The sequence below is a fragment of the Argentina silus genome, assembly GCF_951799395.1.
Source record: "Argentina silus genome assembly, chromosome: Y".
Classification (NCBI taxonomy): Eukaryota; Metazoa; Chordata; class Actinopteri; order Argentiniformes; family Argentinidae; genus Argentina; species Argentina silus.
Genome location: NC_139654.1, coordinates 34,451,744 through 34,523,832, shown reverse-complemented (window position 1 = coordinate 34,523,832; position 72,089 = coordinate 34,451,744). Strand labels below are relative to the sequence as shown.

General features: G+C 43.0%; 1 protein-coding gene across 2 annotated transcripts; it reads right to left on the bottom strand.

Annotated features, from left to right (window-relative positions):
- Positions 1-37,361: 37,361 nt before the first annotated feature.
- LOC310823834 (large ribosomal subunit protein eL33) lies at positions 37,362-43,010 on the bottom strand. Of its 2 annotated transcripts, none has more exons than XM_083696705.1 (5): positions 42,931-43,010; positions 42,403-42,431; positions 41,980-42,132; positions 40,512-40,656; positions 37,362-37,429 (listed from the first exon to the last, which is right to left on the bottom strand). In XM_083696705.1, the coding sequence occupies exons 2-5, from the start codon at positions 42,411-42,413 to the stop codon at positions 37,406-37,408; spliced, it is 333 nt and encodes a 110-aa protein (XP_083552831.1). In that variant the 5' UTR covers positions 42,414-42,431; positions 42,931-43,010; the 3' UTR covers positions 37,362-37,405. The 2 variants fall into 2 exon arrangements, with proteins under 2 accessions (XP_083552831.1, XP_083552832.1); XM_083696706.1 differs by having other exon boundaries at positions 42,927-42,946.
- Between the last annotated feature and the right edge of the window lie 29,079 nt (positions 43,011-72,089).

Here is a 72,089-nt window from a genome sequence, read left to right as displayed (position 1 = left end):
GGCGCCAGGACAGTGAAAAGCCGTGACCGAGTAGCGCGGCCACTGCATCCACGTAGAGGTGGCGGTGCCAGGCGGGCAGCTGAGGTGGAGGAGCGGAGTGATCTTGCTCTTTGTATGTCTCCCCTCTTTTGATGTCATATCACCTAGTCTACCGTCAACATTTAAAATGTTTTCAGACTTGTCAAAAGGCTTTGGAGGAGGCATCAAAGCTGGCAGAGGTGAAGCAGGAACTCGGACGCTCAGATGAAATGGTACTTCAATGGACCGCAGATGTTCAGCAATGAGCAGTTAACGGTAAGGATGCCACTAATTTCAATGGACATTTTTTAAAGCAGCAGTGGCACTCCTAGGTTTTTTAGTGAGTGGTGGCTTTAATAGTGTGCTGGTTTTACTACATGTTTTGGTGCACACTGTTTACCACAACAATACTTCTTGATTTTACTTGTGAAGACGCACTAGAAACCACTGACCCTGCAGCAGTCTATTGACTGGCTCTTTGTGAGCATTCATCAGAAGAAGCATAACTTGTACCATCAGACTGGTATGAAATAATGACATTTCATGGCTTCTAATGCACAATATGTGACCAGGTTTCCCTTAATTGTATTGTTCAAAGCCTGTTTGTCAACATTAGGAATATCATCAAGTGAAAGTTTTTGTCAAACATGAGCTACTTTTCTCTGCTGTCTCTGCTGAAGCAACAAGCTTTTGTAACCCCTCAGTCAGAAGGTTGCAGCCGAAAAGAAATGTGTCTTTGCTAACATCTGGCCTCAGGAAACTCACAGCAGTGGTATGTTTTTTTTTGGTTTCAGCAAATTCTGGAGGGTTTCTTAGCCCTGCATTAATAATGTGGGTATAATTGTTCCAGGATCATCTGTTACCATAATTACCAAAACAAAAAGGTCCATGACCAGCGCATGGTCCAGAATGCACCAGCATTGCACCTGCCTCAACAACTTGGCCTTGGTCCTGAGGCCTCAGATTTCAAGTGGCGGTAAGTTTCACATTAACTGACATATTATTAAGTGACTGTTTCATTTGCAATCCATCAATTACCGCCAAGTTTATTTATTACATTTTAGATATATCTGTTTTTAGTTGTATCTGTATAATCCTTGGGGACTTTAACAAGGGCAACTTAACTCACAAAGTCCCTAAATATAAACAGTTAATTAAATGCCCGACCAGGGAGGAGAAGATTTTGGATCACTGTCACTGCACAGCACCATCAGCAGAGCTTATCACGCAGTTCCCTGTGCGGCTCTGGGACTATCCGACCACGCTCTTATTCATCTGATCGCGGCATACAGGCAGAAACTAAAGCTTTCTAAACCTGCTGTGCGGACATCGAAGAATTGGAGCCGCAGAGAAGCAGTGGAGGAGCTGCGTGACTGCCTAGATACCACAGACTGGGACATTTTTAAGACTGCTTCCAACAGCCTGGACAAATACACAGAGTCTGTGACATCATACATCAGCTTCTGTGAGGACAGATGTATTCCAACACGCACCAGGGTGAGTTACAACAAACAATGACAAGCCCTGGTTCACAGCAAGACCCACACAACCCACCCCCCTCCACAGCTATCACACCTCTTCTTCCCAGCCTGGACAGAGACACTACCCCCCCCCCCCCCCCTACACAATAGACCCAGACAGCCCCTCCCCCCCATCGCACCTCTCTCCATCCAGGAGAGAGACGTCAACAAACTGTTAAAGAAACAGAACCCCCGCAAGGCAGCTGGACCAGACGCTGTCTCCCCCTCCACACTGAAGCACTGTGCAGACCAGCTGTCTCTAGTGTTTACGGACATCTTTAACACTTCACTGGCTTGAATGCATGGTACCTGCCTGCTTTAAAACATCCACCATCATCCCAGTTCCCAAAAAGCAGAGGATCACAGGACTTAATGACTACAGACCAGTTGCCCTGACCTCTGTGGTAATGAAGACCTTTGAGTGCCTCATGCTCACCCACCTCAAGGCCATCACCAACCCCCTCCTCGACCCACTGCAGTTTGCCTACAGAGCCAACAGGTCTGTAGACGACGCAGTCAACATGGGACTTCACTTCATCCTCCAGCACCTAGACTCCCCCGGCACCTACGCCAGGATCCTGTTTGTGGACTTCAGCTCTGCATTCAACACCATCGCCCCAGCCCTCCTCCAGGACAAGCTATCCCAGCTGAGCGTGCCTGAGCCCACCTGCAGGTGGATCACTGACTTCCTGACAGACAGGAAGCAGCAGGTACGGCTGGGCAAGCTTGTCTCGGAGCCCCGGACCATCAGCACCAGAGCCTCACAAGGCTGTGTGGTCTCTCCTCTACTTTTCTCCCTCTACACCAACAGCTGCACCTCTAGCCACCCTTCTGTCAAACTCCTGAAGTTCACGGATGACACAACCCTCATTGGATTAATCTCCAATGGTGATGAGGCCGCCTACAGAGAGGAAGTTGACAGCCTGGCTTCCTGGTGCAGCCAGAACTACTTGGAGCTGAACGCCCTAAAAACTGTAGAGATGGTAGTAGACTTCAGGAGAAGTCCAGCCCCAACCGCCCCCCTCATCATGTGTGACTCCCCAGTTAACACTGTGGAGTCATTCAGATTCCTGGGGACAATAATTTCAAAGGACTTTATGGTAAATTTGTGAAAAGGTGAAGAAATCATCATAGACTACCGGTAAAAAGTTCCTAAAGTACTTTCATTGTAAAGATAACTATGAAAGTGTGAATATTCCCAAATTTTTTTTTTTTTTATAAAATATGATCAAAGGACATGAAAGTGCCCGTAGTCTAAGAATCGCCCATGTATGTTGTCTTAGATCACTTACCTGTTTTATTAGTATATCATTTACAACTTATTAATATAGGATGTGGGACTATTAAATCCCAAAGGGGGGAGTATATGGTAAATTTAAAGACATAAGGGTTGTAATCCCACACCTAGGGGAAAAGGTCACAAGAAAACAGATGGTCTTAAGAATGTTTGAAGAGTGCAATTAAGGAGGGGTGAGGTTAAACCAAGGGCTGACTAGAGGGTATGAACACAATGGAGTACAATAGATCAAAGCTGCAGAAACAGGATAGATGAGTAATAAACACAGTTGTAAACAGCCAGGACAGATGGCTTTTGTAAACAGCCTAGGTCAATTGATCTCTCCACAGACTGACCGACGCCACGTCAGGTGGGAGTAGCCCCTGGATGACGAAATGTAGTTCTTAAATATTATTGGTGTAAGTAGACAGGAATTTGAATGAAGGGTGTTGACCTGTGTGATGTTTATAAAAGGACAGGTAACGGAAGTGGAAGGTGTTCAACTTTGCAAACCTGACCCGGCTTCGTTCTCTGTGAATAAAGTCTCTGAATGAATCAACAGCTCTGGTTAACGGTATGTTATTTCAAAATACCATTACTTAAATTCTACTACAACCTCAGGAGAACATCACCTCCACCATCAAGAAGGCCCAGCAGAGAATGTTCTTCCTGCGGCAGCTGAAGAAATTCAACATGCCGCAGAAAGTGATGGTCGAGTTCTACACAGCCATCATTGAGTCCATCCTCAGCTCATCGATCACCGTCTGGTTCGCTGTCTCCACTGCCAAGGACAAAGCCAGACTGCAGCAGATCATTCGGTCAGCAGAGAAGGTCATCGGCTGCAACCTGCCATCTCTCCTGGACCTGTTCCACTCCAGGACCAGTAAGAGAGCAGGAAAGATCATAGCTGACCCTTCCCATCCTGGTCACAACCTCTTCCATAGACTTCCATCCGACAAAAGGTTCCGGCCAATCAAGACTAAAACCTCAAGCCACCTGAACAGTTTCTTCCCCATGGCAGTGGGGCTCACAAACAAGCCCCCTGCCTCTCACTGACTCTGGGACTTCCACCCCCCCGTCACACACACAATGCACTGACAGTGTAATTTGTAATTTATAATTCTTTAAACTTATTCTAATTTATACATACATGCATACATGTACATGCCCTATAACCATTTCACAGCCTCAAAAAACCAAGTAAGCAGAATTCCTGCTTTAGCATAGAGAATTTGTGTAGATCGCCTGGACCTTTGGCCTCCGCGGTGGAACACGTGTATGAAGTCTTACCAATAAAGAAACCAAATTTAGGATTTGAACTAGAGCTGTTGAGGATTTCAGAACATGTGCATGAACTATAAATAAGGTAAATTCCGTGGTTACCGCTGTGATATTAAATAAATATTACAGGTCAGCTCGGACGGAAGAGCTTAGGATAACGCCAAATTAGATCAATATTTCAGGCTGCTCGGGTAAATTGATGTTATGTTACATATGAAATTTATGTTATGTAAATTTATGGTTACCGCTGAAGTTGAAATTGATTGATTTGGGGCTGGACGGTAAGCTAAAGAGTTAGAGCGATATTACAGGTCTGATCGGGTGTATTAATCTGTGGTTACCACTCTCATATTATATAAATATTAGAGGTCTGATCGGGCAGATTATTGCATGGTTACCGCTGAAATATCGTTGTTGTGTAGTTTAAGGGAAATATTGCGGTGTATATTAGTATTGTGACATAACGGACGTAGATGGCCGCTTGTAGAAGTGCCGCTTGTAGTTTTAGTGTAAGAACGCTGTGTCGTGTTGTGATAATATTTGTACAATTGCTGTGTTGTGTTGTGAAAATGTTTGTAAAAATTGCTATGTTGTGAGTGTTTGTGAAAAGCGCTGAGTTATGTTGAGAGAGTGATATTTTGTTGTGCTGGCTTATGTTGAGAGAGATATTCTGTATAAACACTGTTGGTCGGGAATTGAGGACTACAGTTAGCATATAACAAAGGAGAGAAGACAAAAGTCTAACCAATTAGATATATTATAGAAATTAGGTATAGAGGAATAAAGAGTATACATTTTTAGAGAACGGGTCAATGTGTGAACTTTTTAGGCCTCCCAGAGTACAGAATAATGAGAAAACTGTGTGATATATAGTATATCTGTGTATACGGAATTGGAAGAAAGCCATCGGTGCCTCTTAGAGGAAACGTAAGATACTTCTTGTAAAAGCCAAACAATCAAAAGTAGGAATAGAGACAACCCTTTGGGGAGTCGGAGTAAGAATTGTGAGAGACAGTTGAAATAAAGTGGGGAGACGTTTAAAGAAAAACGGGAAAACCGCCATCTTGAAACGTCATCCGAGTTGGGCGGTATTATTGTAAAAGGGGGAGGGAATCAACTGAGTGGGTTGAGTGCGTATTATAACAATAGACTCCACAGCAGTTAGGTTTAGGATGAATGAATAAATAATGAAATAAATAAATAAGATAGAATAAGAATATTTTATTATACAAGTGTATGCTGAGTGAAAGTGATTCTTAATTGAAGAGATTCAGTTCTAAGCTCACACTGATTTAATTCACCTTCTAGGGTCACACACACACACACCTCACATTCACACCCACTCTACACACACATACCCCTCCCCCTCATCCCCACTCACACTCACACATAGACTCACACACACACACACATCTTATATATACACACACACACACACACTCACACTCACATCACATACTACACTCATACATACATTACACACTCACACACATAGACACATACACATAATTATGCCAATATAGACACACACTCATTCATACATTGTCATACATACAACTACATTCTCAAGCACACATACATACATGCAAGTACATAAGTTGTTGGTTATATCTATATTTGATTCCCAGGGTGTAAGACACCAATTGTGAATAGGATATCTCAAACTGATTCCAAAAGCTGTTTCTTAACATATTTCTTTAATTTTACAGTGATATCCTAGATAACCAATAATACAATATTGTTCTCTTTTGACAAATTACAGAAAAGAGTGAAGATTAAGACATTTTACAATAACCCAAAAGAATAATTACTGCTAAAGGAAAATAAAAGGAAAAATGGAGAAAGGGATTACCATGGTAACTCCAGTAGAGATATGAGAGAATAAAAACCCACTTTTAAATAACCAAATAAAAAAGATGTCAGAAAAATGGGAAAAACGAACCAGTAAGAATTATACTAAGTGGCCTAAAGAGGGGACATTTGATGTTGCGGTGTGTAAGGAAATGGGAACACTGATAAGAAACCACAAACCTCGAGAAAATTCAAAAAAGAGACAGGAGAAAAGAAAGAGAGAAATAGACATGTTGAAATTGTTCAAAGCAGAAGGGGAAGCAATGTTAAAGGAGGCTTGAGAGCTAAGAAAGGTGGAGAAGGGCACAGAGGAAGAAAAGGTGATGCCCCCACCCTACAGCCATGGGGAATTCTCTGTGTTATCAGCAAAGATACACCTGGATGGGAATTTAAAGTTGGAAGAGGGAGATGAGGAAGAAGAGAAGGGAAGTGAAGTGAGAAGGGGATCAAGAAGCCCCATAGAGCTTGATTGTTATGCAGGAATAAAAGAGGCCTTAAATCAGGTAGACAAAGGCAGGTGGAGGTCCGAGTCAAGACAAGAGAAGAGGACTAAACCAAGCGCACGCCGAACAGAGAAACAGCTATACAGCACACCCAGAGATGAGGGGGCAACCGCCTGGGAACCCAGAGATGACCCAAGAGATGACCCGAGGTCCGGTGACGAGGTCTGGGATAAGCCAGAGGGTGTTAGGAGAAGACATGAGGAAAGATCCAGGACTACTGAACGAGAGTTGAGGGATAGGGAAAAGATAGGTCATCCAGATAGATATCATTGCCCCATCCTGATAAAAGGAAATCAAGGACACTATGTGCCCTGGGGTATGCAGGATTTGCAGGGAATAGTTAGCGGATTACCTAACATACATGATGGAGCAGGTAAATGGATTAGAAGCTTTGAGGAAGAGACTGCAGGGAAACTGCTGGCGGTGGGAGACCTCAAAGCCCTGTTGGCCAAGGTACTGGGGGTGGCAAAGATGGAAGACATCCTCATAAGCTGTGGACTGGGAGGAGCAACGGGCAATACCAGAGCCGATGGGATGTCATTTGACCAGACCAGAAATGAGATGTGGACAACCCTGAGAGAAGAGTATCCACAGAGGCTGGATATTAAGACCCTGAAGGGAGAACCACTGGGAGAGACTGAGAATCCTGCCACATACCTGCACCAGCAACTAAAGAAGTGGAAACTAGAGACCGAAGTAGACCCAGAGGGAGACCCACTGATGACAACTCTGTTCAGAACCGCAGTGGTAGATGCCATGTCCCCTCCGGTGAAAAGCAGGTTAGAGGATGTGGTGGGACTCACGTCCAAGACACACAAGGAATTCTGTGATCATCTGGTCCATGCAGCGGAAAAATACCGGAAAGATGAGTCAAGGCTAAAGGAGCAAGAAAAGGAGAACCAGAGAAAGTTAACACAGCTCCAGCTGGGGGAACTGACAGAACGAAACAAAAAGAAGGTACAGGGCGTAATGGGCGCCGAAACCGGGAAACCAGTTCCACACAGAGCCACACCAGAACCACTTCCAGTGCTGAGACCTCAGGGACAAGAGCAACCCACCGTACCTGTAGTTCAGGTGGATACCCAGCAGTTTCAGCCATGGATGGACAGACAGGGACCCCAAGGAAGGTTCCAAAGGACAAACCCACAAGGTCCACCTGATGTGTGCTGGAGATGTCAAACACCAGGACATTTCCAGAGGGATTGTATTAATCTATGGCAGCCGAGGGAGGATAGTCAACAGGGCTATAGTCAGCAACAGCAGGAGCCTCCACAAGGACCGGCCAATCCATATAGGGGATTCAATTATGGTTACTAGCTTCCAGTATTAACCACAGAAGCTGATCAAGAACCAATGCTGTAGGTTCAAATAGAAGATAGGAGACAGAGCCACAACCCTGCCCATACTGACCTCTGACCGGTCATCAGTGAATCTCTTGGGAAGGGATGCATTATGCATGCTGGGGATGAAAATATGGTGTTCCCCAGAAGGTGTATGTAGATACTATGGCAATAAGGATACAAGAAATACCAATAACTGCAAGCGCAAATGATTACTGGTTAGGGGAAATAAATTATGAAATAGAGCAAACTTGGTTAAAATGGAGAAAATCTATTGAAGTCCAACTGCCAGATGTAAGAAGACCACGATTTGACTTAAATTGCAACTCCTGCCAAGAACAAATCTGGCAGGAGCAAACCAAAAATCTGGTTGTCCCATTAATGTCACAATATATTATAGGGGAAAACAGGGAGCAGCTACACAAATAGATGAATCAGAATTCGTACAAAAATGGTATAATATACCCAATGCTGCTCATCATGTGTCATTAATGGTAGATAAAGGGTATAGAGCAAAAGTCTTGGGACCAATGATGAGAACCGCATTAAACAGTGATTGGAAAGAAACAAGTAACCCATTGGTAAAACATTCTGCGGATAAGGAATTCATAAAATAATATATACCACAGGAAGTAGCCATATTGGTTAAACAACAGGGTCAGATGAAAGAAAAGTCAGATAATCAATTAATAGAACCAATAACGCAGCTAGAGGATATAATACGCATGCATCGGATTGCAGGGCCGTTTAAGCAATCCATGTGGCTCCGAAGGGTCCGAAGGTAGACTCTACAGGATTGTGGAGAGTGTAATACAGTGGCACCTACGGTGCTACTGGGGATTTTGATCACTGGTGCGCATGGTTTTGACCATTGCGCAAGAGTGGAAGTTGTGAGAAAGATAAAAATCCAAGGATATTGGGCACCCTATGTACAGGCAATGGTAGAAAATGCATTTAAACTTATACAGTGGGGGAAATAATTATTTGATCCCCTGCTGATTTTGTTAGTTTGCCCGATTACAAAGAAATGAGCGGTCTATAATTTTTATGGTACTTTTATTTTAACAAATAGAGACAGAATATCAACAAAGAAGCCCAGAAAAAACACATTATATAAGGTTATAAATTCATTTGCATTTGATTGAAGGAAATAAGTATTTGATCCCCAAGCAAAACATGACTTAGTACTTGGTGGAGAAACCCTTGCTGGCAAGCACAGAAGTCAGACGTTTCTTATAGTTGGTCACCAGGTTTGCACACATCTCAGGAGGGATTTTGGTCCACTCCTCTTTACAGATCCTCTCCAAATCCTGAAGGTTTCAAGGCTTTTGCTTGGCAACTCGAAGCTTCGGCTCCCTCCACAAATTTTCTATAGGATTAATGTCTGGAGACTAGCTAGGCCAATCCATGACCTTAGTGTGCTTCTTCTTGAGCCACTCCTTTGTTGCCTTGGCTGTATGTTTTGGGTCATTGTCATGCTGGAAGACCCATCCACGACCCATCCTCAGTGCTCTGGCTGAGGGAAGGAGGTTCTCGTCCAAGATCTTATGGTACATGGCCCCGTCCATTGGCCCCTCAATGCAGTGAAGTCGTCCTGTACCCTTAGCAGAGAAACAACCCCAAAGCATAATGTTTCCACCTCCGTGTTTGACGGTGGGGATGGTGTTCTTGGGATTGTAGCATTCAGCATTTCTCTCCCTCCAAACACAAAGAGTCGAATTTATGCCAAAGAGTTCAATTTTGATCTCATCTGACCACATCACCTTCTCCCAAGCCTTCTCTGAATCATTTAGGTGTTCATTGGCAAACTTCAGATGGGCCTGTACATGTGCCTTCTTGAGCAGGGGGACCTTGCGGGCACTGCAGGATTTCAATCCGTTACGGTGTAGTGTGTTACCAATGGTTTTCTTGGTGACTGTGGTCCCAGCTGCCTTGAGATCATTACCAAGCTCCTCCCGTGTAGTTCTGGGCTGATCCCTCACCCTTCTCATGATCATCCTTACCCCACGAGGCAAGATCTTGCATGGAGCTCCAGGCCGAGGGCGATTGATGGTTATTTTGTATTTCTTCCATTTTCTAATAATTGCACTGTGGGGGGACATGCAGCGTTCGGCCTGTAGAGGGAGCTACAGGACTGTGGCCAGGGTTATGTCGGCGAGGCTCCGTTGCACACCTGTTGCAAATGAAGCCTCGTTGACTAAATGCTTAAGATGTGTGTGCCTCTGTTTGTTCAGTAGGTGGGCTGGGAACGGCGGAGCAGGAGGAAGCAGCAGAAAGGACGACTGGAAAGTCATAAGAATTATTATTACGAGTATTGAACTAACAAGTATTGTCTTAAATAAACGGGTTATTCCCTCACCCACACACTGCGTCTGCCTCTGACCAACGAACATTGTTACATTGGCGCCCAACCTGAGGCCAGAGGCATGTAGACGCTAGCAACGGCGATATCAAGGATGTCACTGATCCTCGAGCAACAGACCATCCTGCAACAGAGCCAGCAGGCCGCGGTGGGAGAGATGACAGCGGCGAGGGCTGAGGACCGTGCCCTCCTCCAGGACCTCGCCAGGGTCATCCAGGCGGCGCCGGCGACTGGGTCAGCACAAGGTCCCCCCAAGATCCATCTCCAGAAGATGGGGGACCTGGACAACCCGGAGGCGTTCCTCGCGGTGTTTGAGGGGACGGCGAGGATGTCGGGATGGCCGGTCGGCGAGTGGGCATACCATCTGCTGCCCCTCCTGTCAGGGGAGGCGCAGCTCGCGGCCCACAGCCTACCAGCGGCCGCCCAACGAGACTACCCGTCTCTGGCCCGGGCAATTCGGGACAGCCTGGGCCTCACACCAGAGGAACACCGTCGCCGGTTCCGGGCCCTGACGATGGAGAAGGGGAGCCGGCCCTTCGCCTATGCCCAGCGGCTGCGGGACAGCGCGTGGCGGTGGCTGGACCCAAGAAACAGCTCGGCGGAGGAGGTCGGGGACCGGGTAGTTCTGGAACAGTTCCTCACGGGGCTCGCGGCCCGAACCGCCGCCTGGGTCCAGTACCACCGACCCCAGGATCTCGAGGCCGCTGTAGGACTGGCAGAGGACCATCTCTCCCTCCCACCGCGGGAGCTCTGACGACCACCCCTGGCGCGGGGCCGGCGTCCGGGAGGAGCTGAAAGACCGGAAGGGGAAAGGACGGCGCCAGCCCCGAGGACGAGATGGCAGGGGCGCGCCCATCCGGAGCCAGCCCTGGCCCCACAGGCAGCACCCCGAGCGACAGGGGGGTGTGTTGGCGGTGCGGACGGCCGGGCCATGTGCAGGCCGAGTGCCCGGTGATGGAGGTGGGGCAGGTCGTCCGCATCGGCGACATACCGGGCCCTCCCCCTTGACCAGGAGCGGCGTATCGTGTTCCGTTAAGGATACAGCATGATACGCACCAGGCGTTCTTGGATTCGGGCCTCAAACCGAGATTTCCCCGCCGAACTATCCGCTGCTAGGCGACTTAAGTCGTGACTCACATAGTCAGGAGTAGGTAAACCAGTTGTTGGTTCCCCGTAGCCGCCGGGAAATGGTCTTCCAAGCGGCTCATTTCAACCCCATGGCGGGCCATTTAGGGTATGATAAGACACTAAACCGTATAATGGCTCGATTTTATTGGCCGGGAATTCGGGCAGAGGTGCGTCGATGGTGCGCTTCTTGTCGCGAATGTCAGTTGGTAAATCCCCCAGCCATTACATGGGCCCCCTTGCGGCCCTTACCATTGTTCGAGAACCAACTCGACCGCATTGCGATGGATATTATCGGGCCATTTGATCGGTGTACACAGGGATAACGATTTGTGTTGGTCTTGATACATTACGCAACCCGATACCCCGAGGCAATACCGCTGCGCAATATCTCTGCCAGGAGTGTAGCGCAGGCATTGTTTCAAGTAATCTCCCGCGTGGGAATCCCGAAAGAGATTCTCACCGATCAGGGCACTAATTTTATGTCACGCACCCTCAAAGAACTGTATGGCTTGTTGAACATCAAGGCGGTTCGAACCAGTGTCTACCACCCGGCCACTGATGGCCTTTGTGAGAGGTTCAATCGGACCTTGAAGTCAATGATCCGGAAGTTTGTACACGAGGATAGTCGGAATTGGCTAGATCCCCTGTTGTTTGCGGTACGGGAAGTCCCCCAAGCTTCCACCGGGTTTTCCCCGTTTGAATTACTCTACGGGCGTAAGCCCCGGGGTGTCCTAGACCTTCTTAAAGAAAATTGGGAGGAAGGGTCTAGCGACAGTAAGAATGATCAATGATTCAATACGTCCTGGACTTGCGCACAAAGCTCCACACCCTAGGGGTTATCTCACGCGAGCATTTGCTGCAAGCCCAGGAGCGTCAAAATCGCCAAAACAACAGGGGAACTAACCTGCGAGAATTTACACCGGGAGACAAGGTGCTCGTACTGTTACCCACCTCCAGCATGAAATTACTCGCGAAGTGGCAAGGGCCGTTTGTGGTCACACGTCGCATGGGGGACGTGGATTATGAGGTAGTACGCTCGGACCCGGGGGATAGCTTGCAGGTGTACTAAAAAAATGGAACGACGTGGTCACTGTTACTCTGGCTACGATAATTCCAGAGAGAGATGAGTTCGGTCCGGAAGTCCCAAAATCAAAAGTTAGCACTCCGGTCGGTATTGATAACCATCTCTCTGCTAGCCAGGCCATGGACGTTGCAGATTTGCAAGCTAACTTCGCCGACGTGTTCTCTTCCCTGCCCGGTCGGACTACGGTTATCGACCACCATATAGAAACGCAGCCGGGTTTAACGGTGCGCACGCGTCCCTATAGGTTGCCGGTACACAAACGAGACATTGTGTGCAGGGAGTTGGAAGCTATGCTGTAGCTGGGTGTGGTCGAGGAGTCCCGCAGTGACTGGTGTAGCCCCATCGTGCTTGTTAACAAGCCGGATGGGGCTATAGCTCGGGCTATTCCAGTTCACGGTGCTCCCTTTCGGTTTGTTCGGAGCCCCAGCCACTTTTCAGCGCCTCATGGACCGCGTTCTGCGGCCGCACTCTGCCTATGCTGCGGCCTACCTGGATGACATTGTCATTCACAGTGACACCTGGGCGCAGCATGTGCAGAGTGTGGCTGCTGTTCTGCGGTCCCTGAGGCAGGCGGGGCTGACGTCCAACCCGAAGAAGTGCGTGATCGGGCGGAGGGAGATCCGGTATCTGGGGTACCACTTGGGTCGGGGGGAGGTGCGGCCGCAGATTGAAAAGTTTGCGGCCATCGCAAGGGTGCCCCGGATCCGGTCCAATGGTCGGGCCAGTGCCAGGGGTCGTTCGAGGCCCTTAAGGGAGCTCTTTGTGGAGAAACGGTCCTGTATGCGCCTGATTTTAACCTCCCTTTCTCCCTACAGACGGACGCGTCGGATAGAGGGCTGGGAGCAGTGCTGACCCAGCGCGTGGAGGGGGCTGACCGGCCGGTGCTGTACCTGAGCCGCAAGCTATCGGAGAGGGAGGGCCGGTACAGCACGGTGGAGAAGGAGTGCCTGGCCATCAAGTGGGCGGTCGGCGCCCTCCGCTACTACCTGCTGGGTCGCGCTTTCACCCTCTACTCCGACCATGCTCCCCTCCAGTGGCTCCACCGCATGAAGGATGTGAACGCGAGGATCACCCGGTGGTATCTCGCGTTGCAGCCCTTCAACTTTTCGGTCGTGCACAGACCGGGGGCGCAGATGGTCGTGGCAGACTTCCTCTCCCGTGCAGGGGGGGGGGAGTAGGTTGTCGGCCGTCGTGTCCCCGGCCTGTGTCGGGCGGTGGGGGTATGTGGGGGGACATGCAGCGTTCGGCCTGTAGAGGGAGCTACAGGACCGTGGCCAGGGTTATGTCGGCGAGGCTCCGTTGCACACCTGTTGCAAATGAAGCCTCGTTGACTAAATGCTTAAGATGTGTGTGCCTCTGTTTGTTCAGTAGGTGGGCTGGGAACGGCGGAGCAGGAGGAAGCAGCAGAAAGGACGACTGGAAAGTCATAAGAATTATTATTACGAGTATTGAACTAACAAGTATTGTCTTAAATAAACGGGTTATTCCCTCACCCACACACTGCGTCTGCCTCTGACCAACGAACATTGTTACATGCACCAACAGTTGTCTCCTTCTCACCAAGCTTATTGCTGATGGTCTTGTAGCCCATTCCAGCCTTGTGCAGGTCTACAACTCTTACCCTGATGTCCTTTGAATGTTCTTTGGTCTTGCCCATGGTGGGGGAGAGGTTTGAATGGAAGAGATTGATTCTTTTGACAGTTGTCTTTTATACCCATAACAAGCAGAGATTAGGAGTACTTTCTTAAAGTGACAGGAGTAATCTGTGTGCCTCATGGGCATATAACCGGTCTGTATGAGCCAGAATTCTTGCTGGTTTGTAGGGGATCAAATACTTATTTCCTTCGATCAAATGCAAATTAATTTATAACTTTATATAATGTGTTTTTTCTGGACTTCTTTGTTGATATTCTGTCTCTATTTGTTAAAATAAAAGTACCATAAAAATTATAGACCGCTCATTTCTTTGTAATCGGGCAAACTAACAAAATCAGCAGGGGATCAAATAATTAGTTCCCCCACTGTCGATTAATTAATTAAAAACATTTAAATTACAAATTTGGTAATGGACTATGTAGACATGATAAAAAAGGTCATTGGGAAAAGATACATGCTTGTTGTAATAGATAGATTCAGCAGATGGGTAGAAGCAGGGAACAGGGGTTAAATTTCGAACAAGAGAAGTAATACCCAGATTTGGAATAACTAATGAGATTAGCTCAGATAACGGTGCAGCATTTATTCAGAAAACTGTGAAACAAGTCATACAGCAGTTAAGAATAAAGCAAAGATTGGGTTGTGTCTACCATTCACAATCACAAGGAATAGTAGAATGAATAAATGGTACCCTCAAAACAAAGCTGAATGAGATATGTGCCAGCGCAAAGCTTAATTGTGTAAATGCCTTGCCACTTGCATTAATGAATTATCGCATGCAGACTAACAGAAACACGCATTTAACACCGCATGAAATGCTTACGGGTCGACCCATGCCAGTGCTAACAATAAGAGGACCTTACAAAGGACCACCACTTGAACAACGCCAGATAGAATTGAAACAATATATGAATTGATTAACTGAGATACACAAAGTTATATGTTCACAATAAAAAGACAAGCAGCTGGAGCCGGAGACACCCCTGCCCAATCCGAGAATTCCAGGAGACCAGGTGTACATCAAAGTCTTCAGAAGGAAGTGGAACGAGCCAAGGAGAGAGGGACCGTACGAGGTAGTGAGAGCCACCCCCACTGCAATACAAATCCGAGGGAGCCTAACCTGGTGCCACTTGAATCGGCACCAGGGTCCCGAGGCAAGAACTCAGGCAAACCAGAGAAGAAGACGAAGGAATGGGTGAGATCGTACAGGAGCACAGAAGAAATTAGGGCACAGACTTTGGGAAATTAGACTGGTTTGACAACATCCTAGGATCATGGGGAGGAATGTTGGCGAGAATGGGAATAATGGTTGTGATAGTGATTGTAGTGTTAGGACTGTTATTTTGTTGTATAATGCCTGTTTTGAGATCCTTTTTTATACAGAGCACAATTAAGCAGATGAGTGTAACCAGAGGAATAGCTCCAATGGCATTCAACAGAATGGGAGGCCAACTAGACCTATATCCTGTTCTCGACTGGGGAGGCAGCAGTGAGTCTTCTGCCCCCTCATCCGATGATGACAGGATCGCCTAGACTCCCAGCCAGGACTAGCAAGCGCTAACAACTACACCTACAGGGGAGAAGCATTGCTACAATCCTCAAGAAAGACGAAACCCTGGCCATACAAGGACTATATTCCCTTTGGGAATATTGACAATTTGAATGGACATTGATGTGTTTTAAGGTGTTATGTGTAACAATTATTGTGTGTAGTACTGATAGAATGACCATGTTGAATGTATGCATAGAGGCACAATGGGATGGCCATGGTTCAGAGACAGGGAATGGTCCCCTGTGTTGGACATAAAGTCCCATTATAGGTTGATGTGTTGTGTGTTGTTTTACTTTTTATTAACAATTTGTGTAGTCATTTAAATGTGTAGGAAGTTGTTGCTCATGGGGACGGGTGCTCATTTGCAGACCTGTAAAGTGGTTGCTCAATGATGATTGGATAAGGTGAGAACCGTGGGGGAATTTTCCAAAATATGAGGCTGGGTTTTTCGCCCCCATCTGTAAAGGAGGCGTGTCCCCAAGAGCTAATAGAATGTCATACTGTTGATGCCATACATGTTATGTTTGCTTCTGTGATTTGCGTATGTGGGCGATTCTTCAACTACAGGCACTTTTGGCCTTGTGAACTTGAGGGAAAAAAAAGTGTTCAAATCTAAATTGTCACAGTCTAACAGGTTAATATAACTAGTCTAGTTTCATGATCCATAACAGAACGCACTAACATTACAAGACAAATTGGTGTTTTTTTACATATTGTCCGACCCGCATTGAACAAATGTAATTTCCATCACATGTAAACATTTGATTATTATTTTAAAAAAGTATGATATACAGTGCCTATAGAAAGTCATCATACCCCTTTGAAATAGTTACTATATTTGTTGTACAGCCAGAAATCAAAACAAAAAAAAAACTTTTTCCAGCTTTATGTACAAATTTTGCCATACAACATCAAACTAATGAAAAAAAAGGCGACAGTTCTGAAAATTTATAAAAAATGAAAAACAAGAATAACAGGGTTGGAAAAGTCATCAGTCCCCTGATTTAATATTTTGTAGAGCCACCTTTTGCTGCAATTACAGCCATCAATCTGTTTGGATATGTCTCTACTAGCTTTGCACACCTAGATTGGAGAATATTTGCCCATTCTTCCTTGCAGAATTGTTCAAGTTCAGTCAAATTCCATGGTGAGCGGCAATGGACTGCTCTCTTCAAGTCCATCCACAGATTTTCTATCGGATTTAAGTCAGGGCTCTGACTTGGCCACTCAAGGACATTCACCTTTCTATCCTTAAGCCACTGCGTTGTTCTTTTGGCGGTATGTTTAGGATCGTTGTCGTGTTGGAAGGTGAATGACCTGCCCATCTTCAGCTGTCTAGCAGAGGGACGCAGGTTGTCCTCAAGAATTTGGGTGTACTTGGCAGCATCCATTTTCCCTTCAATCCTGACCAATTGCCCAGTACTCGCTGAAGAGAAACATCCCCACAACATAATGTTGCCACCACCATGCTTCACAGTAGGTATGGTGTGTTTTGGGTGGTGTGCTGTGTTTGGTTTTCGCCAAACATAGCGCTTGGAGTTCAGTCCAAAAAGTTCAATCTTAGTCTCGTCTGACCATAAAACCTTTTTCCACATGGCAACAGAATCTTCCAGGTGTGTTTTTGCATAGCACAAATGAGACTGACTGTGGCACTTCTTCAGAAAAGGCTTCTTTCTTGCTACCCTGCCATACAGGCCAGCTTTGAGATTGTTCTCACATGCACAGACAGACCAGCCCCATCCATAAAGACTTGTAAGTCCTTCAAAGTTGCCTTTGGCCTCTTGATAGCTTCTCTGATCAATGTCCTCCTGGCTCGGTCATCCAGTTTGGACGGACGGCCTGATCTAGGCTAGGTGTTGGTGGTGCCATACGCCTTCCACTTCTTAATGATGCTCTGAACGGTACTCAGAGGGAAAGCTAAAGCCTTCTAAATCTTTTTGTAGCCTTCACCTAGCTTGTGCCTTCCTACAACTTTATCCCGGAGGCCTTTTGAAAGTACTTTTCCAACCATGGTGAATTCTTTGCAGAACCATGCACTTCTAGTAGTGGAATCCTCAAGAAACAGCTGGTTTTATTCTGAAGTAATCAAAACCACTACAATTGATGTCAGGTGGGGGGCAATTAGCCTGGTGTTTGATCTGGAAGTTGATTGGTTGCACCTGAGCAAGTTTATAATGGTATACTCTAAGGGGCTGATCACTTAACCAAACCAGGTATTTCATTAATTAATTTTTAATAATTGTCCAGAATTGTTTTAATTTTTATTTTCACTTTGATGATAAGGGTTATAATGTGTACATACAGCTCAAAAAAGAAATTTGATTTATTTTAATTTCCAGGGTGTAATGTGACAAAAGGTAAAGATTTCACAGGGGTATGATGACTTTCTATAGGCACTGTACATAATTTCTCAACAGTGTAAGACCACTTTCACACATAGTTTTACCAGTTTATTCCTATATTGCAATTACCATACATTTGTGGATTAGGTAAATTAATTGAGATGAGGACCAAACACAAAGCTTACATCAACCACAACCTGAAATATAATATTGGATTGGTTAGATACATTTCAGGAAATAACTACTTGTGTTATTACATTAAGTGGAACATTATCCCATAAACTATGCAGAAGTTTTTAATGAGTGATTAGAATTTTGTAACTATTTTTTAAAAAAGGTATGAGGTGGTGGAAATGACTGGGTCATTTCTGGGTCATTTCTGGGTCAACCCCTCTTTCTTTTTTCCTCAGGTATCTCTCCCTGTCTCTTTTCAGTAGCTCTTCATATTTGACAGGGTCCTCTTTTATTCTGTCCCTATAGGCCTGAGACCTTTCTGCAGTAGAGGTCCGCGGCATCTTAAAAATAGATGAAAATGCATTTCAACAAATATGCATTTGAATAAAACATTAACATTGTACATTTTAATAAATAAATTACACATATGTAGCCTCACAATCTATGAATTGCACCTTGTAAGCATAAATGTAATTTCCACCTCACCTTTGTCATTTCCACCCAAGAAGGTAATGTGCTGGAAATGACGGAGGTGGAAATGACAATCTTACAGTATTTTGTAAAAAAATCCAAGCTAGCATCACAGATTAGCTATGAATTGGTACCTAGCATTTCATGCATGCAAAATACATCTATGTACGTTAAAAAATCGATTTATTTACAAACTCAATTGATGTTACGTCATGTTTGGAAATGACATACAATAAAAATATTTTCATTTCAAGCAATATTTTCCTTGAGTTTTCTTCAAAAGTTGGTGAAGAAATCCAAAATATCCTCCATATCAGACATGTGCTGTGATGTCACTGTTCATCTCCATAGAAACTACCCAAACCATCTTTCACACAAACTTTTTAAAGGGTCATTACAGTGTTGTGGTGGAAATGATGGCAATACTGTGGGACAACTACATTTTGTATATAAAATCACATAAATAGTTGTTTGACCTTAAATACCCCAATTATGTTTTGATTATTTTACTGATACTTTATTCAGTCACATTTAAAAAAAATAGATCCATCATTTTTTTACACTTCATTTTCATTATAGAAGATCAGAAGTCTGGGTGTGGGACAGGCACAAAACAGCAATATTTGCATCTATAACGATGTTGAAAAAGGTGAAAAAATCATCATAGACTACCGGTAAAAAGTTCCTAAAGTACTTTCATTGTAAAGATAACTATGAAAGTGTGAATATTCCCAATTTTTATTTTTTTTTATAAAATATGATCAAAGGACATGAAAGTGCCCGTAGTCTAAGAATCGCCCATGTATGTTGTCTTAGATCACTTACCTGTTTTATTAGTATATCATTTACAACTTATTAATATAGGATGTGGGACTATTAAATCCCAAAGGGGGGAGTATATGGTAAATTTAAAGACATAAGGGTTGTAATCCCACACCTAGGGGAAAAGGTCACAAGAAAACAGATGGTCTTAAGAATGTTTGAAGAGTGCAATTAAGGAGGGGTGAGGTTAAACCAAGGGCTGACTAGAGGGTATGAACACAATGGAGTACAATAGATCAAAGCTGCAGAAACAGGATAGATGAGTAATAAACACAGTTGTAAACAGCCTAGGTGGCTTTTGTAAACAGCCTAGGTCAATTGATCTCTCCACAGACTGACCGACGCCACGTCAGGTGGGAGTAGCCCCTGGATGACGAAATGTAGTTCTTAAATATCATTGGTGTAAGTAGACAGGAATTTGAATGAAGGGTGTTGACCTGTGTGATGTTTATAAAAGGACAGGTAACGGAAGTGGAAGGTGTTCAACTTTGCAAACCTGACCCGGCTTCGTTCTCTGTGAATAAAGTCTCTGAATGAATCAACAGCTCTGGTTAACGGTATGTTATTTCAAAATACCATTACTTAAATTCTACTACAACCTCAGGAGAACATCACCTCCACCATCAAGAAGGCCCAGCAGAGAATGTTCTTCCTGCGGCAGCTGAAGAAATTCAACATGCCGCAGAAAGTGATGGTCGAGTTCTACACAGCCATCATTGAGTCCATCCTCAGCTCATCGATCACCGTCTGGTTCGCTGTCTCCACTGCCAAGGACAAAGCCAGACTGCAGCAGATCATTCGGTCAGCAGAGAAGGTCATCGGCTGCAACCTGCCATCTCTCCTGGACCTGTTCCACTCCAGGACCAGTAAGAGAGCAGGAAAGATCATAGCTGACCCTTCCCATCCTGGTCACAACCTCTTCCATAGACTTCCATCCGACAAAAGGTTCCGGCCAATCAAGACTAAAACCTCAAGCCACCTGAACAGTTTCTTCCCCATGGCAGTGGGGCTCACAAACAAGCCCCCTGCCTCTCACTGACTCTGGGACTTCCACCCCCCCGTCACACACACAATGCACTGACAGTGTAATTTGTAATTTATAATTCTTTAAACTTATTCTAATTTATACATACATGCATACATGTACATGCCCTATAACCATTTCACAGCCTCTAGTCTCATTGCCACTTAAGAGAATATAGTATTCACCTTCTGTCAAAAGGTGATGACGTCACATGAATTTAATCATCAAAAATAATACTTGAAAATTATAAGTCCCGCCCCTTTGGGGCGGATGTGGTGTGTGTTGATGCTTGCACAATGAGACGTTGGTGAGAGGCCAAGGTGTTCTGCTGTTTGTGAAATTAGATTCAGGAACTTGATAGTTTTATGGGGTGGGTGTTGATGTTTGCACAATGAGACGTGGGTGAGAGGCCAAGGTGTTCTGCTGTTTGTGAAATTAGATTTAGGAACTTGACAGTTTTTTGAGGATGTGGTCACCCCCATAGGATATAGAACCATTAGAATGGATTAGGGGACCTTTTCTCTTTCTAGGAACCCAGGGGCCCTGAACTGTCTGAAGATCAACCAAGGGTCAGCTAAAGTTTGTCACTGATAAGTGCTGTGTGATGTGTCGTGATGACTTCATGCCGCATACATACATCTATGTCAAAATTGCATATGAGGCTTAAAATAAAAGCTCAATACTGAGGGTTAAAATGTGCAATTAAAAAAAAAAGGCAATTAAAAAATGGTTAGGCTGCTACTCTAGTGGTAGTAATGTGTTCAATAATGAAGAATAAAATGGGGAATTAAAAAATGGTTAAATTTTTAAAAATGTTTAGTTTCAAACATGGGTATGACACATGTCGCGGGCGTGTCACTGATAAGATCACGTGTTTCCCTGGCAAAAAGGTGTATATATATGACCCTGAGAGCTGGTCACAACTGATCAAAGACTTGTGACAGCTGCATCAGATCGATCTCTCTCCACCATGAAGGTGCAATTGTGTGGAAATGGCTGTGTGTTCTACCTCTTGTTACCTGTTCAAGTGTTATGGTAACATCACACTGCTGGTCATTTCCTCATAATTACACGTGATATATCTATCTGATAGGCATCGCTTGAGTCTTGCATTGAGGTTCAACGTTTTTCAACGTTTGCCATGTGTGACAGTGAACCTGCATTCTGTAATCCTAGTTTTTGTAAGCTATCCTGAAGCATGTTCTAAATGTTTTTTCAAGAAAAAAGTGGCTTGAAAGTCTTGGGATCTTTAGCATTGAGCTGTAAGACCAAATTGTTAGGAAAGTATTTGTTGGTCGTACAAAGCTTTTGGCTTTTTCCTTTTTTTCTACATGCCAATGGAACAGCATTTTTAGCACCTTTTTTTTATTTGAGATGGATATGGGAAGTTTAGAAACCAATGCTGGATAAAGAAGCGTATTGCATATCTTTGAATATAGACATGTTGCATATGTAGGTATGTTCGCAAGTAACATGTCAGTAAAGAAAAGGGTAGGCTTTTTCTATTGGCTACCCTCATCAATGCAGAATATGTGCTTGTCCAATGAAATGTGAATGTTCTCGTTTCAGTACGCTGAACGCTTCATCTTTCACTCCACCGTTTCCTAAATCATTTTACCTCACATCCTTTGTTCATCCTAAATTTGTTTCTTTAGCGATGTGGTCTTGCTTGTTGTTACTGCTTATTCATGTTTTAAGTTACCTATTTATACCAGCACCTTAGATTACCAGACCTGTACAACATTTGATAACAATGTTATTTTTGCCCTAAAATAAAATGACTTTTGGAGCTATTGCTTGAGTTGAGTCTAGTGTGTTTCAGATGGTTGGACGTTCAGATTGTTCTGTTTTAGAGAGGAGAGGTGATGAGGGCAGGTGGATGTTCATCATGAAGCTTACTTTGTTTAATACCAGGCTAGTTTGTCTGGTGAGACCACACCAACTCATTGCATAGCTTGTTAACCAACTGGTCCCGGATACACGTAATGTACGTGCACTACTAATTCAGAAATTCATTTTTACACCCATTGGTCGAGAGGGATACTAACTAGCCAACTAGCATGCAGTGGGTGATATTACAGAGAATAATGCCTTTAATGTTTTATTACAGAAATAACTGCCAATAGGTTGTCATTGAATCTCCCCCCATAAAATGTTGCTGTTCATTAGTTATGATCTCAGTTTTGAGCTATGGTGAAGCGTAACAGTGCATATGCAAAACATTGTGAAACTGACATTTATTTTGACTTTTGTTGGACATTCAATATGTAGGCTAGGCTATATCTTACTGGTTGTTTGTAGTCTGTCTGTCTATCTCGAGTGTGTGGAAAGTATCCAGCAAATTGGTTCTTCGATGAATATGTGTAGGCCTAGTACTTGTTTCTGTGGTCACCGAAACTACAGCATTGAAAGAGAAGTCAAGATGCAAAAATGCATCATGGAATGTTGCCACTGGCCAGGCAGGTAGAACTAGTTACATATCAGGATGTAGTTGAATTATCTGTCAACCTGTACATTTTTCATTGTTAGGGGACACAGTTTATCTGAAGCTAATCTATTTCCAGTTTTTCTGTAATACTATTTCCAGTATTTCAGTTCAGTTGTCAATCTCCATTCAAAATGGGCTAAGAATAGTATAGATGGATGCCTTTTCCATATGACCCATATTTCTCTGTGTTGCAGAAGGACATTCAAGCAAACAATGTTAATAACAAAATGAAACGTGAATCTGGGTTTGCACTATTGTAGGCCTATAGCCTACTGCTGACCATCTAAACATCTCCTAAAAGTATAATGTCAGATATATAGGCACAGTAATGCCTCTCTTTGCCTTTCTCCTATCTTCCCCTGAAGAGCTAACCTCCCCTTATAGTAGAGTATAACTTATTTTCTTAATTCAAAGGTAACAATAGGTAACACTGAATGTACTGAAAGCCAGAGTGTTGATATACTTTAAGAAATGACGTATCCACCTGTAATATGCGTATTATGCATGTTCATTAACTTGAACTTATTGACCCCTCAAATTGGGATAGTAAGAAGTCGAAGTTGTCTTTGTTTTCTGATGTCTGTTCTCTGGCAAAAATTGACCCTAAGAATGAGACTGATGGAACATTAGTCATGTTAGTCGTTGAATTGGCATCTACTAGAAAGATTGAATTTGAGCTGGTGCGAAGATTGGTCCTACTTTGTATTGCCTGTTGAGGTGCTGTAATAGAGGAGCTGTTACCATAGTTGCGGTGTCGTGTGATCTTATTGTATTGTAACGACCCTGTGTAAGGCCCGTTAGCAGCTCCGCCAAGTGAGTTAACTCTCTTGGTGTTGTGGCTAGCGCGGCCGGTTTGTAAGCGGAAGGTTGCGAGTTCGATACCCGCTTAAGGCAAGCTGCTCTGCCCCGCCGTTCGCTACATTGGTGTCAGAAGTGGGATGGCGCCCGTGAGGCCATCGGAGAGGCGTGTCCACGTGAGAGACTCGTATAGTGAAGCGTGAGGGCACGCTCTCCCGAACGGAGGGGATAGTGTAACAACCCTGTGTAAGGCCCGTTAGCAGCTCCGCCAAGGGAGTTAACTCTCTTGGTGTTGTGGCTAGCGCGGCCGGTTTGTAAGCGGAAGGTTGCGAGTTCGATACCCGCTTAAGGCAAGCTGCTCTGCCCCGCCGTTCGCTACAGTATGTTTAATTTTGGCTTCAGCTTTTACTATTCATATTCCCATCAGACGACAGTTTTTTCCTCAAGTAACCAACAGAAACAATTAATGTTTGTCACCTTTTGCGGAATGCCTGAAAATGTTATGGTTATCGTTAAACCCCCCTACAACCTTTAATACGCGTAATGGCACCATAACAATGATGCTTCTCGTACCGTTGTCCGTTATGGTTTATGAGTTGACTTCTCTTGTATTTTTGTTTGTTTAGCTTATGTCTAGATGTTGCTCTTTTATTCCCCAAAAATATATATGATGGCTTCTGCAGGCCCTGCTACAGTATGATGGTCTCATATCTCACTCTGTTTTGAGTAGTCAACATTTTAGTTTATTTTATCGGGTCTTTTTTGGTTGCGTTCATTTGGAGAACTATGATCGTCGTCACGCAGAGCTTGGCTCCATCCATCCATCGACTCGCAGCGACAATATCCTGAGAAAGTACGGTTGCAAAAGAAATCGGAGAACTTTCGTAGAGCTTCCCCAAACCGAACCAATGCCATATCGCTGAATTACATGCAACATGCAAGACATCATAACTAATAATGCAAGGTATTGTGTATCTTTCTGAAAGCATTGAGGGCTTCAGAGCAACTTGGCTTTTTATATACCAACTTGGAAAACTACCTCAGAACGGTCTCGGGTGCTAGTGTTGTATATCCCTAATTTATGATGACAAAGATCAATTTTAGTGACCAAATGACACAAGCCAATACTGTGTACAAACTTTATCATTTTACTTCCTTTAACCTTTAGTTAAGCAAAATTTGTAATTATGGATGAACTTTGAACGTTTTAGTATGTACATTAAAGTTCATGGGACCCAAATTTTGTAATTGGGAGTTCAAGTCTCAATGTTGTTATGTACGCATGCAAATCCTCCCTTTTTAAAATGTAGTAATACTGTAACTAAAACAACCAATGAACGCTCAGCAGACACTGAGTTGGGACTCATTTGTGTGGCAATATAAGCTGTAGTCATGACTGGATGATATATTGATGTACCAATGAAATGGATATTTAGATTTGCAATGAATCACTATCAATATTCCTGCAATATGTTTTGGTAGTATAAATAGTGGGCTGCGGATTGAAAGAAAGAGGCATGTTGATGGGATGTTGTATGCAGAGCAATAATGACTAAAGTCTGAGTTGGAGTTATGATTTGCTGAGCAGTGTAGATGGGCCAACGTTAGGTAAGATGCATGGCAGGTATCACTCTGAGCGGTACCCTGGCCTGTGGTCTCCAGCACGTCTTGTGGCAACTTTCATTTAACATTTAAGCATTGGTAGGAGGTCATCTAATTAATTGAATATAGGTTACCTGTAACTTTGCAAACCTATAAGTAGTGTTTTTAGTGGTTCGTAGTTGGCTTATAGATGCCACTGAGTGATCATCAAGGATCTAACATCTGCATCTTGAAGTGATGTTATGCAGTGCCGCAATAAAACCAGCGAGGCTTTTCTTGCCCTTTGCCATTTAAAGCTGTTTGTTGCAACCAGAAAACGACAAGAACAGTAGCACGCTATTCATTATCCAAATTTGATACAGTTTTTGATATGACGATAGATGTATTTTTGCATGCTACATTTTACAAAGGGAATACACATTTGAAATTACTTTTCTCAATGTATTTGTGACATGATATACTGATGTAGTGGCATATATCGGTCATTCAAGAGATCAATCGATTGAAAGGCACTGTACAGAGAAGGTTGTATGGAAATTAAATTAAAGCTCTTATGTCATTCTTGTTGTCTGAGCTGAAAACATCCCGCATGTTATAGTTTTATGTGTGCCTTTTCAGAGATTTCCTTTCCACCTCCCATATACTGGGGTTGACATCCCTATTTCATTTACAGCGCCACATAAAATAATTTCTACATTAATTATCATGCAACCTTAAAAGTGAAGACGCTGCATAGAACGATCAGTATTTGTGTTTTGCACTTTCAAAGCAGTTTCAAAATTGCCCCACTTAAGGTTGGGCAAACTGACAAAAAAACAACAATAAAAGACAAGGTATTTTAAGCTATCGATAGGAATTATAAGGAATAATATGACTTTGAAGAGCTTTTCTAAAAAGGTAAAAGATATATCTATATATATATCTCTATATATATCTATCTATCTATCTATATAGATAGATATTCATATATATTCATGAAGTACCTCATAAGCCTGATATATGCTGCATTGACTTTTCTCATTTCTTTTTTTCTTTTGTGTGCTTCATATTATCCAATAAAAAATTGTATTTCCCCTTTTTTGAGAGGTTTGATCATCACCTAAGGCTGTGCACTGGCCATGCAAAAGCTATTTTCTGATTAAGGAGGTCTTGAACAACATGTAGTGCTACATGTTCACTGTCAGATGGAATGAAAGGGTATGTATGAATCTGAAGCGGAATGGTTACGTAGGATTATGTGTAATTTATGCAATTGTTAACATTACATTTGATCAAAGGAATATTTCTAAATTGTAGCGACGTTACTTTCCATGTTTTGCTTTGTAAGGATGCTGTATGTGTCCATATAGCCTAAAACACTGGGTTAAATCAATGAGGACTTAATGTCCACCAACACAACTATCGGGTACCTGGCGACTCCATGCTGTTCAATGTGACTGGTGACTCAGGTATTGCCGTGAAAGGGCTGTATCTGCTACTGTGTCCATCCCTGTCCTATTCCCCCGCACCTTTGTCTTAAGATAGCCTTAGAACTACACATGGAGTACATTCTTCTCGTACATTTGGCCTTAAAAGTACAAAATTATGCACAAGAAATCCACAACTTGCAAGAGAGCTTGATTCCCATAGACACTTCAGAAACCATGTCATGCGTCATTGCCATATATCTACCTCCTATGAATGTAGGAGTGTCCTGGAAATTGTGTTTACTATGAAAAAAAAGTTGAGACATGAGAACATGTTGGCCTTTTTAAAGAAAAATATTATAAGAATTTGGGGATGATTGTCATTCATTTAAAAAAAAAAAAAAAAAAAAAACGGAACTAAAACAAGTTCAGCACGTGACTGCATTCATAGGAGGTAGATATATGGCAATGACGAAAAATGTACAGGTTGACAGATAATTCAACTACATCCTGATATGTAACTAGCTTGACTTCTCTATAAATGCTGTAGTTTCGGTGACCACAGAAACAAGTACTAGGCCTACACATATTCATCGAAGAACCAATTTGCTGGATACTTTCCACACACTCGAGATAGACAGACAGACTACAAACAACCAGTAAGATATAGCCTAGCCTACATATTGAATGTCCAACAAAAGTCAAAATAAATGTCAGTTTCACAATGTTTTGCATATGCACTGTTACGCTTCACCATAGCTCAAAACTGAGATCATAACTAATGAACAGCAACATTTTATGGGGGGAGATTCAATGACAACCTATTGGCAGTTATTTCTGTAATAAAACATTAAAGGCATTATTCTCTGTAATATCACCCACTGCATGCTAGTTGGCTAGTTAGTATCCCTCTCGACCAATGGGTGTAAAAATGAATTTCTGAATTAGTAGTGCACGTACATTACGTGTATCCGGGACCAGTTGGTTAACAAGCTATGCAATGAGTTGGTGTGGTCTCACCAGACAAACTAGCCTGGTATTAAACAAAGTAAGCTTCATGATGAACATCCACCTGCCCTCATCACCTCTCCTCTCTAAAACAGAACAATCTGAACGTCCAACCATCTGAAACACACTAGACTCAACTCAAGCAATAGCTCCAAAAGTCATTTTATTTTAGGGCAAAAATAACATTGTTATCAAATGTTGTACAGGTCTGGTAATCTAAGGTGCTGGTATAAATAGGTAACTTAAAACATGAATAAGCAGTAACAACAAGCAAGACCACATCGCTAAAGAAACAAATTTAGGATGAACAAAGGATGTGAGGTAAAATGATTTAGGAAACGGTGGAGTGAAAGATGAAGCGTTCAGCGTACTGAAACGAGAACATTCACATTTCATTGGACAAGCACATATTCTGCATTGATGAGGGTAGCCAATAGAAAAAGCTGAGTGACTGATTTGAGTTCCCACAATAATACCCTCAACTCAAGTTCTATCATTAAAATCGACCTAAATAACAAATTGTGAGAAAATGAGAGGAGGGGGGGGGGGGGGGGGATCATTGTATATAACGATCCAAATTAGTGATACTTTTCATGAACTCTATATGTGTCTATGGGAATATAGCGGTACATGTTGTACATTTAAAATGTCAAGCCAAGGGTTAAAATAAGAGACAATACCCATAGTCAAATTCAGATTTTTGGTGGTGAGCTGCTATGACTTTCATTACCCTTTTCTTTACTGACATGTTACTTGCGAACATACCTACATATGCAACATGTCTATATTCAAAGATATGCAATACGCTTCTTTATCCAGCATTGGTTTCTAAACTTCCCATATCCATCTCAAATAAAAAAAAGGTGCTAAAAATGCTGTTCCATTGGCATGTAGAAAAAAAGGAAAAAGCCAAAAGCTTTGTACGACCAACAAATACTTTCCTAACAATTTGGTCTTACAGCTCAATGCTAAAGATCCCAAGACTTTCAAGCCACTTTTTTCTTGAAAAAACATTTAGAACATGCTTCAGGATAGCTTACAAAAACTAGGATTACAGAATGCAGGTTCACTGTCACACATGGCAAACGTTGAAAAACGTTGAACCTCAATGCAAGACTCAAGCGATGCCTATCAGATAGATATATCACGTGTAATTATGAGGAAATGACCAGCAGTGTGATGTTACCATAACACTTGAACAGGTAACAAGAGGTAGAACACACAGCCATTTCCACACAATTGCACCTTCATGGTGGAGAGAGATCGATCTGATGCAGCTGTCACAAGTCTTTGATCAGTTGTGACCAGCTCTCAGGGTCATATATATACACCTTTTTGCCAGGGAAACACGTGATCTTATCAGTGACACGCCCGCGACATGTGTCATACCCATGTTTGAAACTAAACATTTTTAAAAATTTAACCATTTTTTAATTCCCCATTTTATTCTTCATTATTGAACACATTACTACCACTAGAGTAGCAGCCTAACCATTTTTTAATTGCCTTTTTTTTTTTTTTTTATTGCACATTTTAACCCTCAGTATTGAGCTTTTATTTTAAGCCTCATATGCAATTTTGACATAGATGTATGTATGCAGCATGAAGTCATCACAACACATCACACAGCACTTATCAGTGACAAACTTTAGCTGACCCTTGGTTGATCTTCAGACAGTTCAGGGCCCCTGGGTTCCTAGAAAGAGAAAAGGTCCCCTAATCCATTCTAATGGTTCTATATCCTATGGGGGTGACCACATCCTCAAAAAACTGTCAAGTTCCTAAATCTAATTTCACAAACAGCAGAACACCTTGGCCTCTCACCCACGTCTCATTGTGCAAACATCAACACCCACCCCATAAAACTATCAAGTTCCTAAATCTAATTTCACAAACAGCAGAACACCTTGGCCTCTCACCAACGTCTCATTGTGCAAGCATCAACACACACCACATCTTATAATTTTCAAGTATTATTTTTGATGATTAAATTCATGTGACGTCATCACCTTTTGACAGAAGGTGAATACTATATTCTCTCACTTAGCCTCACACAGCCTACAAGATGTATTTCCTGTATGTGCAAATATACTTGGCCAAATAAAAGAATTCTGATTCTGATAACCCTTCATGTCTCCCCAACCCTTTCTTTCATACTTGCACTAGAGGACTTATAGAATAGGAAAATAAAACACTAAAGAATAGATGACGGGTCAAACATAAGACATACATTAATTCCCAATGATTACTTCGAACAGTTATGGACATGATCGAACAAACTCAACACAAGTGGTCACATGACCAACTAACACAAGTTAACATTACGTTATATCTGACTCCTAAAGATATTTCATGATTAATAATGATTGATAATGCTTTGCTCATCCCTGTGTGACAGACAATCGATCATATCGGATCCTAGATTCCATTAAGAATACCCAAAATGCTATTTTTTACCATGCCCTCAAGTTAAGATAAATCGGACTGCGAGGAGTTTACGTTCAGGCCAATATCCGAAGCTGATGATTCACTCTACGTGTCGTTAACGATGCATGTGAACATTAGACATTAAATGGGAGAACCTGGTCACGATTATGTCGTGCTGTATTAACAGAACCTTTATCTGGCGCACAACATCACATTAACGCACATAGGAAAAATGAGAATAGAGTTTCAACAAAATAACCAATTGAACAGTTTCAAAGCAACATATGCCTAACTTTTAACCATACGTTAACGTGCGTCAAGGAAAACACGGGAGAATGGTGCCCGTGACGGGCCTACCTCAAACCTCCAAGAATATCTCGCTGTCCCTCTCCTTAAATATCATTCCCAACAAAGGACAAGGTGTAAGATACATTACAATCGCAAAGGAATTGACAAATGGTGAGGGTGCAACTTCTTCAGGATGTCCGCCAGGCTCATTCAACTGTAAATAGTTATACACATTGAAATCAAGGCTGGCGCCACCAAAATCCGTCAACAGACTTTCTGCAGAGGGACACACAGGTCGACGCTGTCTTCTAAAGAGAAGACTTGCAGAAGTCGAGGGGAGGCTTCAGTTGCTCAGGCAAAGTTATAAGATGGCTTTAGGTCTGCATCTCTTCTTGGAGATGTGGATGAGGAGGAGGAGGAGGAATGTGGTGATTACACCAGCAGTGAGGAGGAAGAGGAGGCAAAAGAGGAAGCAAATTAGGTATTACTTGTTTATATACAGTATATGTTTTGGTAATGCCTTAACTGAGTCACATGAGTTTGCCACATCATTAGTGCAAAGGAAGAAATCTGGGCTAGAAATTAGATTTCATCTCAGATTTCATCAAATGATGTTAAACAGCCACATTTTCATCAAATCATGTTAAATAAATGAATCATTTAAAATAAGAATTAAATAATTGTGGTCTTTTTTTAAATTTATTTATTTGTTGTGCTTCTTATTGTGTAATATAGATGGTGCAGCGCAGCTAGTCTACCTGGGAGAGGAAGAGTTGCTGGGGAAGAGAGCAGACACAATCTACCACCTAAAGCCCACACCCTGCACGGGCCCACCCATCCACCTTTGTTTGTTTACATTTTGTTGTTTGTAAACAATTGATTAATATGTGCAGTTTCAATTTAATTCAACTTTGTTAAATTCAATGAGCTTTGCTGGCACGATAAGTCATTATCTTGCCAAAGCAGACATAAGAATGTAAGAATGTCTTACATTGGTGATGACAGAACATACATGATGATGAATCTAAAATAATAATACATTACATTAAAGAAAAGCTAATTACAAATAAGATATACCATTCTATACCTCTCTCTCTCTCACACACACACATATACACTCACTGGCCACTTTTTTAGGTACACCTGTTCAACTGCTTGGTAACGCAAATATCTAATCAGCCAATCACATGGCAGCAACTCAATGCATTTAGGCATGGTCAAGACGACCTGCTGAAGTTCAAACCGAGCATCAGAATGGGGAAGAAAGGTGATTTAAGTGACTTTGAACGTGGCATGGTTGTTGGTGCCAGACGGGCTGGTCTGAGTATTTCAGAAACTGCTGATCTACTGGGATTTTCATGCACAACCATCTCTAGGATTTACAGAGAATGGTCAGAAAAAGAGAAAATATCCAGTGAGCGGCAGTTCTCTGGGCGAAAATGCCTTGTTGATGCCAGAGGTCAGAGGAGAATGGCCAGACTGGTTCGAGATGATAGAAAGTGTCTCCCGGGAATTTAGGCTCTATACAGAACCCCCGACCAACCCTCAGATAACTGGTTATGGATCCTCAGCCTGAGGGGTCTTACCCTGTCAGATGCTGACTGGTCCTATGTAGGTTGGTGTCGATTAGATTCACTCCGCTGTTAACGGTCTACTTCCCATAGTTCCTCCCATATTAGATTAGATTAGATTAGATTCAACTTTATTGTCATTGTGCAGAGTACAAGTACAGAGACAACGAAATGCAGTTAGCGTCTAACCAGAAGTGCAAAATAGCAGAAAGTGCAATGAACAGTATTTACAGGTAGTGCAATATATGATCAGTAGTAGTGCAGTATAATATAAGCAGTATAATATAGCAGTGCAGTATAGCAGTATATGAGTAACAGTAGCATTATAGCAGAATAAATAGTTACAGTATGAGCAGTGTAGCAGCATATGAGCTGTATGGGTAATGCAGTCTAGCAGTATATATGTATTAACAGTAACGAGGTAGATGCAGAATAAATATAAATATGGAATGCCGTATAAACAGTATAAACAAGTATGTACAGTATGTGCAGTAGTATTAAAGAAAATATAGGATATGTGCATTATGAACAGTATGAACAGTATGGACAGGTATGTACAGAAGAGCAGTGGTATTGAGTAAGAGCAGGGGAGGGGAGTAATAGTGCAATAGTGCAATTGTCCGGGTGGGGGTTGCAGGGGTAGTAGGTTGTCAGGTAGGTGTAGTGTTCGAGTTCAGCAGGGTGACAGCCGCAGGGAAGAAGCTGCCTCTGAACCTACTGGTTCGGGTGCGAAAGGCTAGGTAGTGAGAGTCGGTGTGGAGTTAGCTTTAGCCTAGCTCTCAGCCCACCTCGGCTCCCTCGCCTGTGTTTTCGTTTCCGAGCCGGTCTGGGGCCTCTTCCGGTCGGTGTAGCGGAGTTAGCTGGACCCGCTGTTTTGCTAATCTCGGGTATATCGTCGATAAAGATGACTGGGGTGCCGGAACCGATGTCCAGAAGTTCTTGTCGGCTGTACGATATGTACGCTAAACTGTTTTTAGCGAGAATACTTAAGATAAACAAGCAAATAACTACTAGTTCGCAAACTCTGGAGAGACACTGAGCGTCGCGATGCATGCGCGCCGCCATCTTGGTCAGAATTTCTTCCTCTACCCACCTCAGCTGAACTGAAAAATCTCCCCAAACCTAAAAACTGTACACAGAAGTGGGTAGTCTCTATGGTTAACGACCACTCTAATCTGATATGAGTGCCAGTTGGTGTGGTTGCGGATAAAGGATAATCGGTAAGGATAATTTACCCAAAGGAGGTAATAAGGGGCCAGATATAACCCTTCAGATCCTAAGATGTATTATGCACAGCAATCTATAATATGTTATGTTACCAGGAGGAGGTAAAAAGGCTTATGAGGGATGGAATGACTAAAAATATATTTAAAAATAATAATAATAATAATAATAAAAAATAAAAAATAATAAAAAAATTAAGCATTAAAATTGAGAAAACTATTCCTTTAAATTCTTTAATGATGGCTTAAAACATTGCAGCATTACAGGCAGAGTGATTAAATGGTAAAATGCTAGTATTAAAAAAATGATAAAAATTAGAAAAGAATAAAATCAGTCTGTCCCTACTCTGCCTGTGGAATTTAGAGAAGCCCCAGTGTCACTTGATCAGAGCGAAGCCGGTTCTTTTATCCGCCAGAGCTGTTGTTATATAAACAAAGGTCCGCCAAGGTCCTCCGTTGTACTAGTGTGGCGAGGCCGACAGTCAGAATTCTCACTCTCCTGCTCAAACTGGACTCAAGGCCACTTCTTATTGTGGACTTCTGCAATTCTACTCTATTTTTGTCCCATACTAATCTATGCCTTTCTCAAAGTTAACATTTAGTACATATGGTATACAATTATCATTAGCACACATGATTAGCCTACTTCAGTAATCATCCCTGAGTAAGAATTATACAGTAAAACATTAGTATGGTGGCCTACTTCAGCAATCATTTCTGAGTAGGAATTATACAGTCAAACATTAATATGGTGGCCTACTTCAGAAATCATTTCTGAGTAAGAATTATACAGTCAACATTAATGCATTTGGTTGCCTACTTCAGTATCAGTTAAACCGTTATCACTACGAGGTCCAACCAGATATGTTGACCCGGAGTCATACACTACCCTTATAATTTCTCTTATTCAGTTTTGCCTTTTGCACATATTTGAACTCATTTATCATTAACCAATTATATATATTTGACTCAACTTATCATTAATCAGTTACACTACTTTGAATCAACTTATCATTAATCAGTTTCACACATTTGAATCAACTTATCATTTCAGTTACATACTTTTGAATCAACTTATCATTAATCAGTTACACACATTTGAATCAACTTATCATTATTCAGTTACACACATTTGAATCAATTTATCATTTATAAGCAGTAATGCAGTTTACACCTATTTTAATCAACTTATCATTCATAAGCAGTTATGCAGTTGCACCTATTTGAAGGATAGATCAAAGATAAAATGTGTTTCAGGAACATCCGCAGCCGCGGTGTCCCTCGTCAGGTTGGGCCCCCAGCTGCTAAGCTTTTTCTCTTTCTAGCAGTGTCATGGTGATTCACCAAGATTGCTCTCAAACCTCGGGCCAATCCTGCTGTGCTTAACTGGGTAACGTTGGGAATGGTGTTTAGGCCGGGAGAAGGCCATACTAATCTCGCCCTCGGCGACAAAAGCCAACAGTAACTCAAATAACCACTCGTTACAACCAAGGTATGTAGAAGACCATCTCTGAATGCGCAACACGTCAAACCTTGAAGCAGATGGGCTACAGCAGCAGAAGACCACACCGGGTGCCACTCCTGTTAGCTAAGAACAGGAAACTGAGGCTACAATTCACACAGGCTCACCCAAATTGGACAATAGAAGATTGGAAAAACGTTGCCTGGTCTGATGAGTCTCGATTTCTGCTGTGACATTCAGATGGTAGGGTTAGAATTTGGCGCATAAACAACATGAAAGCATGGATCCATCCTGCCTTGTATCAACGGTTCAGGCTGGTGGTGGTGTAATGGTGTGGAGGATATTTTCTTGGCACACTTGGGCCCCTTAGTACCAATTGAGCATTGTTTAAACTCCACAGCCTACATGAGTATTGTTGCTGACCATGTCCATCCCTTTATGACCACAGTGTACCCATCTTCTGATGGCTACTTCCAGCAGGATAACGCGCCATGTCACAGAGCTCACATCATCTCAAACTGGTTTCTTGAACATGACAATGAGTTCACTGTACTCCAATGGCCTCCACAGTCATCAGGTCTCAATCCAATAGAGCACCTTTGGGATGTGGTGGAATGGGACATTTGCATCATGGATGTGCAGCCGACAAATCTGCAGCAACTGCGTGATGCTATCATATCAATATGGACCAAAATCTCTGATGAATATTTCCAGCACCTTGTTGAATCTATGCCAGTTCTGAAGGCAAAAGGGGGTCCAACCCGGTACTCGCAAGGTGTACCTAATAAAGTGGCCGGTGAGTGTATATCTCTGCTACATTGAAAAGCATTGGTTTGACAAAGTGAGTACTGTACACACTAAATCACAAGAAAGTCTTGACATTGGCACGTCGCCATTATGTTTAAGCGTGTTTATGCATACAAAGTGGTCTGATACATGGTTGGGATCATTTCAATCCAGGTGATTTTAAGACGTTTTTTCAGAACAAAATAGGATTAGATCATTTAGATCCAAAATCATATAATTCGGATTGTCAGTGCTTTGAATAGGCTTACATACCACCATCTACTGGGCAAGTTATGAACTACATGATAAAAAGGGCAACGTTAGTAAGACAAACAGCATGACAGACTGGGATACCATCAGCAACTACTGTTGACAGGTTCCAGTGAAAAATCTATGGTTATTTAACAAAGAGAACCAAATTTCAAATCAAATCAAATGATTTTGGATATGACAGGCCTTATTTTATTTTGACGTTGAATACTTTGTAGGCCTACTTAGTTTAATGTGCAGTTTTGGGAAGGGCCTAAATGTGTTTCACGATCAGTTTAATATGATAACATTGAATATCATCTCAAAAGTAAAATGGAGACCACTTTTTATTTTGGTTGAATGTGGTGTTCAGATAGGACGGAGTGATGGGAGAATGTGCGCGCAATTTCATTGGCTGTAACATTCCAAGAACCCTCCCCCACATGCACGTAGAATGGTTGCTTGTTACATCGTCGTTTCCAACCGGGTAGGCTTATTTTGTAGAGTTGTTGCCAAAGCAAGCTTGCAACATTGTAGAAAACATTAGAAAACCTGAATTCACACCATTTCCAACAGGTTTCCAGGCTTTCTGAGGAAATGAGGTTATGCATACCCATAAGCCACTCAGCACAAAAGTGAGAGAGCTCATCCTCCAGCAAATCATTAAAACATATTATAGCTGTTGGAATAAAGAGCAGCCTTAATCTCTGTGGAGAACCACTAAAATGAGGTGTCCACTGAAAAGGTGCTCTGCTGCTGTTTCGTGAAACTAAGTAGAGGGTGGGCCTGCTGACCAATTATAGTCAGAATTGTCAGCACCCTCTCAACTATGGCCCTTTCTCAATTGTATGAAACTCAATTGCACACGTCTCCAACCGCTTCCTTCTCAAAATGCACTGGAGGAGAATATCTAAGGGGAGGAACCTAGATCTTCTCCAATGACTCGAGCAGGAAACAAGTGGAGATTGAAACCAAGTTTCTAATTTAGAAAGGCAGGCATGACCTCAAGGCTGCTCCTTTAGGTCTCGTCACCAAAACCATTATGCAAAGGAGACTGAACATTATGAATGTATCCACCAACCCAATTACAATTCAACTGTAAAATGTATTTAAATCTCACAAACCTAACCCTAACCTTTTCAGACAGCACATAATTACAAGGTAATTGGGTGACTTGACCCCTAGATACAAAAATTAAGCAGTGATTATGACTGCCCAAGGAGACCCCAAATAAGACATTGCTGAAACACATCACATTAGACAAATGAATATTTTTCTTATGTACCTGCATTCAAGACTTTCAGAAGAGCAGAATGTCTGCGTTTTGACTTGTGATTTCAGCCATTTCAGATAATTTGCACTGGCGTAATATAAGCAATTGGCCACTAAAATGCTAAAAATTGTTTATTAGGATCACTTGTTCAAGACAGTTTACTTTTGTGAATTTATTAGACATTTTACCAGGTGTTTAAATACATTGCCTATATGCAACATTGGGCGTTAAAGGGTTAAAACACTTGTTACTGGTTAGAAGGCAAAATAAAGAATTCCAAAGAACTTAATCTTTAAAAATGTAATCACCATTGCCCCATATTATTCTACTAGAGGCCTGTAATGAAGATCACATAAATTCAAACAGGACACAGAACAATATTTGGGAGTGACTTGTTTATTGTATGTACACAACAGCACATTACACACGGGATGGGTACAGCATCTGAAAAACAAAATAGAGAAGGCAGTGAGTGGAGTCCATAGCTTTTGAATCAAGAGAAAACAGGAGTGGGACGTGACATCAAGACTACCGGTATCTCTAAGGCAACTATTAAGTTACCTCAAATGTTCTCTTTCAATATGAACGTAATCAAGATAGAATAAAACATTCACGTTAACTCTTTTTCTACATAATTTAAGCGATGCATATTTTGTTTAGCAAGTCTCCGGTGACAAAAACAAGTTTGTCATAACCTAAGACAATTTACTTCTAACACCACACTCAAATGTAGGCCTTTCTCTTGAATATTTCAAATTACTGGAAATCTGTTGCATTACATGAATGTGATTTTACCCCCAACTGACTGTTTGTTGATGAGGTAATCAACAAACACACTATGAAAGTCCATACATCAAACTATATCATTTTGAGACAGGCAGCAACTTCACGATTACTAGCAGAGAGTTGAAGCGGTTACTAACTAGTGGAAATATAAGAAAAATAATACATTAGTAGACAGGTCCCAGTCAAGGAAAAACCTTGGTTTCTTAGGGATGGTATTTTACCAATAGAATTAGAAAGTAGAACAGACAGTCCCTCAGACCATAGCAATTCGGATAATACACCAAAAGATGGCTGACATGGAATTGTAATACATAATTGCCATGGAAATAATTATTGCTGCATGTGTAGAACACAGATAGAAGCTAAAAATTCAGAGGCAGCATCATAGTAACTAAGCAACATTTGATCAATGAGTTTGTTGGTAATAAAGCTGTAAGGCAAAACTTCCAAAGGGTACACAAAATGGTCAAAACCTGGCATTATTTTTCTACTGTCAGCAATTGCTCCATTATTACAACTGAGAGATGTTCTTATTCTGTTTTAATGGGAAGATTTTAGAGCTAGTTCTCAATACCTATGAATCTATCAATACTCTGTCGTCGTCCCCCATAGTGTGATTTTGGCCATGTTTATTTGATCCCCATGTACCTTACAGGCCTCTTCTGTAAAAGAGACTGAGGTCTAAGTAAGATCTTCCCTGTATCAATAAATAGAAATGACTGGATAAAGTCCAAAAGGTAAGGAAAGATAAGAGAAAACCACTGAGAAGTGGTTGAAGTTATTTCTGATGGGGGTGGGGAGTAGGAGGGCACATTGTACAGTACACTGCTCTTATCCAATCATGGCAGCAGGCGCATTGCACACATCTCTCATTTGTTTCAAGACAACTTTGACACAGAAATGAATCCTCTAATTACAGATAATATCAGGTGATGATCACATAAGTAAAATGGACAAAATCTGTTAGGGGAGTACTCGTTTTGGCCAAGTGCTTGGCCCACCCCTAATATTTACCGGTAGAGCAATCTTTCAAAGGAGTCACCACCTTTTTCAAAAACCATGTGATTACCCCCAAATACGTAATTCAGGGCAAAATCCTCAAACTAGCAATACATAGCCTTTGATCTACAGTAGGGGGGGTCACGGTATGATAACCTTCATGCACAAGTGCCTGGTAAGCCTGGATTTATTTTTTTATTACATTTTTACACAAGTTTAAAATAGCCTGCTGTAACATCTAAAATAATTTCTCAAATCAAATAATGCAAGTGTGGACTGAAAGAACAGTAAATGAACATTTACAAAGAACTTTTAAGTGCATTTATGAACAGTGCTTTGTTCTAAAAACACACAAAATAATCAATGAAATGGGGGGGGGTTCCACGACCAAAATCCTCTCCTGAGAGTTTTCGAATCGGAAAGCCCCCAGTCTGAATTGCTGTTAGTATCAGAAGTAGGCTCACTCTTTCGGCTGCCTATATTCAGCGGAAGGGATTGCTTGGGGTTAAGTGACCACTTGTACTAGGAGGTGGGCCATTGTAGATCCTCGGCTGAGGGTACAGTGCTGCTTCGGAGAAATCGGCCGGGCTGATAGGACTTATTTTACTTCAAGAACTATAATGTATCAGTATTTGGTTTTATTTCCTTTAACTCTTTGGTAAGTCCTTTTCCTCCAATCTATTTACTTTCACTTTAATTTCTTTTATTTTACTCATGTTAGTATTACACTTTTGTTATATTTTGTTAAACTACTTTACTGTTACTGTAGCATTACAATACTCATATGTATACTTTATTTTACTCCAATTACTATGACTACTTTGAAAAGATTTTATTTATTTTATTTTAGTTCATTTCGATAATTTCTTTAATTTCTTTTTTACCGCATGGGTTTACTTCAATTACTTTGCATCTTCTATTTGTATTATTTTTTCCTTAAACATTTCTTTTTACTCGGAGATCGGGAATCCCTCAGCGGTGATCGCTTTTTCGATATATTTTCTTTCTTTTTACTTGGAGATCGGAAACCATCGGATTCCCTTGGCTGAGGGGGCGGTGATGGACCAGAGTGAGAGAACGGGAGAATTTGTAACCCTCTGTATTTAGACTTACAGGAACTACTTTTCATCTTCTTTTGTATTTTTATTATTTTTCCATTAAATCACTTCATTGATATCTTGTATTATCCTGGTGTCATGCTTAATGCTTGAATCAAGAACAACTCTGCAAACCAAGGAAACGTTTTAGTAGATTTATACCTAGTACAATACTTACCACCTGAAATGATGTGTTATCCACCTTGCTAAACATAAAAAAGATAGATTACACTGTGCATAATACACCAAAGGATCTGAATGGTTATTCTAGCCTCTTTATTGAAATATCCCCTTTGGATGAATTGTCCTCATCAAAAATCCAATTCCTGCAACCACACCAACTGGCACTCATAAGAATAGAGCCTTCGTTAACCACTGGGGCTTTCATATGCTGAGTTCTGATTTGTAGGTCACTTACAGGGCTTGGTATTAAGCGGTAGCAGGGGAAACTGTGGGAAGTAGACGGTTAACAGCAGTGTGAGTCTGTTCGACACTAGCCTATTATTATCTTCTTGAATCCTAGTAGGGTAAGACCTTTTTGGCAGAGGATGTAACCCGTTAGTTGGTACCTAGTCCGGTACCCATGGACGAGCAGGAAACCGGGTCAAACAGAAGGATGGAGTTTTCTGTTGAAGGCTACTCACCACTCGAACCCTGTGTCCAATGGCCTTTGCTGGAAGGTTGCTGCTAAACTTGGCACGCACCATTCCACTGTTGCCATGAGCACGCATAACTTTGCCCCAGATTACCCTCGTCTTGTTGGGCTTGCCACCAGGTGTCACAGTGTTCCTAGAGAGAATGAAGGACAGCGGGGAATCCATAAGTCTAATCTAAACATAATTATGACAAAGGTATTATACAACAGCAAGTTATTCTCCCAAAAAATAATTTGGCAGTGGAATAAACCTAAACTGCTAATAGCGTTTCATACATGGGTAACTAACCCTACCAAAACCAATCGTCAATTTAACATCCTAGATAACTAAAGACGACCAACATAGGCGGGCAGATAAGGCACACAAGGGAAAGTGAACTTAATGGCACGCTGGACAAATAAGTCTTTAAATTCATAATTCATGGGTGCAATTACAATAAATAGATTAACTAAATAAATCCCCACAAACCTACAAGTCACAGTACACCACTTTTCAAGAGTTAGTTCCTTCCCGACACTACAACAATAAGTGGGCTCCTCTGGAATATAAATCAACCCATAATGACAATTTGCTTATCTATAAACTATACGACAATACAGCCTACAATACTACTTTACAGGTGCAATATACAACATTCAAGCTTTCTCATGGTTCTAAATTACTTACATTGAGAATTTTTAAAGAGATCAGGGAATGAGATCCCTTGAAAATATATTTTATTTACGAACGCCTTTTGTCCCAAGTAGAGTGTCATGGGGCTACAAATTCAAGTACTTTAAGCACCTTGTGTGAACCCTGACTAAAGTCAAACAATGGACCTCCCCGGGCGTCACTCTGGAGGCTTTGGTTAGTAATGAGGGCCCAGAGGTTCTAGTCTTAAGCAACATGAAATCCATCTATTCTACCTGAGACAGCCCTACAATTCAGTTCAGCCCCCACTTTAGGTACCAGCCAGGCTCAACCTGACAGCATCCTCCTCTATGCAGTCCTATGGACAGATAGTTGAGACTTTGCAATGCATCAAAAGATGAAATGATCCCACCACAGTCAGCGAAAGAAGGATTTTTTTTATTACAAACTGTCTTGGCAGGGTCATTTTTATTTCGATACATGGCAAAGTCTCAGACACAATCTGTCCACATAGGACTGCATAGAGGAGGACGCTATCCGGCTAGGTTAAACTTGACAACGTACCAGTTGCCTATCAAACTCCCCTTCAAACACGCACTGGCATTTTCATTGCAAGTCTGTTCTTGAATGCATCATTTGTGAATTCAAGCCTCCTTGCCACATTTTTCTGCCAAGCACAATCAGTCTACAAAAAAAAGCACTGGCAGTTGAGACTCGAAAATCTAAACCCTATTGACAAGTTCTGTACAAAGCTGCAAAGGAGATCGCCTGATGGAGGCTCGCCACAACCAGGGACAAGTAGCTATGCATCAGACTGAAGACTCACTTCTTGGCCTTGTAGACGTAGGCACAGCGCTTGCCCAGATAGAAGTCTGTCTCATCGCGTGTGTACACTCCCTCAACTTTTAGGAGGGCCGTGTGCTCCCGCTGGTTCCTCAAACCACGTTTGTACCCAGCAAAGATGGCCTTGCTCCATAGTCTGGAAAGTTAAAGATGAAAACAACATTAATGAGGTACCAAACATGCATCTCAGTCTGTCCCAAAGCTAGTGCCACATTAGTCCCCTGAGATGAATCCAGCATTCAACTACATTACTTAATTGCATGATTTTGGTGAGGCAGCATACATTTAACATTTGTGTAGAATATCAAATTGGTTAATGACTCAAAGTGCAGAATATACAGGAGGGTTCACTACTATGGCACAAAGTATGATGGCAAACAATGTAGTTAGATCGCTTGCTACTAACCTTCCTGGCATTGTGAGTCTTTTCGAAACCTGTAAACAAATACAAATGAACATTAATATCAACTTGCTTGTGATTTTGAGAGATTAAAACATAAGCAAGATACATCAATTGCCAGAGGGGCGATAGTAGTCAGTCGACCGACAGTGTTCGCCGACTACTCAGCCCATGATCTAGGCATGCCGGTGAGTTGTATTCGTGTACACTAGTAGCTAACAGCCAGACAGTAACCAACTCTGTCACATGCTGGAATCGTAATGCTGTCATGATATGGCTGTCTTGAGGTAAAAAGACGTTTGAGTTGTTGATAGACAATATTCAGAATTTGTAATTTGTGAACCGCCTCATCCCCCTAGCTAAGGGTTCCTAGCTTTATCCAAGCTGTACCTTTGTCATCGGGGTCTTTCGGGCACAGAAAATGAATTAAATAGCAAGTATAAGTATGTTTCTGTTTGTGTCGATAGGTATTTATACGAAATGTGAAGTCAATAACACTAAAATTGAATCTAATAAAAGTGACAACTTACTTACCTTACCTGCACCGTAAGAAAAATGGAGGAAAAGGAAGTTCGAACGGAATGCTGGGAAATTATCATTGACATCGGCAACCACATAGCCGCTTGATCAAAATATCTAATTTCTTACATTTTCGCCAGTGCCTCCACTTTATTGAAGCATTATAATGCATATTATTATCGGTTAAACAGCCACGGTTGATTAACAAAAAAAAGTTCCTCTACGAGAAAAAAAATAGTAACTGTATCGTTACCATGGTGATATGTGTAAACGTGAAACAAAGGCTCGCTGAGGTCCGTGTACAAAACGGAAATCGGAAATCCACTCAATTCCACTTTCGTTCGTGGAGTCGGAAAACACAAAACGAGAATTGGCTAATTTTCCAATTTCTGCCGATGTTGGGGAATCAAATAACAGTTGAGGAAAAACAGAGAAACAAGGGCAATTTTCATGTTTTCAATCTGCACCCCAAAAACGAAGAAGAAAGCTTGTTTTTCTGTGTTTTGTTCAGTTTTGCAAAATCAAATAACAGTAATAGAAAGACAACAAAATAGACTTCATTCTCTTTTCGTATTTTCTAGGCAGGTAAAGGGCGGTACAAGCTTCCAATGTGGGCCCGCCCACAACACTTTCATTGGCCAAATGCAAAGCTAGCTTTTCCGACCCACCCTTTTCCACAAGCTTCACTCAAGGGCAGGCCAGGGTGAGTCTGGTTAACCAGATTCAAGATAATGTCATTATAATGCTGTCACGTAGCCTACTATTACGAAAGTATTAAGTCTGGTAGTCAACCAGATTCAAGATTATATCATTAGCATTGCATGCTTGTGAGTCAAAAACCCTTGACATTGAGACGTAGTGGGGCTGGTGTGCGGCGCACAGCCACTTGAAACACTGAGCTTGTATAAATATTTTTGTGTACAGTTCTCAATGTTTTTTTTAAATGACAGACCATAATTGATAGTCCAAATATGATACAATTAATAATGCGTCTCTGTCGTCCCAGCAATAGTGCGTATTTACATTTACGCGTTCAAGTCTTTGCAAAATTGATTCATTCGTTTTTGGGATGCAGATTGAAAACATGAAAAAATTAATTGTATCAGACAGAGGTAGGGGCCGTGTTTACCAACTGCGCTTTTGCCTAGACAAAAGCGAGACGCGCCGCTGTATCTGAAACAGCGGTCTTTAAAGCGGAGTGTAAAAAGACATGATTGTTGTGGCGAGGCTACCTGATACAGTGCTTTATCTGGCAAGGTAGCTAGCAACGATTCATTATGCTCAGACGAACTTCGTGGACATTTCTACGCTAGTAACAGAGTACCTCGCTAGTAAAAGGGGTAAAATACATATAGAGTTTTTGTTTCATACAAAAAGAGGGTATATTTAGTTCAGGAACTGGAGTGGCCGCCATCTTGTTGTGAATTGTCTGTTTGTCCCGTTGTCAGCGAAAATCCGACGTGTGCGTCTTTTCAGCAACATTCGAAGACATTTTTCGAAGTAAAAGTCCCAAATTCATAAAATAAAAACTTTTTGTCTAAACATTAACAATGATTCATTCATGATATTTAAGTGACATTTGTATACAATGTGGGTTGTAAAGCATATTTCAAGGTCAAATAAATGCAGCCAATGCAAGTCACTGTATATTAAATATATATTGGCTTATAGTGCAAAAACGTATTGGAGGGAATGCTCACTAGGGTCTCTACTAACCAAATACACTTCGTTTTGGAGGGGCACCGTGTCACATCCAGCAACACTATATTTTCCAAACCCTCCTGGCCCCCAATGCAATGCACTGTAATACACTGTATATGGGATACATATTGCCTTACAGAGCAAAAACTATTCTAAGTAAAAGGAGGCAACAAGTGTATATGATGATATACATCAGGTGTAATGTAGCTAATATGCGTTTCTATCGAGCTAGCTTTATGGATCGTAAATTAGGTGTCATTTAGCTAATATGTGTTTGTATCGAGCTAGCTTTATGTAATGTAGAGAATCACTGCAGTATTTATCCAATTAAACATTAGGCAGCCATAGACGCTGTTCAACTCATTAAAATGAAATCACACCTCACGCGTAAAAGAGCAAGGACATCTCTATCATGCTATGCAGACGACGTGAAAAAGGGAGGCAACAAAGTGTATGTGATGATCCGTCATGTGGAAATCCGACTCGGTGTGAACATTTACACGGGTGATTTCATTTTAATGATCGAGTTGAACAGCGCTTACGGCTGCCTAATGTTTAATTGGATGAATACTGTAGTCCAGAATAAAAAGAAAGTGAGAAGTCTGTGTACTGATAACAGTAACTGCCGTAAAGACAGCCGGGTTGATTGACAGCTGGTTGACGGCTGTCGTTGTTGTTACTTGATATTACATAAGTAAAGGTGCACGCAACTGACAACCACATGTGAGACTATGTTATTCACTTCTGAAGATAACATTACATCGTACCAGGATTAAAAGAACGCACGATAAGGACATACTACAGCGACAGAAGGAATAAAGCCCCCGGGTAACCTGCAACTAGAAGGAAATGTGGATGAAAATGGGCGTGCCGTCAAGCAACGCTTGAAAAGCACAAACATGCAACTTTGAACAACTCAAGTAATCGATGATACGTGATCAAGTCGTAAACAAAAGGGACATTACATGATACCATCCAAGAACATGATACCCTACGAATGCAGACGGTGCGGTAATTGACACGTTGCCCGTCAATGTCCTGCTTATGAACTGTGCAAAATGTAAAGGCAGAAATCACTTTGCAAAGATGTGGTTTTGGGAGGACAAAACTGAAGGTAAAAAGACAGTATGTGCTATTGAGGCTGAAGAGACAGAATCAGATACATTGTTTATTGGCTTGGTGCAAAATTAGTCATAACAGAACAAAAATATGGCATAAAATAGATAGCTCCCTTGCTGGTACATGGCACCATTGTTCATTTTAAGCTAGATACAGGTGCAAAGGCAAAACTTGTAAGCTGGAACGATGCACGGGATCTCAAAATGAGGCCAAAAATGCAAAACAAGACCGTGGCTTAAAATGCAATATACAGTGCCTATAGAAAGTCATCATACCCTGTGAAATCTTTACCTTTTGTCACATTACACCCTGGAAATTAAAATAAATCAAATCTAACTTTTTTGAGCTGTATGTACACATTATAACCCTCATCATCAAAGTGAAAATAAACATTTAAAAAATTCTGGACAATTACTAAAAATTAATTAGTGAAATACCTGGTTTGGTTAAGTGATCAGCCCCTTAGAGTATACCATTATAAACTTGCTCAGGTGCAACCAATCAACTTCCAGATCAAACACCAGGCTAATAGCCCCCCAGCTGACATCAATTGTAGTGGTTTTGATTACTTCAGAATAAAACCAGCTGCTTCTTGAGGATTCCACTACTAGAAGTGCATGGTTCTGCAACGAATTCACCATGGTTGGAAAAGTACTTTCAAAAGGCCTCCGGGATAAAGTTGTAGGAAGGCACAAGTTAGGTGAAGGCTACAAAAAGATTTCGAAGGCTTTAGCTATCCCTCTGAGTACCGTTCAGAGCATCATTAAGAAGTGGAAGGTGTATGGTACCACCAACACCTTGCCTAGATCAGGCCGTCCGTCCAAACTGGATGACCGAGCCAGGAGGACATTGATCAGAGAAGCTACCAAGAGGCCAAAGGCAACTTTGAAGGACTTACAAGTCTTTATGGCTGGGACTGGTCTGTCTGTGCATGTGACAACAATCTCACAAGCTTTACACAGAGCTGGCCTGTATGGCAGGGTAGCAAGAAAGAAGCCTTTTCTGAAAAAGTGCCACAGTCAGTCTCGTTTGTGCTATGCAAAAACACACCTGGAAGATTCTGTTGCCATGTGGAAAAAGGTTTTATGGTTGTCGTAGAATTTAAGTAATGGTATTTTTAAATAACATACCGTTAACCAGAGCTGTTGATTCATTCAGAGACTTTATTCACAGAGAACGAAGCCGTTTCGGATTTGCAAAGTTGAACCCCTTTCCACTTCCGTTACCTGTCTTTTTATAAACATCACACAGGTCAACGCCCTCCATTCAACAAACTTCTAGTTCCTGTATACTTACACCAATAACATTCAAGAACTACATTTCGTCATCCAGGGGGCTACGCCCACCTGACCTGGCGTCGGTCAGTCTACTGAGAGATCAATTGACCTAGGCTGTTTCCTAAAGCCTTTTGTCCTGGCTGTTTACAACTGTGTTTATTACTCATCTATCCTGTCCTTAGATCACTCTATCCTGTTTCTGCAGCTTTGAACCATTGTACTTTATTGTATTCCTACACTCTAGTCAACCCCCTAGTCAGCCCTCACTTTAACCTCACCCCTCTTTTATTGCATTTCTAAGATCTGTTGTCCGTTGATCTCTTCACTGGGTGTGGGATTGCTAAGGCTAATATTGTCGCTAATATTGTCTTTAAATTTACCATATGGTCAGACGAGACTAAGATTGAACTTTTTGGACTGAACTCCAAGCGCTATGTTTGGCGAAAACAGCACACCTCCCAAAACACACCATACCTACTGTTAAGCATGGTGGTGGCAACATTATGTTGTGGGGATGTTTCTCTTCAGCGGGGACTGGGCAATTGATCAGGATTGAAAGGAAAATGGATCCTGCCAAGTACACCCAAATTCTTGAGGACAACCTGCGTCCCTCTGCTAGACAGCTGAAGATGGGCAGGTCATTCACCTTCCAACACGACAACGATCCTAAACATACCGCCCAAAGAACAACGCAGTGGCTTAAGGATAGAAAGGTGAATGTCCTTGAGTGGCCAAGTCAGAGCCCTGACTTAAATCCGATAGAAAATTTGTGGATGGACTTGAAGAGTCCGCTCACCACGGAATTTGACTGAACTCGAACAATTTTGCAAGGAAGAATGGGCAAATATTCTCCAATCTAGGTGTGCAAAGCTAGTAGAGACATATCCAAACAGATTGATGGCTGTAATTGCAGCAAAAGGTGGCTCTACAAAGTATTGAATCAGGGGACTGATGACTTTTCCAACCCTGTTATTCTTGTTTTTCATTTTTTATAAATTTTCAGAACTGTCGCCTTTTTTTTCATTAGTTTGATGTTGTATGGCTAAATTTGTACATAAAGCTGGAAAAAGTTTTTTTTGATTTCCGGCTGTACGACAAATATAGTAACTATTTCAAAGGGGTATGATGACTTTCTATAGGCACTGTAATGGACAAAGCATTGAAACAAAGGGAACATGTAGGCTGAATGTTAAGGTAAAAAATCGCATTCACCCATTCACCCACTGAACTTTGTTATAGTGCCTAATGGACATGAGTCATTGTTAGGGGATAAGGCATGTGTGGATCTGGGCTTGGTAAATAGGGTCTATACTATTGTGGGGGGACATGCAGCGTTCGGCCTGTAGAGGGAGCTACAGGACCGTGGCCGGGGTTGTGTCGGCGAGACTTTTGTTGCACACCTGCTGCGAATTAAGTCTCGCCGGCGGATGTTTAAGATGTGTGTGCTTCTGCCATTTCAGAAGGCGAGGTGGGCTGGGAACGACAGGAGTGGCTTCCGAGAGACGACTGAAAAGTCGCAGGAACTGTGAGACGGGCTGAAAAGCCGCTAGAACTGTGAGACGGGCTGAAAAGCCGCTAGAACTTTGAGACGGGCTGAAAAGCCGATAAAGTGAATGGTTGTGATAATAAACGGGACAAAATCCCTCACTACGATACTGCGTCTGCCTCTGTGTACAACGGACTTCGTTACATTGGCGCCCAACCTGGGACACAGAGGGAAGGCAGAATGGAGGCGTTAGCAGCGGCAATGTCGAGGATAGCGCTGGTCCTCGAGCAGCAGACGGCCCTGCAGCAGACCCAGCAGACGACGCTGGAGGAACTAACGGCGGCGAGGAGCACCGACAGGGCCCTCCTTCAGGACTTCACCAGGGTCGGCGGGCCGGCGCCGGGGACCGGAGCGGCACCAGGTCCCCCCAAGGTCCAGTACCACCGCCCCCAGGACCTCCAGACCGCCGTCGGACAGGCCGAGGACCATCTCTCCCTCCCACCGCGGGGGCCACAACGACCAACCCCGGCCCCGCGGCAAGGGGGGGGGGGCCAACGCCCAGCCGGGGGAGCAGAAGGAGAGAGGCCGGCGCCCGCCCCGAGGACGAGATGGCAGGGGCGCACCCATCCGGAACCGACCCCGGCCCCACAGGGAGCACCTCGAGCGACAGGGGGGGTGTGTTGGCGGTGCGGACGGCCGGGCCACGTGCAGGCCGAGTGTCGGGCGATGGACGTGGGACGGGTCGTCCGCATCGGCGACATACCGGGCCCTCCCCCCGGACCAGGAGCGGCGTATCGTATTCCGGTAAGGATACAACATGATACGCACCAGGCATTCCTGGATTCGGGCTGCATGCAGTCCATGATCCAGGAGCGCCTGGTTCGGCCGGGGGCATTGTTGAAGGCATCGAGGGTGCGGGTGAGGTGTGTGCATGGGGACATTCACGAATATCCGGTGGTCGCTATCGAAATTCATTTTGAGGGGAAAAACCATAGAGTACAGGCGGCGGTTAGCCAACGCCTCACGCATCCCCTGATTCTAGGTGTGGATTGGGAGGGGTTTCCTCAAGCGGTAAAGAGGGCTACCGGAATGCGTGCACGACAGCTAGGGAGGTGTGTGGCGTGTAATGTGCTCTGTGCCGAGGCGGCGCCTCGCGACACTGCCGGGGAGCCGGAGCCGGCGGGGGCGCCTCACCCCGAGACTTCCTCGCCGAACTATCCGCTGCTAGGCGACTTCCCCCTCGAGCAGTCTCGTGACGAGACCCTCAGATCAGCCTTTGACCAAGTGATAGCAATTGATGGTACTTTGATACGGCCAGACACAGTGCGCGCCCACCCCTATTTTGCGATTATCAGCGACAGGTTATATCGAGTAAGTCGTGACTCACATAGTCAGGAGGAAGTAACCCAGTTGCTGGTTCCCCGCAGCCGCCGCGAAATGGTCTTCCAGGCGGCTCATTTCAACCCCATGGCGGGCCATCTAGGGTATGACAAAACACTGCACCGTATAATGGCTCGATTTTATTGGCCGGGGATTCGGGCAGAGGTGCGTAGGTGGTGCGCTTCCTGTCGGGAATGTCAGTTAGTAAATCCCCCGGCCATTCCCCGGGCCCCCTTGCGGCCCTTACCATTGGTCGAGAACCCGTTCGACCGCATTGCGATGGATATTATCGGGCCATTTGAACGGAGCACACAGGGTTATCGATTTGTGGTGGTCTTGATAGATTACGCCACCCGATACCCCGAGGCAATATCTCTGCGCAATATCTCTGCCAAGAGTGTAGCGCAAGCATTGTTTCAAGTCATCTCCCGCGTGGGAATCCCGAAAGAGATTCTCACCGATCAGGGCACTAATTTTATGTCACGCACCCTCAAGGAACTGTATGGCTTGTTGAACATCAAGGCGATTCGAACCAGTGTTTACCACCCGGCCACTGACGGCCTTTGTGAGCGGTTCAATCGGACCTTGAAGTCAATGATCCGGAAGTTTGTCCACGAGGATAGTCGGAATTGGCATAAATGGCTAGATCCCCTGTTGTTTGCGGTGCGGGAAGTTCCCCAAGCTTCCACCGGGTTTTCCCCGTTTGAATTACTCTACGGGCGTAAGCCCCGGGGTGTCCTAGACCTGTTTAAAGAAAATTGGGAGGAAGGGTCTAGCGACAGTAAGAGTGAGATCCAGTACGTCCTCGACTTGCGCACAAAGCTCCACGCCCTAGGGGCTATCTCACGTGAGCATTTGCTGCAAGCCCAGGAGCGTCAGAAACGCCTGTATGACAGGGGGTCTACCCTACGAGAGTTTACACCGGGAGACAAGGTGCTCGTACTGTTACCCACCTCCAGCACGAAATTACTCGCGAAGTGGCAAGGACCGTTTGTGGTCACACGTCGCATGGGGGACGTGGATTATGAGGTTGTACGCTCGGACCGGGGGGATAGCTTGCAGGTGTATCACGTCAATCTCCTAAAAAAATGGAACGACGTGGTCACGGTTGCTCTGGCTACGGTAATTCCGGAGAGAGAGGAGTTCGGTCCGGAAGTCCCAAAATCGAAAGTTAGCACTCCGGTCGATATTGATAACCATCTCTCTGCTAGCCAGGACGCGGACGTTGCAGATTTGCAGCTTAAGTTCGCTGACGTGTTCTCTCCCCTGCCCGGTCGGACTACGCTCATCGACCACCATATAGAAACGCAGCCGGGTTTAACGGTGCGCACGCGTCCCTATAGGTTGCCGGTGCACAAACGAAACGTTGTGTGCACGGAGTTGGAAGCCATGCTGGAGCTGGGTGTGGTCGAGGAGTCCCGCAGTGATTGGTGTAGCCCCATCGTGCTTGTCAACAAGCCAGATGGGACTATACGGTTCTGTGTGGATTATAGACGGGTTAATGCGGTCTCCAAGTTCGATGCCTATCCGATGCCCCGGGTCGACGAGCTCTTGGACCGGCTTGGTACGGCCAGGTACTTCACGACATTGGATTGCACGAAGGGATACTGGCAGATTCCACTCTCGCCGGTGTCCCGGGAGAAAACGGCATTCTCCACTCCGCTCGGGTTATTCCAGTTCACCGTGCTCCCTTTCGGGTTGTTCGGAGCCCCAGCCACTTTTCAGCGCCTCATGGACCGTATTCTGCGGCCGCACGCCACCTATGCTGCGGCCTACCTAGATGACATTGTCATTCACAGTGACACCTGGCCGCAGCATGTGCGGAGTGTGGCTGCTGTTCTGCGGTCCCTGAGGCAGGCGGGGCTGACGGCCAACCCGAAAAAGTGCGTGATCGGGCGGAGGGAGATCCGGTATCTGGGGTACCACTTGGGACGGGGGGAGGTGCGGCCGCAGATTGAAAAGACTGCGGCCATCGCCGCCTCTCCCCGGCCCAAGACAAAGAAGGAGGTGAGGGCCTTCCTGGGGCTGGCGGGATATTACCGCCAGTTCGTACCAGGGTTTTCGGAGCTGGCCAGTCCCTTGACGGACCTCACCCGGAAGGGTGCCCCGGATCCGGTCCAATGGTCGGGCCAGTGCCAGGGGTCGTTCGAGGCCCTTAAGGGGGCTCTTTGTGGAGAAACGGTCCTGTATGCGCCTGATTTTAACCTCCCTTTCTCCCTACAGACGGACGCGTCGGATAGAGGGCTGGGAGCAGTACTGACCCAGCGCGTGGAGGGGGCCGACCGGCCGGTGCTGTACCTGAGCCGCAAGCTGTCGGAGAGGGAGGGCCGGTACAGCACCGTGGAGAAGGAGTGCCTGGCCATCAAGTGGGCGGTCGGCACCCTCCGCTACTACCTGCTGGGTCGCGCCTTCACCCTCTACTCCGACCATGCCCCCCTCCAGTGGCTCCACCGCATGAAGGATGTGAACGCGAGGATCACCCGGTGGTACCTCGCGTTGCAGCCCTTCAACTTTTCCGTCGTGCACAGACCGGGTGCACAGATGGTCGTGGCAGACTTCCTCTCCCAGGCAGGGGGGGGGGAGTAGGTCGTCGGCCGTCGGTTCCCCGGCCTGTGTCGGGCGGTGGGGGTATGTGGGGGGACATGCAGCGTTCGGCCTGTAGAGGGAGCTACAGGACCGTGGCCGGGGTTGTGTCGGCGAGACTTTTGTTGCACACCTGCTGCGAATTAAGTCTCGCCGGCGGATGTTTAAGATGTGTGTGCTTCTGCCATTTCAGAAGGCGAGGTGGGCTGGGAACGACAGGAGTGGCTTCCGAGAGACGACTGAAAAGTCGCAGGAACTGTGAGACGGGCTGAAAAGCCGCTAGAACTGTGAGACGGGCTGAAAAGCCGATAAAGTGAATGGTTGTGATAATAAACGGGACAAAATCCCTCACTACGATACTGCGTCTGCCTCTGTGTACAACGGACTTCGTTACAACTATCAACAAACTGAACTGTGTGCCCCCCAAAACAGTACAAATCTGACACATGATGCTATAGTACACAAGTCTGGAGAGGTATTTCAGGGTTTCGGAGCACATACTCCATCAAACTGAGAGAAGATGCATAACCAGTAATTCACGTGCCCAGGAGAGTTCCAGTGGCTCTCCATGACAAACTGAGGACAAAGCTAGACCGCATGGAGGGACTTGGTGTCATAAAGAAGATTGAGGAAACCCTGACTGGGTAGATTCCATGGTGTAAATTGCGTGTCTGCACGGATCCCAAGGACCTTAACGCCAATATCAAAAGAGAGCATTACCAAATTCCAAAGAGAGAGGAAATAGTCAGTGAAATGACAGGAGCAAAGTTCTTCAACAAGATGGACGCCTCGCATGGATTCTGGCAGTTAAAACTTGATGAAGAGAGTGCTAAGCTGTGCACTTTTAACACCCCCTTTGGTCGGTATTCTTACCAGCGTTTGCCCTTTGGTATTAGCTCCGCCCCAGAAATCTTCCACAGAGCAATGGAGCAAATCATCGAGGGCTTTGACGGTGTGCGAGTGTACGTGGATGACCTGGTAGTATGGGGCTTCACTCAGGAGGAGCACGACACCAGACTGCAGAAAACACTTCAGAGAATACAGCAGTACGGACTCAAACTAAATAAAGACAAATGTCAGTTCAGTGTCAAGGAACGTTCCTCTGGGACAAGATCTCTACAGAAGGGGTTCAGCCAGACAAGACAAAGGTCTTGACTATTCATGACATGGAAAAACCAAAGGACGAGAAAGGGGTATAGCGGGCCTTTGGCATGGCTAATTACCTAGGAAAATTCATTCCAAATCTAGCAGTGAAAACTGCTCATCTGAGAAAACTGCTGCACCAAGAGATGACATGAACATGAGAGAGAATGGAAGAGGATGCTACATGTCCAAGCAAGTGAACCCCTGCTGAAGTTCTTCTGTTCTGAAAAGAGGACAAAAGTGTCCACAGATGCCTCTAAGGATGGTCTAGGGGCTGTCCTATTACAGGAAGATGAGGGAGCATGGCGACCAGTGGCGTATGCGTCACGCTCCATGATGGCTACAGAGTGCCGGTACGCACAAATTGAGAAGGAGTGCCTTGGCTTGTCATTTGGGTGTGAAAAATGTGATACCTACATTTATGGACTACCTAAGGTTATCCTAGAAACTGACCATAAGCCACTGCTCAGAATCGTGAAGAAGAATCTGTGACATGTCACCATGGATACAGTGCCTAGTGATCAGACTACAGCATTATGATTTTGAGCTCACATATGTGCCAGAAACACAAATGTTCATTGCAGATACACTATCCAGGGCTGCGCCATGTGCCACACAAAACAGTGAGTCAAGAGGATGTGGCTCTTCATGTGGATATGGTTGTTGTGTGAAAACGTGTTCGTTTATTTGAAGGAGAAGACAAACTATTTCTTACTTTTAGCTATTTATTTATATGTCAGAATTCCAAGCTTGTACAAGGACCATTTTTGGCGAAGAAAATCACAGTCAGCAAGCTGTTAATCTGTAACCAACCTTTTCAAAAATGGATACATTCAAAAAGTCACACAAAGCATTTACAGTAAACAAAGTGATTGTGATTGGCTATTTGGTTGGGGAGGAGCCGTGGTTTAGACTTGGCTCTCCCTCTTTGGTGTATGGGCTGGTCACACCCCCCTGACACCCGATCCGTTCCAGGTAGAGATATCGCCGATCCGTTCCATCTAGAGATGTTGCCCTGCTGAAGAAAACATATACCTACTCTGATTTGTCCTTTCCTAGTCTAGTATTTTTCCATTACATCATTCTTGTGTTATGCGTGTGTTGCAACATCCATCTTGATGACCTGACCCAACCTCTCCATGTATTAATCCAACGTACCATGGGACTAATGCTTGATCCATCTCTCATTTATCAACAGGCCATCACATTAGTAAATTTAGCACACTGCAGTAATGTATTTTTCTTATAGCAATAATAAACTGTTTTTATAATAATGATTTCCAACACTTCTCAATCAAGAGTTAATGATTACCAAACAAATGTTCCCTGAATCAGATGATTAAAAAACATATTAATTCAATTGATTTGCACATGGAATATCAAATACAATTATTTTAATCACCCTAAATAAAGAACTGAATAGCTTTATTTACTCGTCTGCTATTGAGCATTATGATGCAACTGTTTTCATAAAAATAATTTCTAACAGTTGCTCGCCACACAGGAACAACTGTCAAATATAGTCACAGAGACATCAAAGGATCCTGTTCAGAGGAAAGTAATGAGAAATCTCCAAGAGGGCTGGAAGAAAGGGTAATGTAAACAATATTATCACATTCAGTCTGAACTCTCTGTGGTTGATGGACTAATGTCTGATAGGATTGTTGTGCCCACATCTATGCGACAAGAAATGCTTAACAGGATGCATGAAGGGCACCTGCATGCAGAAAAGTCGGGGGGAAAAAAGGAGAGCACGTGAAGCACTCTACTGGCCAAACATGAACTCTGATATTGATCAGTTGATCAGTGAGTGTGCTACATGTCAGGAGTATCATTACAAGCAAACAAAATAAACCCTCATTACCACAGAGCTCCCATCACAGCCTTGGGAAAAGGTAGGAACTGATATATTTCACTATGAGGGTAATGACTATTTGTTAGTTATTGATTATTACTCCAATTATCCAGAGATGGCTCTCTTGTCCAGTACCACATCAAGAGCTGTGATAACTCACCTGTAGTCAATCTTTTCCAGACAGGGCATCCCTCTAACTCTGATAATGGCCCTCCCTATGAGTATGAGTTCAATCATCTAACCTCCAGTCCTCTCTATCCTCAGGCCAATGATAAAGCGGAGAAGGGGGTACAGGTTGTGAAAAGACTATTAAAGAAAGCAGCACATAGCAACACTGACCCTTACCTGGCCCTGATGTCGTACAATGCGAAAAAGTGGCAAGTCTCCAGCTGAGCTCTTACTGGGTCGCAAAATCCGTACTCGACTTTCCAGTCATGTCATACCTGGACACGGAGATCAAGTGTGGGCAGACAAGGCTAGAAAACTACAGCAGAAACAAAAGACTTTTCATGACCGCACAGCCACTGCTCTTGTGCCTCTACAGGAGAAGGATGTAGTTTGCATTGAAGGGCCTGGGTCATGGACTAAAAGAGCCACCGTTCTACAACAGGTTGCCCCCAAGTCATACAGTGTCATGACAGAGAATGGCAATGTCTTTCGCAGAAACAGGAGGGACCTACTGAAAACCACAGAGACCTTTCTGCCTCAGGTGGACAGAGAGGATGAGCTGATGATGGAAATCCGACAGAGTGATGATGAGATGACAGCAATGCCACAAAGTGATGAAGGACACAGTAGTGACAATGTGACAGGGGACCTGTGTGGTACAGACATGAACTTAATGAACACAACTAGGGTGGCTCAACAAACACCAGTTCAGCTACGCAGGTCAGAAACCGCACACAAGAAACCCTGTAGTTAGACTGGACCTATAGGCATGGATTGAAAAGACTGTAAACAGTTCATTGACTCTTGGGTGTGGGCAGTGTTCATATTTTACCTGCCAATTCTTTCAAAAGTGTAGTTTAAACTGATTGTTTCTATACGCTAATTTGTATTATTGTCTTGTTATGATAAGCTGTCTATTGTTGTCTAATGTCTTCATTGAGGGGGGAAGATGTACTGATAATGTTGTGGAATTCTATGCTAAAATACTTTGAAATAAAATGCCAAAGACTAGAGCTGATGGTTTATTCAGAGACTTTTATTCACAAGTAATAAAAGCCGAACCAGTTTGCAAAGGAGTTACTGTTATTATTTCAGTCCGCCATTTTATACTTTCAAATTTAGGTTTCCTCCCTCATATGCAAATCATTCATACTTCCTGGCTGCATCCACCAATATCATTCGGCTTCTATACCTCGTCACGGCCTGGTTTCCCCTCCCATTCCTAAAATTAGTTCTCGCGTTACTTGACATTGGTGATGAGCTCATGTATTTATCACTGTTATTCTAGTGCTTGGTAATGTTGACCTTATCTTCACCTACCAACTGCAGTGTTTATTAGAGTTTTAATAAATCTTCACTCCCTCTCTCCCTTATCCTGTTTTTCTCACGGAATAAGTGTATTTGGTGTGTATCCATAACCTACTCTTAGCTTCTTTGTCCTGTCTACATGGAATGTTCACCACTGGTTAAATTCCTTCACTTTTTATTTACTATATCCTGTTTTCTCATGCCCTGGTCATCTGCTTTTTTCAAGCTTTGCTCCCCCCATGTAACCTCTAAGAACCTCTCCACTTCACCCCCCTCACAAATCAACCTCTGGCCATCTGCAGGTCCTAATCCTCTCTCTACCTCAACCTTTCCTTTGTGGAATTAGGAATCTTTATTTTCTAGAGAAATTTACCATATATTCCCCCCTTTGGGACTTATTAGTCCCACATCCTATACTAGTGATTAAAATGATTAACTAATAAATCATACAAGTGATTCAAAGCAATATACACTCACCGGCCACTTTATGGGTACTGGGTTGGACCCCCTTTTGTAGCCCATCTGCTTCAAGGTTCAACGTGTTGTGCGTTCAGAGATGGTCTTCTGCATACCTTGGTTGTGATGAGTGGTTTTTTGAGTTACTGTTGCCTTTCTACCATCTCAAACCAGTCTGGCCATTCTCCTCTGACCTCTGGCATCAACAAGGCATTTTCGCCCAGAGAACTGCTGCTCACTGGATATTTTCTCTTTTTCTGACCATTCTCTGTAAACCCTAGAGATGGTTGTGCGTGAAAATCCCAGTAGATCAGCAGTTTCTGAAATACTCAGACCAGCCCGTCTGGCACCAACAACCATGCCACGTTCAAAGTCACTGATGCTCAGTTTGAACTTCAGCAGGTCGTCTTGACCATGTCTACATGCATTGAGTTGCTGTCATGTGATTGGCTGATTAGATATTTGCGTTACCGAGCAGTTGAACACATGTACCTAATAAAGTGGCCGTTGAGTGTATATATGAATCGTATAAGTGAAAAATAACATATGAGTTACATCATCATTACAATAAACTCCAACTCCTGGGGACACGTCCCTTTTACAGGCAGGGGCGAAAAACCTGGACTCTTATCCAATATCAATCTACCAGGAAAATTCCCCTGCGGCTCTCATACCATCCAGCCAACCATGAGCAACAACTTCCTTCATACTTATATGGTTACACAATTGTTAACCAAAAGTAAAATACTGCAAAATAAATCAACCAGTAATGAGGCCTATACTTATCCATTATAAGGGATCATCTGTTGTGTCCCTGAATCTATAACCTTCCCATTGTTGCCTCTTTAACACACTTTCAATATAGACATTCTTATCAGTAATACAAACAACAGTTGTTATACATGATACCATAAAACACATCATTGTCCGGTGAGTCGCAAATATTTCCAAGGGGAACATAGTCCTCATATTGGCAGGGGTTTTTCTTTTTTAATGAATGGAGCAATGTTACTCTCGAGTAGGTGTATGTCACTGGGTCAAACAGGTTTTTAATTAGACTTCCATGGTCCAAGAACTGTTGGAGCTCAAGAGTCATGACTGGGAGTCTAGACGTTCCCGTCGTCGTCTGAGGGGGCAGAAGACTCACTGTCTTCCTCCTCCCAGTCAGAAACAGGGTTGTTCTCCGACTCGGTTGACTGCTATCGGTGCTGTCCCTGCTGTCACACTCATTTGCTTAACTGTACTCTGTACAAAGAAAGATCTCAAGAGAGGCATTATACAACAAAACATTAGTCTAACACTACAATCACTATCGGAATCATTATTCCCATTTTTGCCAACATTGCTCCCCACTTTCCTAGGGTGTTTTCTAACCAGTCTAATTTCCCAAAGTCTGTGCCTGCATTGTCTTTCACTTCCTGTCTCAAATTTTTTAGTTTAGTCATTGCTCTGGCAAAACTTCCTGCAGGATCGATATTATTAGGAATGAATGTACAGCACTGGTCCCCAAACATTTTGCACACCCCACCTAATGCCTGTCTGTTCTGCCATGTCATTCTACTTGTCTCTCTGACCTGCTCTCCTAGGGCTGATAAGGCATTATCTGTGTAATTGATGAACCTCTGTTGATTGTAATAGATGGCGTTTATCCAATCTACATTTTTATTTATCGTGGGCCAAAGGAAAATTGATTCAAATCCTGCCAGTATCTGGCTTCTTGCCTTGTACTCGTCGGGTACCCCTCTAGGTACACCTATGGCATCTACAGTCATGAGAAAAAATTAGGACACCCTATGAAAACCTTTGTCTTCTTCAACATATTCAAACATATGGACATTTGATATTCATTTGAACAATATTGAAAAATTGAGGTAATATAACTAAACAAATACAACTGAAACAAATTATTTAAAAAATGATTGGTAAAATGTAATTAATAGAAATGCAATCTTCTTGTGAGGAAAAAGTTAGGACACCCCCACATTTAGTTCCACTTAAAATGCCTAAAATTATAATAAAGAGCACCACATCAGGTGCAAATGATTAGAACAGCGTTACAGAGGATTTTGGAGGAGCCTGTCCTATTTAAACCTCAGATATTTAGTTTGGTTTGCTCTTGATTGTTGAAGTGAGTTGCATCACCATGGCGAGATCAAAAGAGCTCTCTGAGGCCTTCAGAAGAAAAATTGTAGATGCATATGAGTCTGGGAAGGGATATAAAAAGATCTCCAAACTTTTCGAAATTGGCCATTCCACTGTCCGGAAAATAATTTACAAGTGGAGAACATTTAAAACCACCACCAACATGGCCAGGTCAGGCCGCCCAAGCAAGTTCAGCCTAAGAGCTGACCGAAAGATGCTTAAAGAAGTCTCCAACAATCCCAGAATGTCATCACGAGACCTACAGGTATCTCTTGCCACAATTGATGTCAAAGTACATGCATCCACCATAAGAAAGAGACTGAACAAGTTTGCATTACATGGGAGGTGTGCAAGGAGGAAACCCCTGCTGTCAAAAAAAAACATCAGGGCAAGACTAAAGTTTGCCAGAGAACACCTAGAGAAAGACCAGAACTTCTGGAACAATGTGCTTTGGACAGATGAATCCAAAGTTGAACTATTTGGGCACAGTAAGAGTAGACATGTTTGGCGCAAAACCAAGACAGCATTTGAGAACAAGAACCTCATACCAACTGTGAAGCATGGGGGTGGAAATGTCATGGTTTGGGGCTGCTTTTCTGCAGCAGGGCCTGGTCAGCTCACCATCATAGAATCCACTATGAATTTTGTATTGTATCAGAGGGTGCTTGAGGAAAATGTGAGACCATCTGTTCGAAAGTTGAAGCTGAAGCAGATGTGGACCATGCAACATGACAATGACCCAAAACATTCCAGTAAATCTACCAAGGAATGACTCAAGAAAAATAAATTGAGAGTTCTGGAATGGTCAAGTCAAAGCCCGGATCTTAATCTTATTGAGATGCTGTGGATTGATTTGAAACTGGCTGTGCATGCAAGACACCCCTCGAACATCACACAGCTGAAAGAATTCTGCAAGGAGGAGTGGGAAAAACTTTCTCCCAATTGATGTCAGAGACCTGTAGACAGTTATAAGAAACGTCTAATTGAGGTTATTTCAGCCAAGGGGGGCAATACTAGCTATTAGGGCATAGGGTGTCCTAACTTTTTCCTCAGTAGGAATTGGCATTATTGTTAATTTTTCGTTAAATAAATGATTACAAAGTTACATTTTCATAGTTTTTTGTTCAATTACATCCCCTTTATCTATAGACATTGTTAGAAAGAAGATAACATATTGATATGTCCATATTTTTAAGAGAATAACTTAATATTTTGGGGGGTGTCCTAACTTTTTCTCATGACTGTACAGTCATGAGAAAAAATTAGGACACCCTATGAAAACCTTTGTCTTCTTCAACATATTCAAACATATGGACATTTGATATTCATTTGAACAATATTGAAAAATTGAGGTAATATAACTAAACAAATACAACTGAAACAAATTATTTAAAAAATGATTGGTAAAATGTAATTAATAGAAATGCAATCTTCTTGTGAGGAAAAAGTTAGGACACCCCCACATTTAGTTCCACTTAAAATGCCTAAAATTATAATAAAGAGCACCACATCAGGTGCAAATGATTAGAACATCGTTACAGAGGATTTTGGAGGAGCCTGTCCTATTTAAGCCTCAGATATTTAGTTTGGTTTGCTCTTGATTGTTGAAGTGAGTTGCATCACCATGGCGAGATCAAAAGAGCTCTCTGAGGCCTTCAGAAGAAAAATTGTAGATGCATATGAGTCTGGGAAGGGATATAAAAAGATCTCCAAACTTTTCGAAATTGGCCATTCCACTGTCCGGAAAATAATTTACAAGTGGAGAACATTTAAAACCACCACCAACATGGCCAGGTCAGGCCGCCCAAGCAAGTTCAGCCTAAGAGCTGACCGAAAGATGCTTAAAGAAGTCTCCAACAATCCCAGAATGTCATCACGAGACCTACAGGTATCTCTTGCCACAATTGATGTCAAAGTACATGCATCCACCATAAGAAAGAGACTGAACAAGTTTGCATTACATGGGAGGTGTGCAAGGAGGAAACCCCTGCTGTCAAAAAAAAACATCAGGGCAAGACTAAAGTTTGCCAGAGAACACCTAGAGAAAGACCAGAACTTCTGGAACAATGTGCTTTGGACAGATGAATCCAAAGTTGAACTATTTGGGCACAGTAAGAGTAGACATGTTTGGCGCAAAACCAAGACAGCATTTGAGAACAAGAACCTCATACCAACTGTGAAGCATGGGGGTGGAAATGTCATGGTTTGGGGCTGCTTTTCTGCAGCAGGGCCTGGTCAGCTCACCATCATAGAATCCACTATGAATTTTGTATTGTATCAGAGGGTGCTTGAGGAAAATGTGAGACCATCTGTTCGAAAGTTGAAGCTGAAGCAGATGTGGACCATGCAACATGACAATGACCCAAAACATTTCAGTAAATCTACCAAGGAATGGCTCAAGAAAAATAAATTGAGAGTTCTGGAATGGTCAAGTCAAAGCCCGGATCTTAATCTTATTGAGATGCTGTGGATTGATTTGAAACTGGCTGTGCATGCAAGACACCCCTCGAACATCACACAGCTGAAAGAATTCTGCAAGGAGGAGTGGGAAAAACTTTCTCCCAATTGATGTCAGAGACCTGTAGACAGTTATAAGAAACGTCTAATTGAGGTTATTTCAGCCAAGGGGGGCAATACTAGCTATTAGGGCATAGGGTGTCCTAACTTTTTCCTCAGTAGGAATTGGCATTATTGTTAATTTTTCGTTAAATAAATGATTACAAAGTTACATTTTCATAGTTTTTTGTTCAATTACATCCCCTTTATCTATAGACATTGTTAGAAAGAAGATAACATATTGATATGTCCATATTTTTAAGAGAATAACTTAATATTTTGGGGGGTGTCCTAACTTTTTCTCATGACTGTATATAGACTGCGGGGTCTGACTGATGATATGCCCTTTTTCTCCTGCTTCCTTGTTTAACTTCACTCTGATCTGGTCTAATTTCTTGCTGATCTGCCCATAAATTGGTGTCATTTCCCATCAAAATAGTTTCGACTGGACTAATTTAACCTGAGCACATATCCCTGACCAATCAGCGGGTAATGTCGCCATTAGCCTTCGTCCTCCACATATCCAATAGTAATCTGCCACTGTCTCATTCTGGCTGAGATATAGATTGATTAGGGGTATTCCTCCTGGAGCCCCAGGAGCCCCTAATCTTATTACCAGTGGTCCAGAACAGTATCTTGTTTTAGCCTGCGCCCCTTGTTAGGGACCTCCTCCACTGTCTTAAACATTTTAGGGGGCTGCACTACCTTACGGGTAGCATTTTTATATGTCCCTATTGCCTGGTTAGAAGGTATTTTTGGCCTAGGTTGCTCCATATTCCATGGTACAATACGCCACGTGACGTAACAGTCTCCTTGACATTTCCCCAGGTTTTTGGTGCCATATGTTGTGTTGAATGGTTTGTTGAAGCATTCAAACTTTTGCTTCCAATCTATTGAATAGGGTCCCGGAATCTCCCTCTTTTTCTCATCTATTCTCACATCTATCTTTCTGCATTGGTCTCTAAAAGTCTGATCATGAAATTGATAATATCTGGTGTTGCTTAAGATACCCAAACATTCGGCTGGACAATAGGGTCGTTTTGACTCTTCTATGGGACAGGACTTTTGATTAAACTGTGCACATGCCTGGTATGTGTGTGGGTTAGGTACAACTTGTAGCTTTTTGAGTGGTGATGGACTACACATGAGGCAATATCCTTCTGTTATTATCTGGGCTGTAAACTCTACCCATTTATACCAATCGTTTTGCCTAGCCTGCTCCCATAATGGATTTTCCTTGTCTACTCTGTCGTCATCTATTTTTGTATTAACCTGTGTTTGCTTCACTTCCTGAATCAATTCTAGCGGCAGGGCCTGTTCTACTTGGGACAGCAAATAGATTAGTACTATTATTTTATATAGCACTAGTCCCTTCCCCGGGATCCCCCGGGCTCGACTGCCCTTCCCGTCTGGTGTGGGAAAACGTGTTCTTTATTTGAAGAGAAGACAAACTACTTCTTACTTTTAGCTATTTAATTATATGTCAGAATTCTAGACTTGTACAAGGACCACTTTTGGCGAAGAAAATCACAGTCAGCAAGCTGTTAATCTGTAACCAACCCTCCAAAAATGGATACATTCAAAATGTCAAACAAAGCATTTTACAGTAAACAAAATTATTCTAATTGGCTATTTGGTTGGGGAGGAGCCGCGGTTTAGACTTGGCTCTCCTCTCGTTGGTGTTTTAGGCTGGTCCCAGCCCCTGACACACGATCCGTTCCAGGTAGAGATATCGCCGGTCCGTTCCCTCTGGGGAACGAGTTGACCTGTTGAAGAAAACATACACCTACTCTGATTTGTCCTTTCCTAGCCTAGTATTTTCCATTACATAATTCTTAAGTTATGTGTGTGTTGCAGCATCTATCTTGATGACCTGACCCTTACCTCTTCATGTATTAATCCAACGTACCATGGAACTAATGCTTGATTCATCTCATTTATCAACAGGTCATCACATTAGTAAATTTCAGATGATTAAAAAACATATTAATTCAATTGATTTGCATATGGAATATCAAATACAATGAGTAAATTGAATCACCCTAAATAAAGAACTGAATAGCTTTATTTACTCGTCTGCTATTGAGCATTATAATGCAACTGTTTTTATAAAAATAATTTCTAACACTGGCCGGGGACTGGGTTTCCGGCCCCTGTACAGCCTTTGTACCTGCTTCTTCATTTTCCAGGTCCTCCTGTGCGATCTCACCAGTCCCTTCGTCCTCGTCTCTGTGCTTGCCTCGGGTCCCTGGTGCAGTGGTTCAGGTGGTACCAGGTGAGACTCCCTCTGACCTGTATTGCAGTGGGGGTGGCTCGCACTACCTCGTACAGTCCCTCTCTCCTTGGCTCGTTCCACTTCCTCCGGAAGACCTTAATGTACACCTGGTCCCCTGGTGTAATTGGATTGGGCAGGGGTGGCTCCGGCTGCTTGTCTTTTTCCTGTGAATATATGACTTTGTGTATCTCAGTTAATTGTTTCATGTACTGCTTTAGTTCCATCTGGAGTTGTTCCAGTGGGGGTCCTTTGTAAGGTCCTCTTAGTGTTGGCACTGGCATGGGTCGACACATAAGCATTTCATGCGGTGTTAAGTGCGTGTTTCTGTTAGCCTGTACCATTTATTCTTTCTACCATTCCTTGTGATTGTGGATGGTAGACACAGCCCAGTCTTTGTTTTATTCTTAACTGTTGTATGACTTGTTTCACAGTTTTCTGAATAAATGCTGCACGGTTATCTGAGCTAATCTCATTAGGTATTTAGAATCTGGGTATTACTTACATTTACATTTATGGCATTTAGCAGACGCCTTTATCCAAAGCGACTTACAACAAATACATTTGTTTAAGTAAGTGAATCATCTATCCAACAGTCATCATAAGACAAAGTAATCAATTTTTTTTTATTACTTCTCTTGTTAGGAATTTGACTACTGTTCCTGCCCCTAATTCTGCCGATGGCGTTGCTTCTACCCATCTGCTGAATCTATCTATGACAACAAGCATGTATCTTTTCCCATTTACTGTTTTTATCATGTCTACATAGTCCATTACTAAATGTTTGAATGGCCCATCTGGAACCGGTATGTGCCCTAAGGGTGTTTTGATTCTCTTTCTTACATTATTTTGTGCGCATACTGTGCATTCTGTTAATGCGTTGTCTACCATTGCCTGTAAATAGAGTGACCAATACCCTTGAAGTTTTATTTTTCTCACAACTTCCCCCCTTGCGCAATGGTCAAAACCATGCGCATCAGTGATCAAAATCCCCAGCAGCACCGTAGGTGCTACTATTGTTCCCTCATGAGATCTCCACAGTCCTGTAGAGTCGGCCTTTGCCCCCCTTTGGAGCCACATGGATTGCTCATCTGGCCCCGCAATCTGTTGCATGTGTATGATGTCCTCTGGCTGCGGTATTGGTTCTACCAATACCATTAGGGCCAATACAGCCACCGCACATTTTGATGCTCGTTTTGCTGCTTCATCAGCAGCATTGTTTCCCTGAATAATGTAGTCATTGCCTTTCCGGTGCGCCTGACATTTAATGATGGCTAATCGCTTTGGTTTCATCATGGTCAACATTAATTCTTTGATTTGTTCAAAATGTTGTATGGGTGATCCATGACTTTTCAAAAACCCTCTGTTTCCATACTGCTCCAAACAAATGACAGACTCCATGCGCATACGCTGAGTCAGTAAAAATATTCACTGATTTGCCTTTTCCCAATCTTCTATCAGTGCTTCTATCAGTGCTTTTAGCTCTGCCAATTGGGCAGAGCATGGTTGTTGACAACTGTCTATCTTTACTTCTTGGAATGACTGCCCTATTTGTCTAACTATGCCATACCCTGCATGATTTCCTAAGTGATCTTTATAACATGAACCATCTACAAAATATGTCTCTTCTGCATCTAGTAAGGGTGTTGATTCTAGTAAGGGTCTTAACTTGGTGAATGTTAGCGAGTGTGCTATACAATCATGTTCTTCCCCTTCATCTGCCAGTGGTATTAGCTCAGCTGGATTGACTGTGTCTGGGTATGTTAATAACAACAAATATGACAGGTTCTTAGCCTGCGTTAGAACAAACCTTCCCTGCTCTAACAGTTCCACTGTCTTGTGATATGTGTATATTGTTATTGGTACCCCATTGTGACTGACGAGGCCTTCTCATAGGCATAGTGCATGGCCGCCACTCCCTGAAAGCATGGTGGGTACCCTTGGGCCACACTGTCTAATTTGGTGCTATAGTAGGCTAGGGCTTGTTTTTTCCTACCACTGCATGTGTCCTGTGCTAGCACTGCTGAAGCATACCCATTCCTTCTATTTGCCACATATAACAGGAATGGTTTGTTATAGTCTGGCACAGCCAATGCTGGCGCCCGTTGCATTTCCTTTTTCAACGTCTCAAATGCTATTGTTGCATCTTTTGTCCATGTCAAAGGGGCTTTTAAGTTCTGCTTATCGGCTGTTTTCATCAGCTCCCTCGGGGCTGCTGTTTTTATTGCATAGTCCTCTATCCAATCTCCACTGAATCCTGTCATTCCCAGACATGTCATCATTTGGCCCACAGTTACTGGTTTTGGTGCTTTGCTGATGCCTTCTAATTGTCCTGCACTGCAAAAACAGATTTTTAAGAAAGAAAAAAAAGCCCTTTTTCTAGAAAATTAGTCCTATTTTTAGTCTAATAAGAAGAAGAATCTTGCCAAGCATTTTTCACATAATAGTCTTATTTTGAGAACATATATCTAACTTTTTCTTAATAAGATTTACCAGCTAATATCAAGCTCAATTTAACTAGTAACAAGGTATGGACATATTTTGCAAATTATCCCAGCAAAGGAACAAGATTATGTTCCTTATTTTAAGATTGAGACCACTTGCACAACTTCTCAATTTAAGAATCTTAAGAAATGACAGCAATTTATTATTTTATTTTTCATTTATTGTCATTATTAACAAGACAAACATGATAATACAGTTTGACTGATTTGGAAAAAGGTATTAAACAGTTATGTGTTGCCCACTATCTTTTTACCAAATGAATTTCATAACATTTCAATAACTTTTTGCAGAATTTCCATGACTGTATATGAGCCACAGCTGTTTTAATAACAGAATAACAGTGTGCCTTTTACAATACATCAGATGAGGCTTTGTGTAGCCCAATCACATCCCCGAGGTAATATTTCATTGGGACATAGACCATATCCTTGTGAGTAAAGCTGTAATACGGAGTGAAATCTACAAGGTTATCGACCGATATCAGTTCAGTTGCTTGTGCCAAGTTTGGGATCTCTATTTGATATGCCATATAATCTCTATTATAACAAATGGTGTTGTACTGCATGAACTCAAAACAAAACAATGATGAATTAATCACATAGATATTTTTTAAAAGTCCAAATTCTGGCAGATCAGAATTAACATTATTCACAAATATATATTTGTTGCCATTTAGATTAATCAATTTTACAGACACTGCATGGTTTACCTCATCATTTCCAAGGAAGGCTCTCGTTTTTTCTTTTAAGTATGGCTTATTTCTGATATTGGTCCCAATGTACAATCATTTGAAAAAATGGGGTTTTCAGAACTACTTACATTCTGACAACATTCATACATTTGATTATGCCTTATTAAGGACTTGCAGACATTTTTAAAGTTTAGTTTTGAAGCCCACTGTTTAAAAAAGCAATGCTTTGATTCAAATCTCATGCACATATGACGAACCATTGGTCCCAGTAGCTTAATCTGAGATGGAACATGAATCAAATAATGTTGCTTTGGAGTGATGTTGTTATCTGGGAAAAGGTTCTTCATATGTTTTAGGTGCTGTTCAATGAGTGTTTTCAATTTGTTGATAGTCTGTAGACCAATAACAGGAGCAAACAAAATTTGAACTATTTCTATCAGCTCAAGAATGACTGTGTGGTACTCATTACCTTTAACTGTATCAATCAGAAATGGAGGAATTTTAAGTAGAACAATCATTTGGCCTGAGGACTGCTTTAATTTATTGTCACTGGATGCTAATGTGCTGTAGCTTATAGGGCTTGGTTTATCTCTGACATCAAGTGGAGAGTAGGGAAATGCAAGTAACGCACTTTTGAGAACATCCAAGTCAAGTTGTCCTAAAAGTACTAAGTGTTTCATCACACACTTTATTAATGGGAACAAAGGTTTTAATATCTTTATCCCCTTGGGGCGACACATTAGGTCATCAAGGGGAAGTGACTCTGGGTCTCATAAGAGCAGCAACCAGTCATTAATTAATTATCCCATACACGGGCTTAATAGATAGATAGATAGATAGATAGAAACTTTATTTATCCCAGGGGGAAATTCAGGTTCCAAGTAGCATACAGACATAGGGGTATCACACATAACATACACGTACAACATACAACATTAGCAGTATTTTATACAGGCGAGGTGCAGTTGTAAATGTCTTTGCAGTTAGGTGAGGTGCAAAAAGGTAAGGTGCAATTATAGCATTAAATACTAAAAGCTAAATACGGGCTACATAAATATGGACTATTTTTAAAGTGCATTTAGTCCAGGCTGGTGGAGGGAGGTAGGGGCTGTGTATGAGACCTAGCATAGCTAGTAAACATTGTAGATAATGAGGTGAAACAGTGACATGATGGTGATGTGATACAGAGGGTGGAGGTTATGCAAAGAAGTCCATCTCTTTGCCCTTGATTGACCTATTGTAGAGTTGTATGGCTCTGGGGACAAATGATTTAGTCAGTCTGTCAGTTTTGCTTGTCAGTGCTCGTAGCCTCCAGCTGATCAAGCTCTTCTGCTGGATGATGGTGTGGTACAGTGGGTGACCTTCGTTGTCCATGATGGTGAGCAGTTTGCTCAGAGTTCTTTTTTCCAATACTGAAGTCATGCTCTCCAGTTCAGCTCCCACAACAGAGCCAGCTTTCCTTACCAGCCTGTCCAGTCGCCCGGCATCCCTCTTCTTAGTGCTTCCTCCCCAGCACACCACTGCATAGAAGAGAACGCTGGCGACCACAGACTGGTAAAACATCCCTAGGAGTTTGCTGCAGACATTGAAGGACCGCAGCCTCCTCAAGAAGTACAGCCGGCTCTGTCCTTTCTTGTAGATTGCATCAGTGTTGGCTGACCAGTCCAGTTTATTGTCCAGGTGGACCCCCAGATACTTGTATGTGCTGACCATCTCCACATTGACTCCCTCAATGGAGACTGGTAGCAGAGCGGGCTTAGACCTACGGAAATCCACCACCATCTCCTTGGTCTTTGTAGTGTTGAGTTGTAGGTGGTTGAGTTTGCACCATTGCACAAAGTCCTCCACCAGGCTCCTGTACTCCCCCTCCTGCCCATCTCTGATACACCCCACAATTGCAGTATCGTCCGAAAACTTCTGCATGTGGCATGACTCTTTGTTGTAGCAGAAGTCAGACGTGTACAGGGTGAACAGGACAGGAGAGAGCACAGTTCCCTGTGGTGCTCCGGTGTTGCATACCAGTGTCCGAGAGGCAGTCCTTCAGTCTGACGAACTGTGGCCGCCCTGTCAGGTAGTCAGTGATCCAGGATACCAGGTGGGCGTCCACACCCATCTGCAGGAGCTTGTCTCCCAATCTGAGGGGTTGGATGGTGTTGAAAGCACTGGAAAAATCAAAGAACATGATTCTCACAGCGCTTTTCCCTTTGTCCAGGTGAGAATGCGTCCTGTGCAGTAGATATGTGATGGCATCGTCTACTCCAACCTTCTCCTGGTATGCAAACTGTAGTGGGTCCAGTGCATGGCTAACCTGGGGTCTGAGTGTGTGTAGAAGCAGTCTCTCCATTGTTTTCATAATGTGTGAGGTGAGTGCGACAGGCCTGAAGTCATTGAGTTCTTTTGCGTGTGGCTTCTTTGGGACAGGAATAAGACATGATGTCTTCCACAGTGTTGGGGCCCTACCAAGACGTAGACTCAGGTCAAATAAGTACCTCAGCGGCTCTCCCAGTTCGGCAGCGCAGGTCTTGAGCAGTCTGGGACACACTTTGTCTGGACCCGCTGCCTTCCTGGGGTTAAGTCGCTTTAGTCCCGATCTCACCTGGTCTGCCGTGATTGTAGGGGGGAGGGGCTGGGAGGGAGGGGGGGGTGGGTGGTGGGGTGGCTCTTTGTCCCTGGGCGCTCCAGTACACAGTGGCTGATGGCTGGTGATTGAGGTCGGTGACGCCTTTGATGATGGGGGGTGTTGGGAGATTGGGGGCTGTGTGAGATGGGGGAGAGGTGTAGAATGGCCCTGCACGCCGACAGAGACAGCTCCTGGAGAGGGGGTGGGGTAGGCCACCGCAGCTGGGTGGTCGAACCTGTTGTAGAACTGGTTCAGTTCATTGGCCCGGTCTCGACCTCCCTCAACACAGCTACTGGTCTTCCTCATGCCCGTCATCATCTTCATCCCATCCCACACCTCTCGCACGTTGTTCTGCTGCAACTTCCTCTCTACCTTCCTTCTGTATAACTCCCTTGCCTCTTTCAGCTTGACTTTGAGTTCCCCTTGTGCGTGCTTCAGCTTTGCTAGGTCCCCCTCTTTGAACGCCCTCTTTTTCTTATTGAGGAGGGCCTTGACATCGCTGGTAATCCAAGGCTTGTTGTTTGGAAAGCAGCGCACAGTTTTTGTGGGAACAACAATGTCTTCACAGAAGTTCAGGTAGTCGGAGTAGCAGTGTGCGAGCCCATCAATGTCATCATCATATGATTGTTGGAAAATATTCCAGTCTGTTATGTCCAAGCAGTCCCTCATGGCCTCATCCGTCTCGGGGGACTTCTTCTTGAAGGTGCGTGTTCTGATTGGTTCTCTCCGAACACATGGAGTGTACAGTGGTTGTAGGGAGACCAGATTGTGATCTGATTTCCCCAGTGGTGGTAGTGATGGCATCCTTAATGTTTGCATACAGAATATGTATTATATGTTAGTGAAATTATCTAAAGGAATTTCAATTTAATAAAAAAAATAAAAAAAAACTATTTCGGCCGGCCGGCCACACCCCCGACCCTACCCTGAAAAGGTATATTCCAACGTGCGGTTTTCTGTAGAGAAGAGAGGCCGTTAACCGTTGGATTTCAAATGCAGGTACATATTTTTGCAGAGTTTTTGGAATCGCGGTAATGGATCAACTGGACGAAGTTGCAATTGCTGCACTAAGAGGTACGTTATATTGTTAAGGTATCTGTTTTATTAACATTAACTTTTTTCATTTTATGTGTCTAACCTGCCTTGCTAGGTTGGGTTGTGTGCTAAAACTCATTAAGTTAACTAGCATGGTAAAGCTCAAAATATCCTTATGTATGTATCTACAGTTAATATTGTGCATTTTATTATCAAACATTAAGTATTTTGATGCTATTTTTACAAAAGTGCATGAAGTTTAACTAAGGAAATGATACAACTGTTAGCTAACTCTGGAACTTTAGTGCTAAGTTTTCAGGACAGTTAGACCTTAGAACTAGCAGGCTAGTACAACATGGTAGATGTTTTGTGTCTTTGCCAAAACGTTATTTAGCAGTAACTCTGTTATAGTGCAGCAGATAACTGAAACAATCTTTCAAATAGTGCACTAAACTTGGTACAAATACTCCTTAGACATTATTCTTTTGAAAAAGCACGCGGGCCACCCATTTTCCAAGATGGCCGCCATGCAGACTTGTAGATGGGGACATTTGACACATAATCTCACCACTTTGATCAATTTGGATGATCTTGGTGTCTAAAAGTAGGTTTTTGAATATGGGAAAGCTGAAAATTCAATTCTGAACACTCTAATGAGCTTCTTTCTACCATTTCTAGCAAAAGATGATACAAATATAGATAGACCAGGACATTATTATATATGATCCTTATTTGAATGTACAACTGGAATGTTCAAAAGCGATGAAACCCCCTAAAACGTTGGATGGAGGTGAGGTCACTGTATACCTTGATTTGTCCAAGTTTATATTTTGAGATCTCATGATGAGTGGTTACTCATACTGCCTTGTGTTGTGCT

Bases quoted from the DNA above. Each gene is read 5' to 3' on its own strand.
- LOC310823834 (XM_083696705.1), bottom strand. The intron at 40,657-41,979 runs GTGAGTCTTCAG...CATTCTCTCTAG, and splicing joins TACGTCTACAAGGCCAAGAA to GAACACTGTGACACCTGGTG. The intron at 37,430-40,511 runs GTGAGTAGCCTT...TTTGTTTTTCAG, and splicing joins TTGGACACAGGGTTCGAGTG to ATGCTGTACCCATCCCGTGT.